At 40.2% G+C, this 72,089-nt stretch overlaps 1 protein-coding gene, 2 long non-coding RNA genes and 2 other non-coding genes across 7 annotated transcripts in view; 3 read left to right on the top strand and 2 right to left on the bottom strand.

The window, feature by feature from the left end:
* Positions 1 to 15,275: 15,275 nt before the first annotated feature.
* On the bottom strand, positions 15,276 to 22,727 carry LOC141611531 (chaperone protein dnaJ 10-like). 3 transcript variants are annotated; one of them, XM_074430089.1, is made up of 10 exons: positions 22,419 to 22,727; positions 22,203 to 22,307; positions 20,925 to 20,984; positions 20,360 to 20,442; positions 19,733 to 19,901; positions 19,526 to 19,655; positions 18,137 to 18,295; positions 17,876 to 18,048; positions 16,643 to 16,723; positions 15,276 to 15,617 (listed from the first exon to the last, which is right to left on the bottom strand). In XM_074430089.1, the coding sequence occupies exons 2-10, from the start codon at positions 22,287 to 22,289 to the stop codon at positions 15,528 to 15,530; spliced, it is 1,032 nt and encodes a 343-aa protein (XP_074286190.1). In that variant the 5' UTR covers positions 22,290 to 22,307; positions 22,419 to 22,727; the 3' UTR covers positions 15,276 to 15,527. The 3 variants fall into 3 exon arrangements, with proteins under 3 accessions (XP_074286190.1, XP_074286191.1, XP_074286192.1); XM_074430090.1 differs by having other exon boundaries at positions 22,203 to 22,315; positions 22,419 to 22,716; XM_074430091.1 differs by lacking the exon at positions 15,276 to 15,617 and adding an exon at positions 16,026 to 16,154 and having other exon boundaries at positions 22,419 to 22,716.
* A 38,678-nt stretch (positions 22,728 to 61,405) lies between these two features.
* LOC141615803 (small nucleolar RNA R71) lies at positions 61,406 to 61,512 on the top strand. Its single transcript, XR_012530199.1, has one exon. It is a non-coding gene; the product is annotated as a small nucleolar RNA R71 (small nucleolar RNA).
* A 3,228-nt stretch (positions 61,513 to 64,740) lies between these two features.
* On the bottom strand, positions 64,741 to 64,847 carry LOC141615489 (small nucleolar RNA R71). The gene has a single exon (XR_012529909.1). It is a non-coding gene; the product is annotated as a small nucleolar RNA R71 (small nucleolar RNA).
* Positions 64,848 to 67,783: 2,936 nt separating this feature from the next.
* Positions 67,784 to 69,477, top strand: LOC141614789 (uncharacterized). The gene is made up of 2 exons (XR_012529373.1): positions 67,784 to 67,876; positions 69,274 to 69,477. It is a non-coding gene; the product is annotated as an uncharacterized LOC141614789 (long non-coding RNA).
* A 1,845-nt stretch (positions 69,478 to 71,322) lies between these two features.
* The window catches only part of LOC141614788 (uncharacterized), a 1,684-nt gene continuing 917 nt past the window's right edge, over positions 71,323 to 72,089 (top strand). Inside the window, exon 1 of the long non-coding RNA XR_012529372.1 lies at positions 71,323 to 71,415. This is a non-coding gene — a long non-coding RNA (uncharacterized LOC141614788). The remainder of the gene's footprint in view (positions 71,416 to 72,089) is intronic.

Raw genomic sequence — 72,089 nt, 5'->3', positions numbered from 1 at the left:
CTTTGATGGTTCTTGCTCAGTGGTACCCTGACACGGTACCTAGAACTGTCAGGTTTCCTTATGCTGAATTATGGGTTCGGGTTTGTGGGCTACCCTTTGAATGTCTAAATATGTATGTGGCACATGTGGCAGGTAAACTGTTAAGCCACCACTATCATGTGGAGCCTTTTGAGGTTCTACCTAGGAATGACTATCTCAGGTTGAGGGTGTGTCTTAAACTCAATGAACCACTGATGCTAGGGTTTTTCCTGGCAATGTATGTTGGACATTTGCTGTGGGTTCAGTTTAAATATGAAGAGGTTTTTAAGTACTGCATAAGGTGTGGTGATGCCTATCGTTGTGTGCACCAAAAATAATATTTATAAAACCTATTAAAACTAACAGAAGCTAGTGGTAACAGGGTCGATCCGCAGGGAGGTAGGGAGATAATAGTTGCTTCTTATTTCAGTCTAAGGGTGATAGTTGAGGGGTTTTGGATTGAAGTAAATCTAAGTCTAAATGCATAAACTAAATAAGCAATAAAAGTAATAAAGAAGGTAAACAATGATAGAAGAAATGCTAAGACGGTCGGTTCACTATAGCTGCGATGGCTCATAATCCTAGGTAAGTTCGAAATGCGGTCGTGTAGGATGGGTAAAACAAGTCCTCTCGGTCCAAGTTAACTAGTAGCTCCTTTCGGCCTATGCTACCAGTCCCTAAGTCTCACTAATGCTAGCTCTCGCCCCAATTAGTGATTCCTAAAGCCTAAATTACATTATCTCTCGATCTCAGTAATTTACTCGTCTTAATTCATTAATTAATGCCCTTCCCTATCTCTCGATCTACGGGTTGGTCAAAACTAAGCATCTAACAAGTCTCCTCTCGGTCTCATTGTTAAATGTTACACTTAACGAATCAAACAAATGATAATCAAACACGGTCTGGTCGATCGACCAACTACTTCAGTCGACCGACCACATGGCTTAGTCGATCGACTAGTTAAGCCAGTCGATCGACCATGCCCTAATGCGGGTTCACCTATTTCTAATGCCATCTACGCCATAGATCCCCTACATCTTAGCACGGGGTGTTTAGCTACTCATACTACTGATAATAACAACAACTAATTTGATAATAGGCATAAAGGATTGCATAATTGAAATAATTAACGAAGAAATACGCATAAAACTATAACTAGGGCTTTGGGATTTTATCTAGCAAGAATTAATACTAATAAAACGATATAACAATGCTGGAATTTAAAATATTAGGATTACCGAAGCAAAGGAACAATATGAATCCGAAAGCAAAGTAAACTTTATTGAGATTTCTAAACTAAAAGTAATGAATACCGAATGTATGATAGGAATTAGATCCTAATGATCTTTAATGCCTCTTCTGAAACATAGGGTTACGTTATATAGAAATATCACGTAACTCTTATTCCTAAAACCTAATTACAATGGGCTTTCTTGTGTCTTCTAATTTCCGTCAGCTCGTGGGGTGGTCGATCGACCACTTGGACCAGTCGATCGACCAAGAGCGCTGTACAGTAATGCATTCTGACGATTCCTACAGCGCGCACCGATCTTAAAACAGCTGCCATTTCTTTGTTACTTGGTCAAATCAGGCGTTCTATGCGGCGTTGGAAAGCTAAAAGGATAAGCTTTCACCTCCAATTGGAATCACTCGATTATCGGATATAGAACTCGAGATATAGCCATCTGAATAAGGCTGCAATGTCGAGAAGCATTCTGACGGTCTATAGACCATGTAGGTCAGTCTATAGACCACTGTAGCTGGCAATCCGCTCCTAAAACTCTCGCAAATATGTCTTTCAGGCCTTGAAATGCGCACCAAGTTCATCTCTCGAGTCACTACTCCATGTCAAATGCAATGCTAAGTACTCGGGGACGGATTTGGCTCTTTTCCCGCTGGATTCTTCACATTTCTGCAATATTATACAAAAACACGAAAGTAGTCGAAAATAGGGAAAATAGTAGCATAAACTACATATGTGAGCTCTGAAATGCGTGTAAAATAAGGTGTAAAACATCATATAAATGACACGCATCAAACTTCCCCAAACCAAACCCTTGCTTGTCCCCAAGCAAGAACTAGACTCGATCCTAAAACCTAATGGAACGAATTCAATCTCAGAGTGAAAAGCAAACTGCAAAGCCTAAACCAATTTAATGCTAAAAATCAACAATCAAATAGCAATATGAATCATGCAAACGAGTTGTGTAGTCGTTAAAAATAAAGCTGGACCGTCGACCTTGCAAGACCTTTAAAAATTGGACTCTCACGGGTCACTCTTCTCTCATGAAGCAAAGGGTAAGCATATATATATATGTAAGAGAGGAAGAGAAATAGACACTCACCTAGACTACGACCCACATAATCATGCATGCAACTATTATGATAGACAATTCTAACTACCGTACATACATTCCAACCGAACAAGATCCTGTCACAGCCGAGGGCTTACAAAAGTATGGTAGAGTGAGGCAATGGGTAAGAAAAGGCAAAATATTTATGGGAATGTGGAGGTATAGGTGATCAAGCTAGTACCTAAACAAAACCATATGACAACATCCATTTCCAACTCACTTATAGGATTAAGCACATGCGCCCTTCATTTGGCACAAAACTCACCAAACCGAACTGAAAATACTCCTCAATAAATGTAAATAAAGCATAGGAGTGAAACCGTCTACAAACAACATCTTTTCGTTTCACGGTTTCTTTCTTTCATCATTGTTCTCTTTTTTTTTCGAATTTTTTCAACTTTTTTTTTGTTCTCTTTCCTATCTTTTTCACGTTATTTTCATTTTCCAATTCTTTTCTTTTCATCCTCCTTCTTTCTTTTCTACCATCTCCAAATAACGCAATACAGATCAAACTTGGCACAATAAATTATATACCGCAAAAGCATACATTATACTAGCTTGACAAGACAGGCTAAATTTGGATGTAGCTAAGGGTCAACAGGCAAATTTGGCTAATGTGGAGTTCAATGGGTAAAAACGAAATAAAGGGAAAATTGTAAGCACCTCCCTGCATGTGACACCAACCACTAACCCGAATGTATGCAGGCAAAAAGCAATTGAATTTCATAAATGTGCAAATTAATGATACATGATATGCAAGGAGTAACTACTCATAATCCTACATGAAACCGGTCACAAATGACACCAGTTATATGAGCTCTAATCCTTAGAAATTATAAGTAGGTTGCCAAAATTCAGGTCAAGTCTATAGTCCAGCAAATATTTTAACAAAAATTCGTAGGTATGCATATGTGATTCTACTAATAACATGTCAATTAAGCACGGCTTAGGCATAAACAGATGAAAATGCAATGTCATCATTGAAATACTACCGTTCCGACTTGACCTATATGCTAAAATATACGTGCAATTTTTTGAATTTTGAAATTTTTTTAATTAATTTTTTTTTTGTATATATAGGAAATGAAAAAACAAATGCAAACTGAAGTGCAATAAACGTGAAACAGAAATGCAATAAAACATGTGAGTGCAATGCAAAACCCTTCCCCAAACAAAATCACACAATGTCCCCATTGTGCAAAATCATGTAATGAAATAAAAGGGAAACGGGAATTTGCGTTATTATAACTAAACAAGACATGAAGTTAAAACTCGGAAACTCACAAGATTTTAAGCGCAAAAGGAAACTTCCCCAAACCAGCGTGAGGTAGGAGGTTTCAGTAGCCAGCAGTGCTACAAATAAGTACCTGAAAAGACAGAATACCACGCATTATCCGAGAAAGCAAAGTTGAAGCGGTAATTATGTGCAAAGAATTTAAAATTAGAGAAAGAACAACTCAGCATCGGGCCTTGGTCGATCGACCAATATAGCTAGTCGATCGACCATGGGAAGTGAAACAATAGCTTTTGTGCTGAATAAGGCGGTCGATCGACTACTATGGGCAGTCGATCGACTGTCATACATGGCGTAACAGTGTTGTTCTTCGACATAACTCAATAAATTGAGTTAATGTGGTCTTTATACCTGCAATTGCACATAATAACGCGCCCAAAAATTGCGCAGCCCAAAATTATAGTCTATAGTCTTTAAAAACCAAGCACACGACTAAGAGTTTTTATTTCTAAACAACTATGAAGTTTTATTCAAAACAAAAACAAAACACATCCGGGTTGCCTCCCGGCTAGCGCTAGTTTCAGACAGGTCCCGCTCGACCTCTTTTCCTTCAGCCAATTACTCTAATTGACCCCAATCAAAGCAGCTCAAAGCTCGCGGCAACCTGTCAAATAGCTGCGCATGTGCTACACAAAACTGTAAGTAGTAACACAGGAAATTAAAATGTAAAATCGTTTAAGTCTGACAAATTTCCTATGACAGCTCCCAAAATTGTCCACAAAGCTATTCTGCCCTCCAGCTAAGGGCGGAATATAAAAGCTCAAGTTAACCACAGGTGGAGAATTAACGAACTCAGGTGCATTCGACTCAATAATAACGCGAGTAGAATTAAAATACTCTGACGGGTATGAAATGTGAGGTGGAGGAGTCTGGTCAACTAAGGGAGAAGGTGGATAATCGTCCCAAATGCATGGGATAGTAAAGTCAAATGGGTCAATGGGATCACCTAAAATAGGCTCATCATCGATATCATCATAAGTATCCCATTTAACCTCTAGACTATCACTCTCCTCATCGCTAGACTCGTCAAGATGGAGGTTCTCAAAGAGAACCTCCAAATCGTCCTCACTAACATTGCAAGAATCATAAAGGGGTTCTAGACTATCCTCATAAAAGGGATTGTCAACCACGCTAATGGTCTCCTCTACGTCTCCGTTGGTATTTCCTAGATTGGTTTCTAAGGTCTCACCTACCCCCTCATCTGAGTCAACATGAAGAGAAAAAGTAGGTTTAAGAGATTCAGTAGCAAACCAATTAAAGAATTCTAATACCTCAATTACGGGGATTCCTTCGAAATCCCACTTACCTATAGACTCGAGGTATGCTCGCGTAAGGTCATTCATATGCCGGAAAGTAGTGCAGCATATTTGGAGATCAGAAAAGACATCTCGTCTGGGCTCAATAAACTCCCAAAGTCTTGCTAAATAAGCACCAAAGATTTCATCTTCTTCCTGTGGAAAACTCAGAGTATGAAACATGAGAACGGTCTCAAGGAACCGAAGTTCCCTGAGACTAAAGAAAGAAAGACTAAAATTAAAAACAACTAGAACTAGCGCTGCCCCCGACAACAGCGCCAAAATTTGATGCCTATCATTGTGTGCACCAAAAATAATATTTATAAAACCTATTAAAACTAACAGAAGCTAGTGGTAACAGGGTCGATCCGCAGGGAGGTAGGGAGATAATAGTTGCTTCTTATTTCAGTCTAAGGGTGACAGTTGAGGGGTTTTGGATTGAAGTAAATCTAAGTCTAAATGCATAAACTAAATAAGCAATAAAAGTAATAAAGAAGGTAAACAATGATAGAAGAAATGCTAAGACGGTCGGTTCACTATAGCTGCGATGGCTCAAAATCCTAGGTAAGTCCGAAATACGGTCGTGTAAGATGGGTAAAACAAGTCCTCTCGGTCCAAGTTAACTAGTAGCTCCTTTCGGCCTATGTTACCAGTCCCTAAGTCTCACTAATGCTAGCTCTCGCCCCGATTAGTGATTCCTAAAGCCTAAATTACATTATCTCTCGATCTCAGTAATTTAGTCGTTTTAATTCATTAATTAATGCCCTTCCTTATCTCTCGATCTACGGGTTGGTCAAAACTAAGCATCTAACAAGTCTCCTCTCAGTCTCATTGTTAAATGTTGCACTTAACGAATCAAACAAATGCTAATCAAACAGGGTCTGGTCGATCGACCAACTACTTCAGTCGACCGACCATATGGCTTAGTCGATCGACTAGTTAAGCCAGTCGATCGACCATGCCCTAATGCGGGTTCACCTATTTCTAATGCCATCTACGCCATAGATCCCCTACATCTTAGCACGGGGTGTTTAGCTACTCATACTACTGATAATAACAACAACTAATTTGATAATAGGCATAAAGGATTGCATAATTGAAATAATTAACAAAGAAATACGCATAAAACTATAACTTGGGCTTTGGGATTTTATCTAGCAAGAATTAATACTAATAAAACGATATAACAATGCTGGAATTTAAAAGATTAGGATTACCGAAGCAAAGGAACAAGATGAATCCGAAAGCAAAGTACAAACTTTATTGAGATTTCTAAACTAAAAGTAATGAATACCGAATGTATGATAGGAATTAGATCCTAATGATCTCTGATGCCTCTTCTGAAACATAGGGTTACGTTATATAGAAATATCACGTAACTCTTATTCCTAAAACCTAATTACAATGGGCTTTCTTGCGTCTTCTAATTTCCGTCAGCTCGTGGGGTGGTCGATCGACCACTTGGACCAGTCGATCGACCAAGAGCGCTATACAGTAATGCATTCTGACGATTCCTGCAGCGCGCACCGATCTTAAAACAGCTGTCATTTCTTCGTTACTTGGTCAAATCAAGCGTTCTATGAGGCGTTGGAAAGCTAAAAGGATACGCTTTCACCTCCAATTAGAATCAGTCGATTATCAGATCTAGAACTCGAGATATAGCCATCTAAATAAGGCTGCAATGTCGAGAAGCATTCTGACGGTCTATAGACCATGTAGGTCAGTCTATAGACCACTGCAGCTGGCAATCCGCTCCTAAAACTCTCGAAAATATGTCTTTCAGGCCTTAAAATGCGCACCAAGGTCATCTCTCGAGTCACTACTCCATGTCAAATGCAATGCTAAGTACTCGGGGACGGATTTGGCTTTTTTCCCGCTGGATTCTTCACATTTCTGCAATATTATACAAAAACACGAAAGTAGACGAAAATAGGGAAAATAGTAGCATAAACTACATATTTGAGCTCTGAAATGCGTGTAAAATAAGATGTAAAACATCATATAAATGACACGCATAATGTGGTAAGGTAGGGCATAAGGGGTCGCAGTGCAGGGAGAATATTTTGTATGTGGTGTCTGTTGTTAATGGTATGCTGGATAGAACTGTTGAGCGTGGGTTTGTGGTCTTTCAAGCTCAAAGCAACCACACCATGTTTAATTTAGACTTGAGAGCAACACCGTCTACAACTAGATATATATCTTCCAGGTTGCATTTAGGAGATAGACGACCTGGAACTGAGAATCAGGGTCGTAATGTCAGGGAAAGGGCAGTGAGCTTTTATTTGGGAATTACTCCAGGAGGTCGTGTTTTACCTGGGATGGGCTTTGATGTGACTGCGCATCCTTTTGCAGGCCCTGTGATCTTTCAGGTGGGGCATGGTGCTGTCCATTTGGGGGAAGAAGGGGATAATCAAAATCTGGGAGGAAATGAACAACAACAACAACAACAACAATAACAACAACAACAACAACAACAACAACAACAACAACAACAACAACAACAACAACAACAACAACAACAACAACAAAAAAACAACAACAACAACAACAACAACAACAACAACAACAACAACAACAACAACAACAATAACAGCATGATGTGCAGGGTCCTGCTGTTGATCAAGATGTGGTTATGGGTGAAGGTGGTGGGGGGAGCATTTTACTAATGTTGGTTAGTGAAATAATGTTCCTGGAAGTGGTCAACTGGAGGTGGGGGTAGGGAGTGGGGGTGAGCAGGGTCAGCAGGGGGGAAGACCAGGGGAAGGGGGCTGGTTAATGGGTGAGGGGAGTAATGCTTATGCGAATACTAATCAAGAGGTTTATTTCAGTGCTGGTGAGGAGTCTGAGGGAGCTGGGGATCAAACTGCTGGGGGTCAGGATTTTCTGCAGCAGGTTCAGGCTTCTGATCCTTATGTTATTTTCTCTGGGTTTGGTCGTCGTAGGAGGGAGTTGGATCGGGATTTACGACTTCAAGAGGCTATTTTGAACCGAGTGGAAAGTGATGTTGAATGGGGAAGAGTTTTGGATGATGACCGTGGTTACAACCAAACTTTTGATCCACCTCCGGGGGGAATACCAATTACTTATCATTATCCAGAAGTTGTGATTGGGGAACATGTTGAACCTGCTGGGGAAGGTGATGTTCCTATGGTACCTGATTTGGTTGGGAATGAACCTGATAATGCAATTGTGATAAGCTCTAATTCTGAGGTGGAGCCTGCTGAGGGAGAGGGTGACTCTGATTCCTATCCAAGTAGTTGGATGATTCAACCAGGGGATAAGAGGACTCCTTCTAATGAGTCCTCTCCTTTTCATCATAGTTCTGCTATTAACTTGTTGTCTAGCTCTGAGGATATGGCTGAGGTTTCTGGACCTGGGGTGCCTAGGACTGAGGTCAATACTGATTTGTGTTTGAATGGTATGCCTCATAGTTTGGAGGAAGGGGCTACTGCTGATGCTGCTGCTGGTCTTGATGATGGGAAAGCTGTGGTGCTTACTGATGTTCCTGATGCTATTATTCGTAAGGAAAAAGAATTAGAGGTTGGGTCAGCTTCTGTTAAGCCTTTGCAGGTGCTGTGGTGTGAGCTGACAGGGTAGAAGTTGACTAATTCAGTTGCAGATGTGGGTCAGTGTTCAAGGGGGGGCGGCTGATGAGAAGACCAGGATGTTCGAGCTCCCATCTTATGGGAAACCTTCTGCAAGAATTATTTCTAATATTGATACTGGGAAAGGTTCTGGGAGTATTTCAGATGGCTTTATGGGACTTGCTGATTGCTATCACCGCTCTGATCTGGAGCTGGAACATAGGGAAATTATTGCTAATGCTAGGAAACGTAAGTGTTGCACTCTTATTGAAGATGGGTTGGTTCCAGAGTCTGCTATGGAGTCCATTTCTACTGCTAAGGAGTACCTCTGTCAGTTGGCCAAGAGGAGATGTGTTGATAATGGTCTCACATGGAATTGTAGGGGTCTAAATAATACGCTCGCCCCTACAATTCCAAAAATTAGGGCGTTATTAAGTAATAAGTACTATGACTTTGTTTTTTTAATTGAAACTAAATGTAATGTATGTAGTATTAGTCCCCTTTTTAGGCCTTTTTTGTTTTCTAATAATGTTGGCATAGATGCCAATGGTAGTTCCGGGGGTTTATGGGTTGGCTGGAGGACGGAGGCTAAGATGAGCCATATTTTGTCATGTACCAACTTTATCGTTTTATTAGTAGAGAAATGTAATGGGCGTTTATGGTACTTGGTTCTTTTTTATGGTGCCCCTTCCGTTCTTTTACGAAGTACGGTGCTTGATGAGTTGGAAGAATGCATCTCAACGTTTCAACATCCCTTCCTAATTATGGGAGACTTTAATCAAGTTGAGTTTGAAAGTGATAAGTTAAGTATGAGTACAAGACCTATTTGTGGGGCTATTGATTTCAATATATGGAGAATCCAAAATCAATTGGTAGACATTCCTTTTAAGGGTCCACGGTATACATGGTGTAATAATCGTAAAGGTTTGAAGCGTGTATATGAACGAATTGATAGGGCACTTGGTTCAAAGGAATGGCTTAAGATGTTCCCGGATACGGGTATTAAACACTATCCTATTCAAATCTCGGATCATGCTCCTATTGAACTTGACTTGAACCTCACAAAGAACATAAGTAAGAAGCCTTATAAGCTTGATGCATGGGTTTTCTCATATGAGGAGTGTTTGTGTATCATAAAAGATGCTTGGCAGCTACGGGTTTTGGGTTCTTCTGCCTTTCGAGTTGCTCAAAAACTGTCGGGTGTAAGACAATGTGTACGTCGATGGGCGTTAGATAAACGGGGTGAATGGCGAGCTAAATGGGACGATTTTGACATGGAGTTGGAGAAGGGTATTGAGGATGCGATATGTGAGGGGGATGATACGCTATTTACGAATGTGAATGACAGAGTACGTGAGTTCTCGAAGGCTGCGGCGGTTTTTTGGAGACAGAGGGCCAAAATGAGGTGGGCGGTTGATGGGGATACATGTACTAAATATTTCTTCAATTGGGTAAAGGGGAGAGCGGGACGTAATTTCATTTTAGGCGTCAAAAATGATAGTGGGGAGTGGATTTATGAGCCGGAATGTGTTGGAAAACAGTTTTATGATTCGTTCTTTACTTTATATAATCCGAGTACTAATGATGAAGATGATGATAGGGTTCAATTAATGGATGAGGTTTTAAATGGCTTTTCTAAGACAGTTACTAATGATGATTGTGATGCACTTAATAGGCCTTTTACTGCTCAAGAAGTGCGAACTACTGTCTTTCAAATGGGTGCACTTAAATCTCCGGGTCCAGACGGAATTCCAGCTATTTTCTATCAAAGGTGTTGGCATTTTATTAAAAAGGATGTGACAACTGTGATTCTATCGATCCTAAACTCGGGGAGGGTCCTCAAGGAGCATAATAGGACTTTTATCACTTTGGTTCCAAAATGTGATAATCCTGAAAAGGTTGGGGACTATCGTCCGATAAGCCTATGTAATGTCTTCATGCGCATTGTTACTAAGTGTATCACTAATAGGCTCGCGAAAGTCATGGGTTATTTGGTAGGGGACTTCCAAAATGCTTTCATCCCGGGAAGGCAGATTTCAGATAATATTCTATTGGCAAATGAAGCTATTCATAAAATTAACTCACACAAGAAAGGGAAATTTGGACGCTTTGCGTTTAAGGCAGATATGAGTAAGGCCTATGATCGTGTGCGTTGGGACTTCTTGAGAGCAGTTCTTTATAAAGTTGGATTTCCTGAACGTCTTGTTACTCTTATCATGAACTGTGTTATTACCGTTTCTTATCAAGTGTTGTTTAATGGTGCTCCATTAAAATTATTCCAACCACAATGTGGTTTAAGGCAAGGTGATCCGCTGTCACCTTTTCTTTTCGTCTTGTGCATGGAGGCTCTTTCGTGTAACCTTTTGCAAGCTCAAGGTGATGGCTCTTTAAAAGGCATTACCTTATGCCATGGGGAGGATGCATTGTCTCATTTGTTCTTTGCGGATGATGCGATCTTCTTTTTACATGGTCAAAATAACTCAGTAAGGACTTTACGTGTCATCTTGAAGAAATATTATACGGTTTCGGGTCAAGTGATGAATGTTGACAAGTCTGGCATTCTTTTTAGTTCAAGTACCACTCTTGCAAATGCTCGTGGTGGAATGCGTACTCTTAAAATAAAAGGTACAAAAGGTTTGGGGAAATATCTCGGGTTACCAACAGAAGTGCAAGGGTCCAAACGAGAGCTTTTTAAAGGGATCATTGATATGGTGATGAAGCGAATCTCCTCGTGGAATGGGGTTTTTTTTATCACAAGCGGGAAGGCTCACACTAATTTCATCCGTCTTATCCAACATTTCAAATTTCTTTCTATCGGTATTCAAAATACCGGTAATTGTGACTAATAAGGTGAATTCCTTGTTGTCACATTTTTGGTGGGCGGGAGGTAAATTAGGGCGACCTATCCATTGGTGTAGCAAAAAATTCCTGAGTTTACCAAAATGTGATGGAGGGCTTGGTATACGAAATATTGACTGTCTCAATCAAACTATGTTGGGAAAGCAGGCGTGGAGGATTGTCTCTGGGGAACGCTCTTACTTTGCACGACTTTTTCGTAAGAAACTTTTGCCTAATGATGAGTTGGTTGATGCTATGGTGTTCCAGCAGGGAGGCAACCTATCATGGGGGGCACGAAGTGTGCTACACGGTCTACAATTTGTTCGTGACCATATTGGGTGGAAGCCCGGTTGGGAGTCTGAGTTAAACATATGGACTAATAAATGGGTTAATGGGAGGTGTCCGGAGCCTAGTGAGAGGTTGTTAGGAATTGATCATGTTGCTCTTAGAAATCTGAAGGTCAAGGATCTACGATTAGTAGGGCGCCATGATACTGATTTGAGGTGGGATGAAGATTTCATCAATTACGTTCTCGAGGAGGGAAGTGCTAATGCTGTCTTAGCACAACCTATATGTCGGTCTCAGGTGAATGCTGATGTCTATTGGTTGCATAGTAGTGATGGTATTTATAGTGTGAAGAGCGCTTATGGGATTCTCTTAAGTAAGTTTATGGACCGTCAAGGGACACGTAAAGATACGGAAAGGATAAATGATGTAGGACGACGGTTTTGTAAACGCACTCTATGGAGGTTGTCGGGGCCGCAATCATGGAAAATTCTCATTTGGCGGATCATTACTGATTCTCTCTCCGTGGGAAGTAGCTTTGCACGACGGAATATTGGGGTGGATACACAATGTAAATTTTGTATGGGGGGGAAGGGGGGGGGGGGGAGGGGACGACGGCTATGGAAACAATGGAACATTTATTTCGTGACTGTCCTGTGTCATGCAAATTGTGGGCTTCATGTGATCTTGGAATTCGAACTGAAAATTATTCTTTTATTAACATTGGAGCATGGGTCATTGATTGGGTGTCTTATTTCGAAAGCTTGGATGACACGAAGGAACGCCAGATACGGTTTTTAGCTATGTTTTGGTGTATTTGGGGTGTTCGTAACCGGATCCTGTTTCATGGACTTGATTTTCATCCTAGCATGTTCTTCAATCTATTGACACAAGTAGTGAGCATAGCGATAAGCGCTTTTGAGGTGCGAAAAGAAGGGGGGAGACCTTGTATCACATCAGGGAATACAGACAGGTCTGAGGGTGAGCGAAGCGAATGGGTTCGTGAAAGTAACCTGGTGTGTGTTGTAGGAATGATCAGATTTTGTTAGGTTGTACGAGTAATGGTTGATGCGGGATGGAAGGGGGTTAATAATGCGGGGATTGGTTGGACTGTTATGTCTGGAAGTGGGGAGAGGTTGTTTTGGATGAGCAAGAGGATAAGAGCTGAGTCGGCTCTACAAGCTGAGGGCCTTGGGGTGTTATTGGTGATTCAATGGGCTAGGGAAGGGGAATTCGGCATTTGGAAGTTTCATCGGGTTGCCTTTCGTTGGTTCGCCAAGTGACAAGGATGGAGACACCAAATCATCTACTCAAGGCTATTTTGGACGACATTAATGCTTCTTTTTCTTTTTTCCATTGTTTAGCTTTCAGTTTTATACCACGAACTTTTAATGTTGTTGCACATAGCCTTGCTTGTAAGGCTATGGTTAGGTAGGTTCAATCTTCTTTACAGCTGCCAAAAAAAAAAAAAAAAAAATGATGAAAACTCAACTTTCTATAGTGCTTCTTTTTGTTATAAAATTAGAAAATTTCTTCTTTTTTGTCAAGTAAGGTTTTTAGAGTAATGGCTACGAATTTTATTTTGGAAACCAAGTGTTTTAACTAACAAATTCATGGCCTTCAAACAGATATTTGTGTAGGCTGCTGGTTGCGAAGGAATAGTATAGTCGGTGTATGAGTGTGCGAGGCCAGAGTAAGGATGCAGTAGAGGGGAAAACAAGTTGAGGGATTTAAAGAAGAAAAGAGTAGAATGTACTATAGTGACTGGTAGTATGATACGGAGTATACTCGTAGTTGGTTTCTTTTAAATCTTTGTTTAACATGAATTTTACTTTTTTTTTTTGGGCTTTTAGTTGTTGGGTTGGTCTTATGGTAAGAGACCGTCTTATCTAACAATTTGTGAAAAAAGATTACCAAGTCCAATACAAAAAAAAACGAGATTACCAAGTCCATTTTAAAAAGAACCCCGAGCCTCTCATTTTCTATAAATACAACACTAAGTGCTCATTTTGAGACTAATCACAAAAATTACACAAACACATTACAAACCAAAAATCTCTCTACAAAAGAAACCCTCTCTACGAAAATCTCTCCTAAGAGAAAACGAGAGAAAAAGAAAGAACTACTCTTCAATTCGATGTCAAGCATCAGTTGTAGTCTCTTTGAAGCGAAACAAACCCAAGTTGTCGACGGAGTACCAAGTCTTCAAATCAAGACCCACTTATTCATCCAAGTGCGGAAATCGAATCAGTAGAATAATTAGTAGATTGTACTCGAAATCTTTTGAATTAATAATTTTATTATTTGTTGCAATTCTTTGTGTTTTCTCTATTTATTTGCAGATTAACACAATTTTTTTGTTACAAGTGTGTCAAGATAAATAAGATGAGATTAAAGGTAAAAATGAATCGCGACCTAATTAATGCGACCCTTATTTAGGAATGGTCTTAGAGATCTCGAGTATGAGGTCTTGGTAACTGATAAAGTGGTGGTTGTCTTTGTCGTCGTATATTTCTCAATAATGAAAACAATTTTTAACTTGTGCAATCGAAAATACAGCTAGTCTATCCGTCTAAAGTCAAAGACGGGTCAAATATACTTAAAGTGGTGACATTTTTTGGCCCCACCATGCAACTTGTTGGTTGTCTTATACTTAAAGTGGGTGTATATTTGGCCCGTCTATAGCTATAGACGGATATTTCCCGTCTATAATGAGAATCTGTGCCGAAAATAATCAAATTTTGACAAAAGCAATTCGAGGGGCGGTCAAACGAGCTAGTCGGGCCGGGCCAAACGTGTTGAGTCCGGGTGCGGCCCGAGGAAGAGGACTGGTCGGGCCACCGGGCCTGGTAGAGGTGGACCCGGACCCGATTCGAGGGGTTGGGGACGGGCCGATTAATATATGCTTGACTGGGCCCAACCTTTGTATTTGATGGGTCGGGTCGTGCTAGTACCGGGTCATGGCGAGTCAGGTAGAAAATGACCTGTATGACGAAATGACCTGTATGACGGGTTGGACCGGACCAGCCCGCATGTTTGACTAGCCCTAATACATAGCATGATGAATTGACATATTACTATTTGACTTCTTAGTTGGTAATACAAAGCCACTAGAACAATTTTAGGGGGCGTTTGGTTTGCATAAGGGAAAGGGAATCGGAAAGAGAATCGAAGGCAAAGAAATGGAAAGGAAATGGACTCCCTTACAGTTACTCACTTGTAACTTGTTTGGCTAGATATGTGTACAGGAATGAAAAAAAATATCAAAAAACAATCATCAATCCATCCACCAACAACAACCAACTACAAAGGGAATGAGGGATTTTCATTCCCTTTCCCTTTCTTTACTACCCCTAACCAAACGCCATTGACAACATAAAAACGGATTCATGAATAGAGCCCTTACAAAGTTCAACTAAGTTAACAGACATCTACAATTCTACACAGGTTCTATAGTGCATTATCCGTGATTGGCGTACATTCAGAAAATTGTGTGTAAAGACGACCTTTCCATAGTCCCACTATCAACTAGTCTTTCTTTTGACTCATCTTCCTCACCACTTAGACTAGTTCCAGGAGAATAGTCTCATCCTCAAGCCAATTCATGTTCAAACACAAGGGACTACCAACTTGGGTATACATTAACTACGCGTCTGTTCATATAATTGCATCGGTCTCAAATCTCAATAATGCATAGTTTAGCATTTGAAAGGATGAGAATTTACAAAAGAATCACTAAACTGATGAACGAACATTCAGCAAAGGAATACATTGCTTACCAAAGCTAAATACAAGGTTGAAAAACACGCCATCGACACGACACACACTAATGCATACATAACAAAGTCAATGTTGAGACTCATGTTTCCTTGGACCCTGATGATGTAACCTTGGGGCTGGGATCTTCTTTTCGGAGGCTGTTTACTCGAGTGTAAGGAGCCTTTGCACCCTGAAACAATGTAATAGTACTTGTGGAGATGGGTTTCTAATCTGAGAATTGGAACCATTCTACTCAAAGAGCAAAACTTTAAAATAAAAAAGTGAGCCTTGTATGAGAAATGCGACAGTCTCACATATGAAACTAACCTAACACCAATCCTTATGTATCCCTAATTTAATTATCTCACATATGAGACCGACTCGCAAGTTTTTGAGCAAAAAAGTCCAAAAGTAGATCATTACTCATGGAGTCATGGTAAAGGAATCACAGACTCCTTCACAATGTTTAGGTATATATAGATCAGAATGTATTTCACTTTTTCTGTTTGCTGAGACAGTTAGTTACACAAACCAATGTTCTCATACATCATAACCTATAAATTCTAAAAGGTGGAGCATAAGTATCCGTTGATCATTTTTCAGCTGGCGGGAGTAAAAGATATTCATGACCAACTAAACTTAGATCAAAAGTGAGTGATAAAAGTGATTTCCAGCTTCAGTGTCCAGACAAGTAGTAGCAAGGCCACTCAAATCAAGATACGCAACGCTGTATAATTAAAAGAAGGCGAATAATTTGTAAAAGCGTGATATAATGGTCAGATCAATTTACATCATCAGGTACCATTCAATCAGAATCACCAAGGAGACAAGGATCAATCAAATTAGTAGTTCTTTACAAAACCCCAAAACATGTTTTTAGGACCTGGCTGTATGCGTCATACATAGCCAGAGTTTTCAATTAAAACATGTCAACATGCTCCTGAGAACAAAAACCACGCATCATGTAGCGTTTTTATAATTAAATCACGGACACTATTTAGAAGCAAATCAAAAGAATGCATTGACATACAACAAGAAAGTTTTTCATGCATAATCAGCTTGTGTTTATACTTCCGGACATCTGATGATATGCCTAGACACACTAACTACAGCCTACTTGGATAATAAGGGCAGCTTCTATGTAAAACATGATAAAACATTAAACTATCAAAATATATCCGAATACATTTATTTCACATACTGATATTGACTTACTTGCAATATTGTTCCAAATTTCCTCAACGCCTTGGCACGTGACTTGAGAACATTCCTTGAAACAGTAGGATCCCTAAGAACCTGGATAGAAGAATGAATGTTATAATAAGTTATAAATGTAGTTCCTCTGAAATTAAGACTTCAACAACAGAACGAGTATACTGATTCCTTTTTTTAATTTATTTCATGCTAATTCCCTTACCTACAAGAGCTAAAATAAGATGTAAACCACAAACCCACGTTGTTACTTTGTAGGGCTGAACAATGACGGACTACAAACAGAATACTCCAGGAACATAAATTTCATCTAAAAGTCACTCTACTGAGATGTTACTCATTATGCCATTTGGCATCACACACCAGGGGATGAGTTAATATAGAACAATAGAAGTCATATTTTCCCAAAACTACAGCCATACGAACTATAATATGTGGTGAAGTCATGAGGGTGGTACTCATGAGTCATGACCGGGATTTGGCTTTGAATCCCGGTGGCACCAAAACTTCCCTTGTGGCTTCCTTCATTAATAAAAAATAAGGGATATTCTACGGTGTATCCTCGAGTTTTTCGGTTTTCTATGGTGTACCCCTTAACTCTATACATTAGTCTATATCATGGGCTTATTTATTGTATTTGATATGTTATTTTCTTAATTGATCTATTAAATCGTTTATTTACCATTCTAATTACTCGATAACCTACTTATTTACTTATTAATTCGCCAAATTACCCATTAACCCACCAAATAGTATATGAATCTAACTAAAAATATATCAAATCTCCATTATCATTTCAAGAATCATAACTAAGGTTTTTAATAGTAATTTAAGCTTATGAAAAGTGATTTGTGATACTTTTCACATAGGATAGTGATAGAATATTAACGAGTCAGAATAAAGGTCAAAATACGGTTGTTTGATAGTATAAAGTTAATGGAAAGTTAAAGGACGTCATGATAGAGAAATAAGTAAGAGGTTTAGGGGTACAATGTAGAATATAAAAATTTTAAGGGTACAACATAGAAAATCGAAAAGCTGAAGAGTACACCGTAGAATATCCCTAAAAAATAAAAAAGAATAGACACTAGATTGAAAACAAGTTAACTCCAAAGAACCGTGTAATATACTCCGTAAGATATTCAAAAGACAAGAATAAGCTGCTTATTGTCCACTTTCTCACTTCATTTCTCAAGAAGATACTTTACAGTGATCCAAAATTCCAAATATACTTACTTGCTGGCAGACACGTGACAAGGTTGTCTCGATATCGATTACATTAAGCTGCCAAAGCGAATGAAGCATGACATCTTTCTTCTCTTCCATGGCTTTCATCAAGCTTTCATCTTTATTTTCTGCTTGACTCAGTCGCTTTAGGTCTTCCTGTATTTGAATGAGGTGCACAGCCCCTACATGCCAAAAAATAGACAGGTTAGTAACATAGTTGGTAGAAAGATAATGAGCCTCCTAAAAAGCTGATTTATGAACAAAAGTTACCTGATGCTGCCATCACCTGAGATTTAATCAGGTGTCCTTTGCCGCGGACCCATTCTGCTAAGAATGGTACTTTCAAGAACTTTTTATCCTTCCCGAGTTCTCTAGAAGCCTTTCTAGTATAAATATAACCAATTGTGTGTAACATAGCCTCACCAAAAACTGACAATGATCCAGAACTATAAATTAGGACAATGTTGAATAGAAATTAAGCAAACGGGTGTAATAAATAAGGTTTGTACGTCACATAAAGTGACATCAAATTCTGTGTACAAATATTTTGTAAAAGCATTGGTACTTGAACACAACTACACCAGTATATCCAACAAAAATACATAGACCTTTCCGAAATATGAGGATATTAAAGATATTCCCAAGTGTAAATAGCTCATCCACCGACTTTTGTAATTCATAAATGGATAAACTAAAAACATGAGTCAGTGTACCACTTCAGATAGTCCTTTGTCACAACATATCAAACGTGTGGTACTGCCAACACCACCACCATCACATATTAGTATAAAATTGTCCGCTTTAGGCCATGCCCCGTGCCCGTAGAGATTTTTTTTTAGCTTCTTCCCAAAAAGGCCTCATACTAAATTGATGGTCTCTTATAAAGAGAGTCTATCTCCCTCATTTTGTCGAGGTGGGATTCAGGTTTGCTTCGCCAGCAATCCTCCCTTAAAACCAAGGATCACACAATTGTCCTCACTCCTCCCTCTAATGATAAATTGTTCATCTTACACCGTCAATATCACCCTTCGGTATCCGCCGCCTGGTCACCGTATTATCAAGAAGATTTTCGACACAAGGAACCACCACAGATCTCCAATCGGGAAGTCGTGCCGAGGGCTTCTCCACCATCAAAAAGGGCAGTCAAGTAGTCAACTACATTGGGTTATAACACACATTGGACACAGCCGAACCATCAGTATGATATAACATGTTGGGACTGCCGATGCCAGCTGTGATATCCAATCGCGAGGTCACACCGATGGCTTCTCCACCATCACAAACGGCCAGGCATTGGATCCAACCGAACCATCGGCTGTGATGCCAAATGTTGGGCCCAAATTGGAATTGGGAAGCCTGATTTATAAGTGAGTTGCCACCTCTCTCGGCCCAAAAGATTAAGCCAATGGGTGAAGGTACACTCTCGCTTATAAACCACTCCCACATCATTTTTTTCCACACTTGAACACATGGGTGGAGCCCAACACAAACAAATGGGCTGTTAAGGAGAATATACTTATCACTCTCAGAAGGTGAAGGATGGGGATACCAGTGTGTTCAGACTTCAGACTCATGGAGGCAACAATTCTAAGCACCGGCAATGAATGAGTGAGCAAATGTTTCACTTAGGATGGAAAACTAGAAGTACTTTGTATTTACCAGCTTCAGAAAGGTTTGATGCTTCCGTCTTCGCCCAACTAACAAACTCATCAGTGCGACCTTCAACATAGGGCTGAAGGCGGTCTTTTAGAATCTTTATGAGTTTATCCTGCCTCTCCTGCTGCATTGTCTGCAAGAAGATACACATTGAGTCGGTTCTCAATGCTTGAACGATCAAATACTGGTTACAGTAAGAAATTAGAATACCTTAATCTTTTCCTGAACTTTCAGTTTTCGTAGTTCCACAGGAAGCTGCGTATCCTCTTCAAACTCAATGCCTGCAATGGACGCCAATGCAAGTTGGCCAATATAATCCTCAAAATAGTCACTTCCAAATAGCATTCCAAATACTGCTGCTGGATCTACCATGGCATCTCTAACAAGGACATAGCAAGAAGCAATGAGGAAAAGGTGAACACAAAGATGTTACAGATCCAACATAAGACTAAACAGGAAGTAAAACTCGGGGGATTTTTGGCCTGAAGAAAATCCAGGGAAGAAATAAAGTACATATCTCAGTATATATTTCAGCGAATAAGCTTGTGAGTACATTTTATCTCTCACAAAACAGGCTACTAACAATACAAGATGTAGACGAGAAAGCAGAAACGTTAATTCATTGCGATTTCCTTAACTTGTACTCCCTCTCTTTCATCAGATTCTTTACATTTGCTTTTGATGTGTATATTTTTACGACATCACATGCATGTGACTTAAAGGGTACTTTTGTTGTGTTAACCACACATTTACACCTAAAAAAGGATACGTAAAGAATCTGTTGAACATACGGAAAAAGGAAAATGTGAGAGAGTATTGCAAATTCTAAACACTTACTGAGGTACACCTGTCTTCCCACGTTTATCATATGCTTCACGCTTTGCAGGATCACTTAGAACTTGGTACGCTTCGCCAAGTTCCTGAATTAAGGCAAACGTATGAACCCCATGTACACAACTTCAGTTCATCAAATAAAGTAAAAAATATGATAGCTATTTAGATACAGTTCTACAGCTAAATAAACAGTATAAGAATCCGTATTCATGCAATAAGCTTATTTTGTCATCTCCATTTGGCTTTGGCTTTGGACTATGAAGGAAAAAGCAAAAGGGCTCACAACCCTTTTATACTTCTTATATTGTAAGTAGCTTCTGGTCACAAATATCAACGCAGTTTTCTGTTAGGGTTCCTTCCAGGGGTAAGGTTGCTATGTTCATACTTTTGATCCTCTAGCTTGCCATAAGCCAGAGCATTTGAGACAATGGAGTAATGTATTCGTTGTATACGTGCAATAAGCTTACAAGAAAAAAGTAACTGTTTGATGAATGAAAAAATGTACTTAGTTTTCAAAACTGTGGAGTCCCTAGCCTATAAGATAAAACCAGATCAATTGACACTGTACCTGAAACTTCCGGGCAGCCTGTGGATCTCCAGGATTCTTATCAGGATGAACAATCCTTGCCTGAGAAACATAAATGACGAATTACCACACAATCTGAGCTTCATAAGGTAAGGTATTGACCAAGAATGAAAAGGCCTTAATCCATCAACATTAAGAACCCTAGTCAACTAGAGCAGTTTACTGCTGCAACAAGTTGGTTGAGTTATATGCAGGCGCTAAAAATAGGAAGCATGAGTTGGGATTGTCCTGCTCCACAAAGACAAACAAGTTCTAACACATACCAACCAAAATAAGGGCTTTTATACCATTTTAACAGTTCTGTAAGTAAAGAGTTATACAGTCCATCTCACACAGGATACTCTACCTCACAGTTCTGCTAATAAAACAAGAAATACTACTAAACTTGTGTTGAAGCTTTAAGTGAAACAAAGTATAACTACTAAGCCTGACAAACTCAACCTACACCTTATTTGGATGGAGGGAACAGACAAAAACAAATGAGAGGTAAAAGGAGAGCACGGTTTCCATTTTTTCGTTAGTAAATTTGGTTAGCTGGACATCGCCTGGAGAAAAGGAGAGGCTAAAATTAAAATCTCTTCTACGTACAATGCAACGATTTTTAAGGAGAACAGTCATACTTCACCCTCCAAAATCCATGATATATTAAAATCTTTCCAACATTTGAAATATTTGTACGGAAAACTGTCATAGTTACCCCTCCATGCTAAACTAAATTTTTCCAAATACTAAAACGATATGTAAGGAAAATCGTCATAGGAAGTTCCACCTCTAAAATTCCATTAAAAAGTCGTCACATTCGTGAATATTTTTGGAACTGACACAAAATTGGTCAAAGCAAAAAATTCCTAGCAAAACCAACAAAAACAACTTGGTATTCCTTCCATCATAGAAGCGACATTGTTTCAAATGGTGGTGCAAGCACATTATAATCACCTACAATAATCCGATAAAACGATAACTAATCATGCTAATTAATTTGGATATTCAGGCTGTTCAAGTGACTCCTACCAAACAAACAACCAAGAACACTTCTAACTGTCATGACTCAAGACATCCTAAGAAACAACACTTGATCACTTCACATTATGTCGAAAATCGATATAACTACTTATCAGAAACTACCATTCACTCACATAGTTACATACAAATGGATAAAAATTAAAAATGCCATATGATCAAAATTACTCAAATTCAAACCTGCATAAATAAAAAATGATTAAAATTAAAAACACGAGAATTAAATCACAGTATGCTCACCTTAATATAGTAAGCTTTCTTAATATCTGTGGCCGTAGCATCAACACTAACTCCTAATAATTCATAGTATACTGTCTCCTTCACCATTTTCTTCAACAATTTGACCTACAAAACTAATCATTAATCAAAATTCAAATCTAAAACAATAACAACAAAATTGATACTATCAATAACAATAAGTCTAACAAAAAAAATAGCAAAATTAAAAGAACTCACGAGGAATTTGAGGAAATAGAAAAATTGATTGAAATGTGAGATTGATTGAATCAGGTGGAATTGATTAAATTAGGATGAAAATGTATGAATTAAGGAAGATTAAGAGGAAATTATGATTGAGATTTAGCTTAAGCGCGTTGAGGCCGTGGAGATGTCATGAGTCATGTCCGTATTGTCGTTTTTTATGGTTTTTTTATGAGAGAAGGAAGGAAGGACGAAATTCGAATGAAACGACGACATCGCTGTCACCTGAAACAAGTGTGTAGTTAGTTGTGAAATCTTTCCCGCGGACACTTGTAACTTGGGTACGGTACACCACATTAACCTCTTATTTTAGATGCTACCGTAATAATCTAGGGATGGTCAACCGGGCCGCCGGGTCAGGCTTGGTTTGGGGGACCGGGAAGTCGGGAACCAGCCTAAGATAGGGGCGGGCTGGGTTAGGGGGGGGGGGGGGGCAAGGAGCGGGTTTTGGAGGGGCTATGGCGGTCCGAGTTAGGGGCGAGGTGGGCTTGGTTTAGGGGACCCGACACCGGCCCAATATGGAGTACGGGTCGGGCAAAAATTGGCCAAAGTGGCTGGTCAGGCCGAACTAGCCCGCACTTTTGACCACCCCTAGTCCCCTACCACCGTTCAATAATGTTTATGAGTCATCTTGATAATTTTGTGTTCTCATATACGGTATTGTAAAATCGGTTGTTATACTAAGTCTTAACTACCTTGTATTTTAATGCTTAACAATTACTTTTAGGATTATTTAGCACTATTCATCGTCTTCTTATAATAATCTGAACTCTATTTTAACAGGCAATAAACCAGACTATCCCCTCGCCCCTTTATAATGCACTTGACTTATTTATAATCTATAAAATTCGGTAAAATTACCATGTGGGTCCCATTTTTTTTTAGAACACCCTTCACCAATAATAACATATCATCTCACTCAACGAACCTTTCTAAAGTCCACAACCAATCCACCACCCTTAAATTACCGATGCCTATGTCATTACGTGTAGGAAGATAAAAAATTTACCTTGACACGTGAGTTGTCCAAAGTAAGTTCCTCTTACATATAGACAGTGGAGTGTTCTTTATATCCCTACTTGTGACAGTTGTCAATGTGACGTGGCTGACCTCTGGTAAAGACCATCCATCGTTGTAGGATCTCACTCAAGGGCGGAGCCAGGATTTTACACCAGCGGGGACGAAAAATTTCAACGGGGGCGAAGTGGTTATACTATATGGCAACTTCGAAAAAATCCACCACTGGTCTCAGTCGACCCAGAGGCGCGGCTTGTATGGACAAGTCTGTCTTGTTGTCGCCTTTTACTCGATCACGAGGGTCTGATGGGTATAATTAGGGGGGGTGCCGACCTTGTGGACGTCGCCACGCTGGTAAATGTTGCATCAATAACAATAATAATAATAATAATAATAATAATAATAATAATAATAATAATAATAATAATAATAATAATAATAATAATAATAATAATAATAATAATAATAATATAATAATAATAATGTAATAATAATAATAATAATAATAATAATAATAATAATAATAATAAGGGTAAATTGATAACTTATTATTATTATAATAATAATAATAATAATAATAATAATAATAATAATAATAATAATAATAATAATAATAATAATAATAATAATAATAATAATAATAATAATAACAATAATAAGGGTAAATTGATAACTTATACCTACCATAATCCACTTTTTCAAATCATATACCGAAGATAATTTTCTTTTAAAACTTATACTGAAAAACTTGTTTTCTTCCAAACTCAATACCAAATCTCAAAAAAAAAGACTTGAAAAGACGGTTTTACCCTTACTAATTAACCCATCACCACCACTTTCCCACAGTATCAATCTTTAACCTCTCTCATCAACCACACACCCTACCACCTATCGGCTATCACCACAATCTCCCCTCCTCCCCCTCCCATCACCACCGCTAGCGTTGGGCTCCACCGCAAATTAAATGCCCTCCTGCCGGCAAACCCTTCTAATACCATCCCATTAAACACCCACAATCTCCCTAACCCACTACACCCATCTACCCCACAAACCCAACTCACAGACCCCAGCAACTACACCTCTCTCACCACCGTAACATTACCTTCTCAACCGTCGCCTATACCCATACGCGCCTCGTCCTTCACCCAATAAAAAACCCATCAACCCAAAACTCTTAGAACCATCACCTTTACCACACACCAAACCCGACATCGACAACAACCACCTGACTCTCCATCACCATGCTCCCACTCTGTGTACCACGTCACAACCCACCATCCACCAATCGATCACCAGGTGTTTCGAATTCGCCTTGATTCAATTAATCCGTACCTGCTCTCGACTCCTCCACTGCACCACCGCCTTTCGTGATGAGCCAGAAAACGACGACCAGAATCTGGCAACAAGACGTACTAGCAATTCGTGAAATCCAGATGCTATTGTACTTTTATGCGAAAAAGTCTATGTTTTTTTTTTTTTAATTTACGTTTCTTCCAATCTTGGTTTTTTTTGGTTTGTGTGTTTAGAGGGAGAGGGGGATTAAAAGTGATTTCTTTAATTAGTTGTATGTGATTAGTTGTATGTGATGATGAGGCGTAATGTTGCGGTGGAGGTAGGAATTGTGTATGCGGTGGATGTACGAATTAATTGGCTAATGTGGAGGGATAGGTTAATGTGGTGAGCAAAATGATGGTAATGGGTAATAGGTAAGGGTAAAATGGTCAATTCATGAGATTTGGTATTGAGTATGAAATAAATGAATTATTTTGGTATAAGTTTTGAAAGAAAATTATCTTAGGTATAAGATTTGAAAAAGTGGATTATAGTAGGTATACGTTATCAATTCACCCTAACAACAACAACAACAACAACAACAACAACAACAACAACAACAACAACAACAACAACAACAACAACAACAACAACAACAACAACAACAACAACAACAACAACAACAACAACAACAACAACAACAACAACAACAACAACAACAACAACAACAACAACAACAACAACAACAACAACAACAACAACAACAACAACAACAACAACAACAATAATAATAATGATGATGAGTCGAATTGAACTTAATAGAGTTGAACTGAGCTGAATAAAGATAAGTCAAACTGAAGTAAGCTGAATTGAGCTAGTCAAACTAAAATTGGCTGAAGTGGATTACTTTAATAGGCTTGATAAAGCCTTATTTTTTTGGACTTAATTTCAGCTTATTTTAGTTCAGTTTAGCTCTATTCAGTTCAGTTTAGCTTCATTCAGTTCAGTTCAGCTCTTCTCTTCACAAATTAACTCTTATTTCAATTCAGTTCAGCTCCAAGTCTATGTGGGATAAAAAAGATAAAAAACCGAATGCATTAAAAATGATAAAAGGTTTGTCAATTGTTGATATGCTATCATACACCTATGGAAACATAATTACCCTAGACACAAATTAATGTAGTAATAAGGGTCGAACACAAGGAGACGGGAATTGCGTTTATGAAATGTTATGGAAAGATTCTTACCAAGGTCGATTTCGTTTGGGTTTGTTTGTTGTTTGGTTTGACGACTAACAATTATTAAAATGTAAACTATATAATAAAAGGGAGTCTAGGGGAGTCGGGTCACACATGCAAAGGTAAATATATGTTCATGTTAAACTCGGTAATAATAACATTGTCAATTGTTTAGGCTTAGAGACACCCACCTTACGATAATAGTGTTAACCATAGACCGGGTCCTAGAGAAACTCTCGTTTATGACTAGGTCGTCCTACTACACATTCTTAGTCTAATTCATTTTCGTGCCTCTCGACTTATAAGAACGAGTTAACAAACTTAATCAATGAATAAGACCTTTAAACAAAGATTAAACGTGACGATGCAAACATGTGATAGAAACAATTAGACAATATTATATCAACCTAATTTATCATTTTACATATTTGATTTTACATGGCTTCCCTAGCCCCTAGACTAAGGAATTTAGCTACTCATGACGAAATATAAACTATAAACTTTGTTAAATAAAATGCTAAACATGATTGTAGAAATGATATAAACTAAATGATAAAACATAAAATATGAGACTAAACTAGGTGGTAAAATTGAAATGCTAGCGATGTTATTATGAAAATGTAAATAGAATTGTAAACTAAATAAACAAGAATAAGAATTACCGAAATGAGGAACTAGAACTTGAATTGCAAAGAGAACAAAATGCTTGATTTAACTTAGAACCAAATGTTTAACATCAACAAAAGCTTAACAATATTGAAACTAAATATGAAAACTAATGAGATAATATTGTTTAAGGCTATTATAGAGTATGAAAGACGTGAGAAAGATGTCCCTAATGACGGATTAAGGCCCCTATTTATAAGAAAATAGGGGCATAACGTAAAATTGCAAGAGAGGGTCAACCCCGATCGGGGGAGTGGTTATCTGGTCATTTTGGCTTCAATTCTCGTTTTAATGCTCGTGGGACCCAATGTTCATGCTTTAATGCTCATTTAATCACCTGATAATGCTTCTTAATCTTAGCATCCAAATCTCCTTAGCATCCAAAGCTTCCACCTTAATTTGGACTTTCATTTTGGGCTTGACTTTGCATTTGACTTCATTTGTAATTCTTACCTCAATCCATTAAATCTTCATGCAAAAACCCATGCAACTTCATACACTTAGTCCAATACTTGCTCTTGCTTAACGTTTGCACTCTAGCTTGCATATTTGTTGGAGTTTAGCTCCTAAAAGCTTAAACTCCTACAAAACATGTAGAAACAAGCAATTGCAACTAGAATAACAAATATTAGCTCAAAACACTATGATAAGTGCTAAATGACATGTAAAATAGAGCTAATCTAAGGAGTAAAACTATGTAAATTATGCACTTATCAAACTCCCCCAAGCTAAGCCCTTGCTTGTCCTCAAGCAAGAAACCATATCCCATCAATTGCAATATCCTAAAACAAGCTATGCATAATGATTTAAAAACCCGAAACAACATGGGGAAGGAATAAAGCAAGAACATGGATGAGATTTACATAACGGCGTAGCGTGGAAAACCTGAAATGAACCTTTAAGCTTTTGCATGATCTTTTGACTTATGGACTCTCGCGGTGCACTCAAACTCTTTTATATGTGAAAGCACATTTTTGTGAATAAACACTCAACTATCCTCGACTTATAATAATGTGCCCGCAATCTAATATGGTAATCAATCAAAACTAGTAAGCCAAAACAATCAAATGCAAGTATGATAAAGAAGCCAAATGGGTAGGAAGAAGGCAATATGTAATGGGTAAGAAGAGGAACAAATAAATTATGGATTGTGGAGCTAATGTCAAGCTAGCAACAACCAAATGTAAGAATACTCAATCCCAATTCTAACCTAATTTGCAATTCAAATCATAAGTGAACTCTCCAAAATATGTGAATAATGTATGAGAGTTTCTCACATCAACTTCTTCTTCTCTTTTTCTTTTCAATTCATACTTCTTTTTCATTTTCTTTTCATGCTTTTTTCTTTCTCAATTTTTCATTTTTTTTCATCATCTTTCTCTTTCACTTTTTTTCTTCTTTTTTCACTTCTTTCTTGAGCATTAAGACCAAGCTCACATGATCTTTCAAACTTTGAAACAAATCCCAATTGAGCACCCAAACAAGACCATACAAAGCTACTAGCTCAACAAGGTAGGCAAATTATAATGTAGCTAGGAGAAAATGTTTGTGAAGGGGTCAAGAAGGCAATTATTACTTTGTGAATGGCTCCAAAATGCTATAACAAATGAATGCATACTTATAAAGTGATGACATGAGAACCATACTTGTGCGTTTGATGAAACACACATCATAAGGAAGACACCTACACTCACCTAAGAGAGACCGGATATGGATGCATCGGTCTAAAGGGGTTCTACCTTACCAATTTTGTAGCTTGCCAATAGTCAAGATCAAGGCTATTCGGTTCATTTTTCATCTCCCACCTACTATGTCAAGACATCCCCATGTAGCAATTATCCCATCATAAAAGAACAAATCATTAGTTATAAGCTATCATTAGGATAAACAAGACGGAAAGTAGGCCAAAAGCAAGCAAAAACACACAAATTTTCTCTCAAAAATTTTCAAATTTTCTACACGACATGCAAACTACACTACAATGCAAATGCAATCCCCCCCCCTAAGCTAAACACAACATTGTCCTCAATGTGCCAACAATTAAATTACCCAAGTAAACCATACAAATGGCTCAAGGCACATAAACAAGAAGGACTAGAAGTCATATTTAATGGGTTGCGAGAAATTAAACTAAAATACAAAGCAAATAAAACTTACTAGACATGCTAGCCTCCCCCAAGCTAGTATGTATACGGGGGACTTCTTCATCATTCATCTAAGAAAAGGGCCAAAAGTTGAACCCCTTCCTCCCTTTCTTCTTCTTACCACTTTCACTTCCGGATGCTTCACCTTGTTGATCACTTCTACTAGAATCATCCTCTTGGAGAGGAGTGACATACTCACCAATGTTTTGGCCACTAGCAAGACCATCACCATAGCTACTATAACCATCATACCAACCATAGCCACCATACCCTCCATATCCTCCATGTAATGCCTCAATTCCATAATCCGAACCACAAAAATTCGGATAGGGAGCATATATAGTAAAAGTACCTGCATCATTGTTAGGAGGGGGAGAAGGAGGAGGAAATCCACCCGGGGGATAAGTATAAAATGAAGGGTGTGGCCCGCGGGTTGGATTACTCCTTGCCTAGCAAAATGATCATATATGGGATGCAATGCAAGTCTTTGGTCATCACGAATTATATTAACACTTAAACTTAAGTCTCGCATCATATCCATCATTTCTAGACTAGAGGGTGAGTGAATACTAGAGGTTGACCTCCCTCACGCCGCTCAATGGTGGTACGTGTCTCACCTCGAAGAGGTAAGTGGTAAGTAGATCTAGTAAAAGGGGCCCTCCCATGATATGGCTTAGTGTGAACTAAGACCTTAATTTCTTTCTTCTCTTCGGGTAGACTAATAGAGTCTTGCCTATCAATTTTCTAAATCATATTAGGGTGAGCATCCCTAAACCAATTGCAAGAAAGAAAATATTCATAATCTAGCCCAACCCCTTTTTCCCTAGACATAAGCAATGGTCTCAAGTCGGTATTTTCTTGGTTGAATCGATACAAGTGGTGAGCAATCTTTATAACCAAAACTCCTAAGGCAATACAACTATTCTTTGGGTTACATTGTTTGGTCAAGTGGACCGCAAAGTGGTAGGGAATGTTGATCCTCCAATTATCTTCACCATTAACATTTAAGAAGGCACCCAAAATCTCCACCTCAACTTTCCTCACTGAGTGAGGCTTATTTCTCCCAAAAAAAGGTCCATCCTATAAACCTTTGCCAAACCCGAATGTCGGGGTAGTGTATGTATTGGTGAGGGCAATGATCCCAACTTTGAAAAGGGAATTGAGAAATGGCATTCCAAGTCAAAACGGGGTCATAAGAGTCGGGTGATTCAATAGGTAAGTCTTTATGAGGCAATTGGAAGATATTAGCGAAGTCCACTAGGTCCATTCTATGGTCTTCATTCAACAATCGGAAAGTCACAAAAAGCACAAAACCGGGTTTCTTCGACCTATGAAACTCAAAAGAGCTCAAGAACTCAAGGGTGAGTTCAGGAAAGGTCTTATAATCCATTGTATAACAATGTTTCATACCAAGGTTCTTAAATAATGCCTTAACATTCTTATCAATTCCAATATTGTTCAAAGAAGCTTGGTTAATGAATTTAGTCGGTTTCATACCTTTGCTTCTTAAGATGGCCCAATTATCATATTGCTTTTGACAATTGAAAATTACTCCGGGAAAATCCGGATCTTGCCATTCCGGGACCTCTTCTATTTGCACATCCTCCGCAGCCCGAGAGGATTCCGCATCATTCCTTCTCCTCTTAGAAGCACCTTGGGTAGGAGGTCTTCTTGGTGCCATTTTTCTGAAATTTAAGACAAAAATTCATCTTAAGGCAAACCAAAATTCATCCAAATAGACATAATAGAACAAATTAGTTGCCTAATTCATACTATAAACATGAATAGAGCATTCTACAATCAATTTCTAGTACAAATAAGCACAAAATCAAATTCCCCCAATTTGAGTTAGGGTTAGATAAAATTGGTGAAATTGATTGAAATGGATGAAATTAAAGAGAAAAGGAAGAGAAACTTACTTGATGATGTTAATGGTTGATTGAATCTTGCAAAATGACGAAGAAATTGAAGTTTCCTTGTGATTTTGAGTGAATAAATGAAGAAATATGATAGAGAGAAAGAGGAGAAGTACCATCGGGTATGCTAGAAATGATAGAGCAAATGATTTTTTTTTATTTTACCCATGCTAGACAACTGCCAGCCATCTACGAACCTGTGGACAGCGGGGCCGCCCACGGGGGCGCTTGGGAGGAAAAGAGAAACAAGCGTTTGCATTTTTGTATGGAGTCGCCACCAATTTTTATGGGAAATTGAAACCGTTCGAATACCTCGTGTCATGTCAAGACACAAAGTAGAGACACGAACACTAAGCAATCGTTACCCTTAGCATTCTATGTCTAGAATGACTCTCGTGGATGCCAATGAACACGGGTGTTCACAGATATCTGGAGTAAGGGGTGAGGGTACGTATTAGGAAGCTCTTTTGATCGAACACCTAATCCCGCCCGCCTCGATAGCGGCCTCTACTAATGATTAGGGAAGTTATTCGTACTTGATATATCGTCGGCTATATGCATGCAATGCAACATCCAAGTTTTAATCCTAGCATGTGAGAATTAATACTAAGACGGTGAATAATTAATTTAACATACAATTGGGTCGAATTAGGGATTTAATGCTCAATTACATGTGAAAACATTCAAGCAATAAAAGAAATACAATAATTATAAATTACAATAATGAAAATTACATTAATTACATCGGATTAGGCGATTTATGTCGTAAATACCTTTAAAACGGATAATTTGGGAAAAAGAATAAAAGAAAGAATCAAATAAACTAACGAACAGGAATTAGCGTGATATTACGGATAATAATTGATTAATACGTAAACTAATTAAACTAGGTCAAGGCAACAACGAAGTTCAGAGACAGAACTCAGCCAGGAACAGGCGCAGCAGAGCTGCGTCCTTTGAAATAGGCGCAGCAGTTGCTGCGTCTGTTCCTTGGCTCAATTCTGGCTGTGAAGCCGTAATTGCAAGCCGTTAATGTTAATTGGTGAATTTAATGATCGATTGATGATATTTACTTGGATGAAAGTGATTAGCATGTTTATTTAACATATGAATGGGTCGTGAAAGCAATAAACATGGATGAGACGGAATCAAGATGGATTAACATAAGATGGATTAATGATAAAAGAGAAAAATATTAACAAACTAAACAAATTAATTCAATCAATTAGGTTAGATACGATGGATTAATGACGAATATGCGATGAATACGACAAAAGACAGATGAAAACTATATCAAAGACGAATTCCAGAAACTCAATATTGATGAATTGAATCTCTACAACCCGGAATTGAATTTAATGACGAAAACCCGTAAATATTGGATTATTAGGGATTTAAGTCGGATTTATGATGATTAAAACATATTAATGATGATGAATAATATACAGGTGGGATGATAAACTATCATGATGAAGAATTAACACACAAACGAAACAAATAAAAGGACTTTGACGAACAACAGAGGACGAACGAAGAAGAAAGGAAGCGAGGCTGGCGGCCTCACGAAGAGGCGCGGCAGAAGCGCGCTCCTTCGAAGAGGCGCAGCGATTCTTTGCGTCCTTTCTCGACGGTTATCTACTGGAAATCCGTGAAAAGAGGTTTTAAAGCATGGTTTTAGAAATCGATTTTAATGATATTTTCGACATAAACCTTACAATTGTGATACAATAAATAAATACAATAAATAAGAGAGATTTACACCCTCAGACTTACATGTTGACGAAACGAGAAGGACTAAGATATCGATTAGTGATGCTCGACGCGAATGCAAAGAAAGTGCCCTCGTAAGAGGAAAACGATTAAGTTAATTAAGTTGATTGATGTGTAGTTGGTCAAATTGGTCGGTCATGCAAACGGAGAGGCTGGTACTCAGAAGGATCCGAGCTTACGTGGTCGAAAGTTCAAGCACGTAGACGCCAAAAAGTAAGAACAAAGTCTAGAATGCAAAGGGAGAAGAGAAGGGCGAACACTCGCGTGAGAAATATGAGGAGCGAAGGCTCCTATTTATACTAATCACGTGAAGGAATTAGGGTTTCGGAGACTCTTTGGAAGTGAATCTCGGAAAGATATGAAAAAGATACGATAAATACGAGAAAGGGCACTGGGAAGAGGCGCGGCGATCATCTGCGTCTCTTGGAAGAGGCGCAGACTGCCTGCGTCTGTTCCCAAGGGGTTTCCTCCTGCGGAAGAAAGATTTCCGTGTTTGAGTTATGGTAGGACGGAAATAATTCGGTTTTCCTTAATATCTTATGTGAATATTACGGGAAATTGTTTGCCAAAAGATAAAATTTATGAAATATGGAATAGAAATATCCGGAACATTCCAGAACATTTTGACTCGGGATTTAACGGTTATCAGAAAATGGAGACGGTTTTAGGCCCGAACTCCGAATGTACTCTAATTACTGTCAAAACGACCGTATCGGGACGTAGATGACAACTAAGAGGTAGACATTAATATTTGAGCAATCACTTGACGATAATCTTACAAATTGTCACAAATCGTTCCGCGTAACAAACATGCAGCCCAATCATCACCGGGTGGTTTGCGAGAGGTGCAGAAATGAGGTATCTACAGAGCCCCCACTTTGACTGAGGCTTGGACAAGGCGAAAGTCAAAGTATAGCCATCAGGTCAATCGAAGATTACAACCTGACGACTATGGCGACGCGAGGCGGCTTGAGGGGTCTGAGCCAAGGACCTGTCGTCGGGAACATTTTAGAGTCTGTCGATTATCGGGGAGGGTCGTTTAAAGTCCATTAGACTACGTAAGGAAGCTCGCCAGCCATAAGAAGAGATCATACCTGAGACTTCTTCTCGAGATGCTTCCGGGGTGCATAGGAGCTAAGGTTAAGCATAGGATCTAAGGTTAAGACCTAAAGGATATATAAGGATTGTTCTAGGGTGTGGGACCCTAAAGGAAAACATCGACGGGAAGGAGGCCAAAATAAGTTCAACTTAAGGGTAACTAAAGCTTGGGTATAGGAACTCTATTGGTTTGGGAACTTTTGGAGAACGACACCTTCGTCGAACTCCGCGGGGAAACACGAAATATTGTGGGTAGCAGGACACAGGCGGGAGCTGCTGAGAGAAAACTGCTTGGGTAGTCTTCGAGAGATAATTGCGAGTAGCAGGACACAGGCGGGAACTGCTGATGGGAAATATACTTAGGTAGATGTTAATCCTCACGTCTTGAGAGGGACAGTACGTCCGCTTACTCTCGCTGGAGACATGATCGGGAATTATTCTTCTTGTCATGAGAGGGAAAGTGTATCCGCTTACTCTCGCTGGAGACATAGTGAAGGTGTGTCGAATTCTGTGAAGGAATAAATGCTCGTTGCGACAGGCAACAGGTCTTGGAAGGAATAAATGACGTGCGACGGTCTGCTGCTGGCTTGGAAATGCGGGCCGGAACGAAAGAAAATCGCCAAACGGACCAAAAGGATAAAATAGCATCGGGGAAGAGGCGCACCAAAGATGGGCCCACAAATAACGAACTCATAACGAATTTTTGAAAATCCGTATGGAGGGGACACAGGGAAGAGGTGCAGCAAGAGCTGCGTCTCTTGAAAGAGGCGCAGCGCCTGCTGCGTCTATTCCCCAAATTGTCATTTCTGCGTAAAAACGCGATGAACCAGAGGTTTATGTTCATTTGTTCGAAACACAATTCACACGATTTCTCTCTCAAATCTTCACCATTTCCGCCAAGGTTTGATCCAAAAGTTTGTATTAATCATGACTAATCGAGGTATGTGTCTCATTCTTGCATTAATCTTCCGTATTTGACGAATTTTGAGCCGAAAAAAACTAGGGTTTATGACCCATTTGATCGAAAATTTGGGGCTTTTCCCCCAAACGCATTTGCCCTGTCAAATTGACATTAGAAATGGATAGTAGGTAGTGTTAGGAACATAACCATGTATTTGTCTCGAATTTTTGTTAAGATTTGAGCCTTTGAGTGAAATTTGAAACGGTTTCACAGCTAAACCGTAAATTGCTTCGAAAATAGCCTTAGGATTGCCCATTTGCGATGAAACTTGATAATTGGGATCCTTGAATGATGGGTAAACTTTCTACCATCTCGGAATTTTGGTTTGTGACAGCTTTTTCAGGATACTTTTTAGGGCATATTCGCAGTTATAACGAAATGCTGCCGAAATCTCAACTCGAACCCGAGACTAGGTTTTTAATTAGGCTTGACTTGACCTAAATTACCACATGAGTGATCGGGTTGGTGGGAATATGGCCAAGGATGGCAAGAAAAGAGCGATTTCAGGGCTTCCGAAGGCTCGAAAATCCCTTAACCAAGGCTTGTCGTCATGTGACGCGGTCTAAATTTGCTTTAATGTTGCAGGTGATGAGGCTTCTACTTCTGGGAGGGCTCCCATGGAGATAGACGTTGTTACTGTCGAGGAGGCTTTGGAGCAGGCCTTCACCGCTGCGGTGATGGCTGCTGGGGACGGGGTTCATGAGGAGGAGGAGGCCGTCGAGGAGGAGGAGGCCCCGAGACAGGCCAACGTCGGGCGAGGAGGTCGTCAGCTGAGAGGTGCTCCTGCGTGGGCCGAGACTTGGGAGAGCAGGCACCTGGTGTGGGCTGCAGAGGGTCGCCTGTCCTACAGGACGGTGAAGAGTTTGGTAAATAGGAATTCACTACTCATTACTCATCCTCTTTCATTCATTTGTTCAAATTCCTTTCAAATTTTATTCAAAACTAAAGATAGCTTTTGTTTCAAATCACAATAGGAGGTCGGGAACATCAGGTCGTTCTCGGGGTACACGACAGCGATGGAGCACTACGAGCGGCTGTCGGTGGAGGAGCTGGCCATGATCAATCGTGGAGCGTTCGGTCCCTTGGTTCATGTCTGGAGGGATATCGCGAAGAGGAAGTTGCGGGCTAACCTTAGCCTGGTCCGCGCTTTCTTGGACCGATTCTGGGATACGACTTCCACGTTCCACATGCCTTTCGGTGAGGTGGGAGTCACTCTGGAGGACTACGGCATGATTTGTGGTCTGCCGTGCGGGACCGAGGAGGTGGAGTGGCCCGAGACTGCCATGAGGGCAGACTCGGCCGAGGCGAGGAGATTGATCGGCTGGAACTTGTCGCCGAAGGCTGTCACAGTGTCGGGTTTGATACCCAGTTCCTACGTTCGAGACTACTTTGCAGGGAAGACCCCGGCGCTGTTGACGATTGACGGGAGGGAGACGGCTCCTCCTCCCTGTACAGCTGAGCAGAGGGCTCGTTTGTGGCTCGGGTGGTTTCTGTCTTCGATTTACCTAGGAGACAAGGGCGAGAGGCTGTCGACGAAGCTTCTTCCCTTCCTTTCTGACCTGAGTTCCTTAAGGCGTTGGGACTGGGTCACTGCTGGTTTTGCGGTCCTCATCCGCTTCATGAGGGCCATGGTTCGTCCGGAGTTGATGGAGAAGGGGACTTCTCCTGGTGCTGTTGGACCTGGACTACTGTTGGAGGTATGAACCTTCCTTTAGACCAAATTAAATTCCTTTTCTTTATCAAATCACGAAAGATCGTCATTGATTATTCTGCTTTACAGGCCTGGGTGTACTCCTACTTCTCGAGCCTCGCGCCCAGGAGGACGGAGCCGCTGGAGAGGGCCTATCCCGTGGTGAGGGATTGAGTGATGTGCCGGACGAAGAGCAAGCGTTCTTCTCACAACGTCTACCGGCGGGACGTGAACGCCCTTTAGCTGAGCAGCGTGAGTATCTCGCTTATATTCACTTGCTTCTTATATTTGCTTTTAATTGATCATGGGAATGATCCCTTTTATCTTGTCACAGTGGGTGCCCAGACCTTGGGCGGAGTACGCTGGAGCGCCTCCTTTCGTGGCTGAGGTCATTCGGCCTAGGAGCTCGAGCCGACTGCTGTTGAGGACGTCAATGGGTCCTGTGTGGTACTTGGGCAAGCGCTTGGCTCGTCAGTGCTCTCGGGACGCGTTGACGGTTCCCGTCGATCCTCCCAGTACGATGTTTAGGGAGCCTTCTGAGGCTGAGAGGGAGGCGGACTTGGCTGGTGCTAGTGGTGACGCTCTTCTTCTTCCTGGCGAGGACTACTCGGCGTTCCTTTACGGGAGGTTGGCGTACTGGCCGGTAGTGGTGAGCATCTTTTACTTTTCCTCTTGATTTGATTTTGATATTTATGATGAAAGCTCATCGATTAACGAGAACCATTTGTCTTTGTAGGAGGTTGAGGCGGCGGGCATCGAGCCCCCAGAGTACCCCGAGACCCTCGAGTGAACTGACGCGACCGGAAGGACGACGATCTCCGAGCTGCGTGACTTTGACATAGCTGTGACGGATGCTGGCCTGGACGATTGGCAGCATCTGATTCGAAGGGTGAGCCTCTAACTTGTATAACTTTTGTGTAAGAACACATTTGATTGAGTTTGTTCAATTGTTGAGAATTTCTTTTTGAAAATGCAGGTTGCGCCGTCTCGGTTCGTGGCGTTGTGGAGGGTGGCCAACCGGCTGCGAGCTACTGCCGTCGAGGCACTTGTCGGCGGTCGAGGTCGTCAGGTATGAACCTTATACCTATTTCCATGGTCGATTTTTTTTGATTTTCTGATTTTGCTTGAATCGATTGACATGAGCCAATTTATTGTTTATAGGGTGACCGTGGGCTGGAGCGAGAGTTGACCCAGTCTCGGGAGGAGACAGCTCGCTTGTTGAAGGAGCTCGAGGTTCGGGACACCGAGATCGCCGTTCTTGCGGCGAGAGTTGCAGAGTTAGAGGGCGCCCAGCAGTAGTTTTGTGTAGTTTTTTTTGTTTGTTGGCTGTATTTTGTACATTTGTACATTTGGACCATCATTTTGAACATTTTCTGGACTTTGTTAGGGGCTCGAGCCCCCAGTTTGTCGCACATTTCCTTTGTTTGGTGTATATCGACGGCCTGAGTGCCTTTCTTTCTTTGGGTTGTGTTGCTTGTATCCGGAGTTAGTTTTGAACAGGTTTGGTAGATGACGGTTTGTGTAGTCATCTTTCATGAAATTTACATAGAAAACACGCAAAGCATACATTTTTATATACATATGGCCTTAATTAGCGCAAAATGAGTGACTCAAAAGAATGCAAAAATGCAAAAATTTTGTAGGAAATGACCGGACGGTAGGGAGGGTTACCCCCTAAAAAAAGAAAAAAAATAGAAATCTATAAGTTAGAAATGTAGAAATTAAGAAATTGAAATTAGTATAGAAATGCTGGGATTTGGTAAAATAAATGAATTAAATGAGAAATATTAAAACGAAAATTATTCTCTAAAATGATGAATTAAAATGAAAATTACTTCCTAAAATGAAAATATACAAATATGATAAAATGGGAAAATGTCGATGTCGCCTTGAAATGCGTGCCCGCGAAATCAGGAAACCTGAAACATGGTAATCTTCTCTTATTTACCAAAATAATAACCCGTAGGTATAGGAAATTATTCGTCATAGAATTAGGAAAGATCCAACGCGGAAAATCACAGAAGTGAAGCTGGGGAAGAGGCGCAGCATGAGCTGCGTCCCTTTGAAGAGGCGCAGCAGGTGCTGCGCCTGTTCCCAAGACGTTCTGTTCTGACGGATTTTTGGAAACAGAAATTAGTATAAATAGAAGCATTGATGGAACTTTAATTCGCACAATTCTTCCGTCTCTTCTTCATCTATTTACATAAAATTCTAAAAAGAAATTTTTCATCATGAATACTTTGGAGATCCGCTTGAAGGAATGGACCAACGAATTTTCGAATATGGAGAAGCATGATATGGGTGCTTATAATTTTGGGTCTTTGTTGAGTTTAAAACTCATCAAGGTTGTTAAACCTTTCTTGGATGCTTGCCTTGACTATTGGGACCCGAATTACCATGTTTTTGCGTTCCCTGGAGGTGATATATGCCCATTTCCTGAAGAAATTGCTGCTATTGGTGGATGGGATCCCGAACATTTGCCTGCCATTCCTTCTATTTCGCAGGGGTACAAGAGCAAATTTAGAGACTTGCTTGGATTGACTAGACTTGAGGTTGACCGTCTAGTTACCTCGAAAGGCGTGAGAATGTTGGACTTCATAGATCGATTCATCAACAGAGCCGACCCCACCGTTTCCCATGTTGCCAGGCGGAGGGCATTTGGCTTTTGTTTGTTGCATGTGTATGTCTTCCAAGGGCATGTTGATGAAGACTTGAGAGGTGATCCCCGTCTTTTGGGCCTTGTTGAGCAGATGGAGCTGCGCAGGAGCCTAGCTTGCTTATGCTTAGGGGAGATTATTTTGGGTTTGGATAGTAGGAAATCCAACCGCGATCTACTGTATTTGGGAAGTCCCGTCCTTCTGCAGGTAAAAGACGTTTTTCTTTTTTTTTTTCTTTTTTTTTTCGTTTTTTTTTTCGTTTTTCGTTTTTTTTTTATGTCTAATACCTTCTTTTTGGTAGGTTTGTCTTATGAAACGACTCCGATTGATCGAGCCCCCAGTTCATGTGTTTTCCTATCATGCCCGCTCGATTGCGATGAGGACGAGGTTGTACATGGTGGACTTCACTCGGGTTTGTGATTATTGGAAGAACAAGCTGAAGAGCAATGATGGCCCGTTGATTAGGTGGGTCGTACCGTGGTGGCACCTCAAATCTGTCACTGGAGTGTCTTCTTTGGATCCCACTAGGTCCGTGCGCATTCCTGGATTGGAGTTTATGGTGTGTATCTTCCCGGAAAGACTGATGAGACAAGTTGGTGCAAAGCAGACGATCCCGAGGCTTGATACCGTCCCAGACTGCTATGGCGCTTACTACGAGAGAGTAGAAGAGAGTGGGCCATTAAATGGGCCCAAAGAAACATGTAGTTCTTGAATTTCTCTGCCAATGCCTTGTGGGTGTCGGATTCTTATCTGAGATGGAGAAAGGCTACTACTCCGGAAGAGCGCGAGAGACTGAGGAAACGCGAGCCTGTTGACTACAAGGTGCGCGAGGGAGAGAAAGAGAAAGAGAAGCATCTGACAGAGGGAGAAGAAGAAGCCGGGTTTCAAGTTGTTCATCCTTCAAAGAAACCAAAGACTACTCCTGTCGCGGAAATGGTGATTGGCAAGAATGGAAAGGCTAGGCCTCAAGAAAGACCGTTGGTGATTAGGTCTGAAGTGGCGCAAGAGCGTCCGGCTCGAGGTCGTGACAAGAAATATGATAAGAATGACAAGGGCAAGGGGAAGATGGAGGAATAGCCCGAGTCTTTATTTATTATTTGATTATTATAATTTATTGTTGTTGTAATAAAAAGGTGGGGTTTTTAGAATCCTAGCCTATTCTATTTTTATTATGTAGCATACTATTATTATCAGAAAATGAATGAAATAAAAAGGTTGAATGGTTATGAAACCGTTGTGATTTTCTATCTATTATTCTTGTCGAATTTCAAATGCAATGCAAATGTCCTTCTATTTACATTTTAGATATAATGGGTTGAATCCTGTGAAGGATTGCCTACGTATTCACTCAAAGAAGCGAAATCAAACCCCTGCGCGTAGTTCGAGTAAATGTAAAAGAATAATTGTTCTAAGCAAGAGCTTGTAATGTACGTAGAAAATAAGCATGAGCTTTTGCTTACTCTGAAGGTGCGAATTTAGTTTTTTTTTGATGATATGAGGATGACAAATTTGTCAAAATGCAAGAGCACAGTGACATTTAGCTTATTTCAGCTTGGCCATGGGTCGTTTATTTAGTGCCACAAGAGCGACACGTGGGGTTACGCGAGGCGCGTTTTTGTTCCTATTCTAGGCATAGTACCGTTTTAGTTGGTCAAGATTTGTTGGGTTTGAAAACTCATTCCCGTCTAGGTCTGTGATTCTAACCGCACCTCCTGGGAGTATGGATTTGACTAGAAATGGTCCGGCCCAATTAGGTTTGAATTTTCCCCGTGGGTCGACAGGTAAAAGACCTCTAACCGATTTGAGTACTAAGTCTCCTTCTTTGATGTTTCTTGGCCCAACCCTTTTGTTGAAAGCTCGTTTGATACGTGCTTGATATGTTTGGACATTATGTAAGGTGCGTAGCCTACGTTCATCCAGGAGGATGAGTTCTTCATATCTATCCTTCTTCCAATCGGCTTCCGGAATTTGACTTTCTAGTAAAATACGCAAGGATGGTATTTCTAGCTCAACTGGTTGTACAGCTTCCATGCCGTATGTCAAATAGAAAGGAGTAGCCCCGGTGGGCGTCTGATTGAGATGTATGATACCCCCACAAAGCAAAGGGTATCTTGCTTGGCCAATCTCTATAGTTGTCAATCATTTTCTTGAGAATTGTGACAACATTCTTGTTTGCCGCCTCTACCGCGCCGTTAGTCTGTGGTCTATAGGGCGAAGAGTGGTGATGCTTAATCTTGTATTTGGCTAGCAATTGCTCGGTCTCAGCTTGGAAATGTGATCCTTTATCACTAATGATTTCATTTGGGCAACCATATCGACAGATGATGTTGTTTTGAATGAACTTTGCCACATTCTTAGCTGTAAGACTAGTGTAGGAAGCCGCTTCTACCCATTTGGTGAAATAGTCGATTGCTACTAGAATGAAACAGTGACCTCCTGTTCTGGCTGGGGTTATCTTCCCGATTATATTTGATGCAATCGGATTCCATTGTGGTCCAATAATACCCCAGACGTGTGATTTTCTTTGCCATCATGGGCCCGCTCATGTGAGGACCGCATTCCTCGTCGTGGACTTCTTCCATCACCTTTCGTGCCTGTGAATGATCAAGGCAACGTAGGACTACACCAAGAGGTGTTCTTTTGTACAATTCTCCTTGCATGAGAACGTATTGGGAGGCTAGTAGGCGTATAGCACGTTGTCCCCTCTTGTCCATATCCGGTGGATAGGTACCATTAAGCTTAAAATTCAGGATTGCTTGGAACCAGGGTTCCTGCGCGATTTCTTCTTCATCGGTGATATGGTGGACGTAAGCCGGCTCTGACCGTCGTTCGATGCACAAAAGCATTTCCAACATGTGATCCGGCATATTAATCAGAGATGCAAGTTTCGCAAGAGCGTCTGCAAATTGATTTTCTTCCCGAGGTAGGTGTAGGTAGGTTACATGATCAACGAATTGAGCGACTTGGTCTATTCTAGCCAGATAAGGTGCGAGGCTTTCGCTTCGGATTTTCCAAGATCCTGTAACTTGGTTGATGATCAGTGATGAATCCCCATGTACTCGGAGGTTTTTAATGCCTAAACTCACTGCCGCTTGTAGTCCAATGAGACAAGCTTCGTATTCCGCAGCATTGTTTGTCACCTCGAAGTCGAGTTTGACAGCAATTGGTGTATGCTCGCCTTCAGGAGAAATGAGCAACACTCCTATTTTGAATCCTCTTAAGTTCGATGCTCCATCAAAGTACAGGTCCCATGAGTCTACATCAGTTTGGAGTATATCCTCGTCTGGAAATGACCAAGTATCTATTGTTTGTGCGTCATTGATAGGATTTTCTGCGAAAAATTCAGCGACGGCGCGACCTTTTATAACTTTCAGTGGCACGTATTTGAGGTCGAATTCTAAGAGCATCAGGGTCCATCTTTCTAGACGTCCGTTGAGGACGGGTTTCTCGAAGAGGTATTTGACTGGATCCATTTTGGAGTATATTTTGATGGAGTAGCTAAGCATGTAATGGCGTAGCTTCTTCGTTGCCCACACAAGAGTGAGGCATGTCTTTTCGAGTTGTGAGTATTTGCACTCGTACTCCAAAAACTTCTTACTAAGGTAGTAGATAGCTCTTTCTTCACTTCCTACAGTTTGAGCCAGCATGGCACCCATGGCCGTTTCGGTTACTGTGAGATATAAACCAAGAGGTTGATCTCGTTGTGGTGGCATGAGCACTGGTTGTTTAGCCAATATCTCCTTGATTCGGTCGAATGCCTTTTGACAATCATCATCCCACATGGTGTGGTCTGTTTTCTTAAGTTTCTTGAAGATAGGCTCACAAATCATTGTAAGTTTCGATATGAATCGACTTATGTACTGCACTTTTCCCAGGAATCCTCGACTTCTTTTTTTTGTTTGAGGTTGTGGCATTTCGATCGAGCTTTGATTTTGGAAGGATCTATTTCTATACCTCGTTGGCTAACAACGTATCCCAGAGTTTGCGGATGTTACCCCGAATGTGCATTTCTGAGGATTGAGCCTCATGTTGTACTTTCGTAGCCTTGCGAAGAACTTGCGAAGGTTCGCAATATGTCTCTCTCTTTCCTTGGATTTGACAATCATGTCATCTACGTATACCTCAACTTCTTTGTGCTTCATGTCATGTAGGAGTGTAGTTGCGGTGCGTTGATATGTAGCTCCGGCGTTGATCAATCCAAACGGCATTACCGTATAACAATAGGTTCCTCATTGGGTGACAAAGGCGGTCTTATGCATATCTTCCATGGCCATCTTGATTTGGTTATATCCCGCATATCCATCCATGAAGGATAGTAACGCGTGGTGCAAAGATTGTCCACCAATATGTCGATGTGAGGTAGAGGGAAGTCATCTTTTGGACTTGCTTTGTTTAAGTCCCTAAAGTCAACACAAACACGGATTCTCCCATCCTTTTTGCGTACGGGTACTATGTTAGCTACCCAGTCAGAATACTCGGAAACTTTGATAAACCCGGCTTTGAATTGTTTGTCAACTTCTTCCTTAATCTTTAGAGCCCATTCTTTTCTCATTCGTCGAAGCTTCTGTTTTACAGGTTTAAAACCTGGCTTAATCTGAATCCTATGTTCGGCGATATCCCTGTCGATCCCTGGCATGTCTTTGTAGGACCAAGCGAAAACATCTTTGAATTCATTTAGGAGGTCTATGAAATCGGCCCTTTCGGTAGAGCTCAAGGTAGTCCCTATCCTAAGTTCTTGGGGTTCTAGTTCGGTTCCTACATTGATGGGTTCGGTGTCCTCTATTACTGGTCCCCCTTCCCCTTTCTGTAGTATTTCTTTGGCTACGTAGGGAGGTATTTCGATCGAGTATGGGTCTTGGTCATCCTCAGTATCATCGTAAACAGAATTGCACTCAAGATAACACAAAGAGTAAGCAGAACCTGATTTATTCATATCAAAATTTGAGTAAAGTTGAAACAAAGAAGCAAACTGATCCATGGTCAGTGGCGGCAAAGGGACAGTGGTTGGGGCATTTCCCGAACTACTGTGACTACTCGAGGTTAATCTAGGAGAAACAAAGGGAGTGGGGATGACGACAGGAGTAGACTCTCTAATGACTCCTCTAGACTCCAACTCTGATTCCGACTCCGACTCGAACTCATTGTCTTCTGGTTCTCCTTTGAACATCTCTCCTTCTCCAGTGGTGAGCTTGAAGAGTCTTCCTTGATTGTTGGTCCACTTGATTGATTTTCTCCATCCTTTCTGCTGTCTTGCGTTGGTTTCTGCGATTAACGCGGTGGGGTTGAAGCGATCGTCTTGAAGTATCATGGTAATGATCTCATCCTGCGCGGCCTTAACGAATCGATCTTCTCCAAACAATAGGCTAACAGCTTGCTCGTCTAAGCAAGGTGCTTGACGGGTTTTGACGGTAGGAACCGTTTCTGGAGGGATAAAGTAGCAATCGTGAAAGATCTCGATTCCGGCTAGCTTCCTCTCGAGATAATGCCAAGGTTCGGGAAATCCGTGAAAGAGTTCTAAACTTCCTTCTTGAACAAAATACCCATTTAAAGTAGGGCGATAGGGTCGCATTTGGACTCCTACGTGCTTACGGTTTTGGACTTGGGCAAGCATTTCGAGAACCTCCTCTTTTGTGGGTTTGTACCCTAGTCCAAGTGGTATCCTCGTTGAGTTGCCTTCCTTGTATGGTGCGAAGGTGTTTCTTCGAGTAGGGTTTAAAGGCATTCCAGGGAAGTATCCCTGGGTTTTGAGTATGTGGTTGACCACCAAGTTGGAGTAGGGATTATAGTATAAGGGTGCCAATTCGCTTTCTATGACACTTACACTTTAGAAGCCCCCAAGTTCGTACACGGGATCCGCAAGGACTTGATTGTTTGACTGTTTTTCGATTATTGCCTTGATGGGTGACGAAGTGATCGTCACTACCTTGCCATTTAGTGGGATCTTGATCTTTTGATGAAGGGTGGATGTTACCGCTTTGGAAGCGTGAATCCACGGCCTTCCCAGAAGTATGTTGAAGGAAGATTCGATGTCCACTATTTGGAAGTTAACCTTTCGTTCGATTGACCCTGTGGCTATGGTTAAGTTAGCAAGTCCTACCACCTTTCGTCGTGTACCGTCATATGCACGCACACCTTGATTGGTAGGGGTCCAATCCGACTCTTTCATGCCTAGCTTGTTGTTGGAGCTGTGTCCTCCAGTTAGTGCGGATAACGTCATTGCACATACACTTGTACGGACAAGTGGGAGCTTGTTGGGGCTGGTGTCCTTAACAGTTAGTGCAAGGACTTATAAATCTCTAAAAGGATCAAAGGGTATACTTTTGTATCATAATCAGTTGGTCCACGTTTATCAATAACGGTTGGCTTGCTAGATAAGTTTGACGTTATTGTCATACAGATGGCGGTGATCAACTGGTCCCTAAAAGTCACACCTATAGGATACGTTTGAGAGATGTGACGGTATGAAAATACAGTCATGTAGATGCCAAATTTGACTAACCAGTTAGTCTGAGTTATTTGACTATTAATTAGTCAAAAATGTGATGTTGAGATATTCTATTTAATACGGATTAAATAAAAATGGCTAAGACGAATTAAACGATTAATTCGTAAAATTGAATATAAACGATTTATATTTGATTAATGTATATTGAATATAATTATACAATATTGTCTTTGTCGGACATGTATTAATAATTCAACTAACCCGTATTATTAGTTGATGCTTTAATAACCGATAACCGATGACAGTTTATAATTAGACCGTGTCATATACATTTAGTAAATTGCATGTCGGACCGCGAGTTAAAATAAAGAGGAAATGGAAAAGCCCATTTCCCTCTCATGATCTCGGTTTGGCCGAATGGCCTAGACAATAAGAGAGGCTCACTCTCTTGTTTAACCTAGTAATTCATTTGCAAAACATTTTCTAGGGTTTTGAGAAAATTGCCTCTCAAAACTCGGATCTCTCATCCAACCAAAAACTCACAAAACAATCCTCTCGATATTGCAAGGCAATTAGAGGATTCATACTAGCACAAGGGCATTTCTCGGACAATCTTGGGTGCAACAATTAGGAGGAGATCTACTTTGATCTCTCATTGCCATTTTGCACTAGGACCGAAGGTTATTGCTTAATCTTTATCGTTTCATTATGTTTTTCGTTTATGACTATTAATCACATGTAAAATTTGCGTTATAGTCCTAATTTTATAGGGTAGTATACGGATATTACCCCACAAGTGGTATCAGAGCGAGGCCACGTAAATTTTTCTATGTGATTTTCATTAAACGATTTTTGAATCGATGATTTTTGTCTAAAATTTGGTGCGGCTGAATTTTTTTTTATTCGGCACAAATTTTTTTTTGCCCTCGGCAATTTTTTTTAATTGCTGCATTTTTGTTTTGTTGGGAACCGTGTCATGTTCACTCGGTATTAGTTATCGTTTTTGTTTTGTTTTCGTTTTGATCTTTGCATATTGTATTGTAATCGATATTCATTGCAATGTGTAAAAGATCTATTAAAATGATTGCATAAAATTTCGTGTGGCACAAATTTTTGTCTCGAAAAATTTTGACAACCGTGTGGCCTTTCATGTATCACGGCCTGTTTTTCTTTGTTTTTGCATTGATTTGCGTGCCACACATTTTGTTAGATCGTTCGATCTCTTGTTTTCAATCGTTCTTCACATGTTGTAATTTTAATCGATAATTATTGCAATATGTTGAAGATGTAACAATTGTAGTTTGATTTCTATACGGATTAGATTAAAATTACAATTGTGTTTTATCAAACCGTTTTGTTTTGATCTCTTGTTGCTTTCGTTTTAAAGCCGATTGATTTTTTTTTTTTGGCCTTTTGAGGCTCTCGGCATTTTGCCTTATTAAAAAAAAAAATTTTCCTTTCTGGTACTGTTCACGTACAGCAGTACAGGAAAAAAAAAATTATTTTTTTTCTTTCGGCCAATTTTGCATAAAACGGTTTTTATGCTCTCGCTTGATAGTGAAACGGTTCACCCACGAACAATCAAATTACTTTAAAACGATTTAAAGTAACGGATTATCTCGGATTAAAATTAACTTGACTAAAGCGGTTTTGTCATATAATTTTAATTATCTTTGGTGGTTTGGATAAATTTAACATAATTACGGAATTATGTCACGAATAAATTTAATTTAGTTGATGCATTTTTTTTTTATCGTTCTAGTTTAATTTTGAATGCTTTTAATTACGTATTTATTTATTTTGCAATCGGTTGTAACTTAGTGTGGCCTTAGTAGAACGTGTTACCGTAATGATGGAACACGGTCTTGGTTGTATTTTGAGATCTCGTATCTCCATTTTTATTTCTTTTAATTACAGTTTTTATTTAGAATGTAAATAGGTTTATATTTGTAATTTTTAAATTGTAATTTTTGAGAAGACCAAAGATGGAGACCGGATGCTCACTCCCGCTACATGGATCAAGATGGAACATCAAGACAAGCTTCTCGGGTCCAACGGTGGATTCCAAAGTTGTTTTATGTCCTTTTTATTAGGATAGGCCACACTAGGAATTTTATTTACGTATTGCATTCTTTTATTTATTTTTCGCAACGATAATATGCATCATATTCCGCCTAAAAACCAAACCACCAAATTATTGCATGAAAACTGACACATATAGAGGTCACGAGTTAGTTTTCTTTGACATTCTTATGTCACACGATTTTTAAGCCATCACCCAAATTAATTCATTCACGCAGACGCTAGTTATTCGTTCACTTAATATGAATTATAATTTAGTTGATGGGATCTTCCTCGTATAAACAAAAATTGAGAACGGTCTTTATAGGTCAAACTCCAATGAGTCCCTTCTTCGTCGGTAGGCATAATATGACCCCTTCTACGTCGGGTAAGTTGGAACCGATTGACCTATTTTATCTCAACACTATGGTCACTCGTACGATCCTGTGACTATGGTGGACTATAGATAGGATTTACGGAAATCTATCGACCAAGAGTTCCTACGGAAGAATTAGCTAAACAGTTGGCTTATCAATTTACAGAAATTGAGTCTTGGGATCACTTGTATCATTCTTGAGGGAGATCAATTATGCAAGTGCGAGAGTCTACACGTTAAAATGAATTTTAAAATAGACTTAAATCACCTCGATGAGTTGCTTATTTCGTTCTTGTTTTTCTTTCTTTTTCAGTGTAGATCACGAACTTTTAAACTGCTAATAACAAATGGTTGGTTCTACTGAAAACCCAATGCCAAGTGCCACATTGGACCGTGAGTCCTGGCTTCGGATCTTTATGAATCAGATGAATCAGTCCACTCGACTGAAGAATGATGGATCAAACTTCGCGGACTGGGAGGCGGCATTATGGAATGCCGCCGCCGACGGAAGCTCAAATATCTATTAGAGCCCCTCCCGGCAAACCCAGGTCCCACGGCTAGAGTCTTTGAAATCACCAAGTTTAATGATTTCTGTATGGAAGCGGGTGCGATTAAAAACGTACTCATTTTTGCAATGGAACCCAATTTGCAGAAACGCTTCATAGCCCATGGTGCGAACAAGATTTTCACCACGCTCACCAAGGAATTCTCGAAAGCACCGAGAATCGTGACCTATGAGCATACCACTCGCTTCTTTGATGCGAGACTCCAGAAGGGCCAACCAGTTAGCCCACACATTCTCAGCATGATTGAGAATGTCGAGAAGCTGGAGACCTTTAATTGTAAGATCAGCGAGAACATTGTGATCGACCGCATGCTTCATTCACTCCACGATGGTTTTGCGCTCTTTAGAGCGAATTACTATATGAATGATTTGAAGAAAACTCCCCATGAACTGCACTCCCTTCTCGTACAGACCGAGAAGGACATGAAGTTCAGTGGGAGCATGAAACAGGATGTTCTCGTTGTGACAAACAAAGGGAAAGGTAAGGGCAAAGCTCAGGCAAACCTAGCAGTAGGTAAACCGAAGTTCAAGAAGTCGGGTTCAGGTAAGAGTGGGCCTGGTGAGTCGAGCACCTCATCAGGCGCGACAAAGAGCAAGAATGATAACATGGAGTGCCATCATTGCCACAAGACTGGGCATTGGAGGCGTACATGTCCTGTTTATCATGAGGACTTAAAGGCAGGTCGTGTTAAACCTGTTGGTATGTCTTCTCTCTCTACTACTTTTATTCATATGATTGAGATTAACCACGCAAGTTACGGAACTTGGGTACTTGATACTGGTTGTGGTTCTCATCTGTGTAATCATGTGCAGGGGCTCCGAAACATCGAACCCCTCGTAAAGGGTGAGGTGGACCTGCGTGTTGGGAATGGAGCAAGAGTGGCTGCCATCTCAAAGGGGACATATGTGATCCAGCTTCCTAGCGGATTTGAGTTGTCATTATATGACTGCTATTATGTACCTAGTCTTTCGAAAAACATTATTTCAGTTTCTGCACTTGACAAACTTGGTTTTTCATTTGTAATAGAGAATAATACTTGCATTTTCTCTTTACACGATATGATTTATGGCAAGGCAGTCTCCATGAACGGAATTTATGTTTTAGATTAGACCACAGAAATATTACACGTAATGAATAAAAAGTTAAAGGTTGGTGACAAAGATCAAACGTATCTATGGCACTGCCGTATGGGACACATTAATGAGAAACGCGTAACACAGCTCATTAAAAATGGAGCTATCTCGGCCTTTGATTTTCAATCATTTGGCACGTGTGAATCATGTCTCATCGGTAAGATGACTCGGATTTCCTTCAAAGGTGTTGGAATGCGCGCTGCTGACCTATTAGGACTTATACACACGGATGTATGTGGTCCTATGTCAATCACCGCACGAGAAGGCTATAGGTATTTCATCACTTTCACGGACGATTTAAGTAGATATGGCTATGTCTACTTAATGAAGCACAAAAGTGAATCCTTTGAGAAATTCAAGGAATACCAGAATAGGGTACAAAACCTATTGGGTAGAAAGATTAAAACACTGCGTTCGGATCGTGGTGGCGAGTATCTTTCTCACGAGTTTGATCAACACCTTAAAGATCGTGGGATTACCCTACGCTTAACTCCACCTGGAACACCTCAATTGAATGGTGTGTCCGAACGGAGAAATCGAACTTTACTTGATATGGTTCGATCCATGATGAGTCACACCGTGTTGCCTGACTCATTATGGGGTTATGCTCTTCGTCACCATTTGCTCTAATACTTAACCGAAGTCCGTCTAAAGTCTGTTGACAAGACTCCATATGAACTATGGAAGGAACGGTCCCTAACTTGTCCTTTATACGGGTTTGGGGCTGCGAGGCTTATGTCAAGTGGAGACACGAGGATAAGCTCGGCCCGCGATCGGTCAAGACATACTTTATAGGTTATCCTAAAGGAACGCTTGGTCATTACTTTTATTCGCCAAGCGAACAACGTGTTTTTGTTGCGGCTAGTGCGACATTCTTAGAGAAGGAATTTCTCGAGAATGCAAAGAGTGATAGAACCTTCGAACTGTCGGAGATTCCAGAACCAAGCACCGAGCAACTATTGGAGGAACCTATTCCTTCAATCCCGGCTGCGGTTAACATTCCTGAGGAACCTAGGAGGTCGGGAAGAGTCTCTATTCCTCCAGACAGATACATTGGTATGGTCGAGGAACATGACATAGATGACGTTCTACTCTTAACGAGTAGTGAACCCGCAACCTATAAAGGTGCCATGACTAGTTCTGACTCAAAGCTATGGCTTGAGGCCATGCAATCCGAGATGGACTCCATGTACGAGAACGTGTGGGATCTTGTTGACTTACCTGCTAAGGTTCGTCCCCTTCAATGCAAATGGCTTTACAAGATAAAGCATTCTGTGGAAGGTCAACAAGATATCTAAAAAGCACGACTAGTTGCTAAAGGTTTCACCCAAGTGCCAGGTTTGCACTACGATGAGATTTTTGCACCTGTAGTCATGCTGCGTTCCATTCGGATTATCTTAGCGATTGCCGCTTTTCATGACTATGAAATTTGGCAAATGGACGTGAAAACCGCCTTCTTAAACGGCTTTTTGGAGGAAGAGTTGTACATGGTACAACCCGAAGGTTTCATCGATCCAGAACATCCTAAGAAAGTGTGCAAGCTTAAGCGTTCCATTTATGGACTTAAGCAAGCATCAAGGAATTGGAATCATCGCTTCGACCAAGTGATAAAAGAAAATGGATTCACTCGATCAGTCGAGGAACCATGTTTATATATCAAGTCGAGTGGGAGCAAGATTGTTTTCCTAATATTGTATGTTGACGACATACTCTTGATTGGGAATGACATACCTCTCTTAACTTCGGTGAAAGTATGGTTGAAAAACCATTTCCAGATGAAAGATCTGGGAGAGGCACAAAGAATTCTAGGCATCCGTATCTATCGAGATAGATCACGACGGATGCTATCTCTCGATCAGAGTCTTACATAGACAAAGTCCTAGAGAGATTCAAAGCATGACTAACTCCAAGAAGGGGTTCCTTCCTATGGCTCCAGGGGTGCATTTGAGCAAGTCTCAGGCACCAGAGACACCGGAAGAGAAAGAGCGCATGGCACGGATTCCTTATGCCTCGGCAATAGGATCTATCATGTATGCCATGATATGCACACGTCCGGACGTGGCATATGCATTGAGTATGACAAGTCGATTCCAACAGCATCCAGGTGAATCACATTGGTGGTGGCAAGAACATTCTTAAGTACCTACGGAGGACTAAAGATTGGGCATTGACTTATGGAGGCAATCAAAAGCTATGCGCAACCGATTCTGTGAGATGCTAGCTTCCAAACGGATCATGATGACTCGAAATCTCAGTCTGGATTCGTTTTTACTCTTAATGGCGCTGCGGTCAGCTAGAAGAGTTCGAAACAAACTGTTACAAAGAGATTCTACGACCGAGTCCGAGTACTATGCCGCGTCGAAGCTACAAAGGAAGCGATATGGATGCGTCAATTCTTACATGGGCTATCCGTAGTGCCTAGTTCGAATGACCCGATCACCATCTATTGCGACAATAGTGGTGCCATCTTCCAAGCTAAGGAGCCAAAGTCTAGCAACAAGTCTAGACATGTACAACGGAAAGCTCATCTAATCCGAGATTACGTGGAGCAAAAGGAAGTAGTGATAGAAAAGATTGCTGCAGATGATAATATAGCAGATCCTCTCACTAAAGCATTACGACAAGATAAGCATGAAGGGCACGTTAATTCCATGGGAATTAAACGTGTTCCTAAGTTGTAGTACTCTTTTATGGATCAGATTCATTCCCTTTTGTACTCTATACAACATCATCGTTTTGATATTTATATATCTTGTTTTTCATGTGGAATTGTGCGACAATTTTTGAACACCACAAAGTGAACTGAACGAACATTATATTTTTCAGTCCTTAATTGCCCATATGAGTGATATCTCGGCAATTATTTTGTGACGTTGGTTGATGGTGGGTTCAACGAGCCATAAGTCAACCGGTTGTGACCAATCACAGAGGCGATTTATACGGATATTTCGTAGGACACAATTGTGACATCGACGTGGAGTCCTAAATGTTTTATAACATTCGTTGCCGGGTCGTGGATAGGACTTCCATGGTGATCCTAAGAGTCGATTCTTTTGACTATCGATTGTCTCTTGAGACTAAGGCGGATTTTGGGTGACTTTGGTTTCTTTCTCACGGTCATCCGTAACAGGGGGCCAAGTAGATTTTTTCCGGGTCATTTCATCTTTGTGCTTAGATCGGAAGGAGTTCGAGTTGAAGGAAATATTCAGCCTTTATCGGGTACTCGATATTTCTCAGGGCCACTCGAGGAGTCAGAATCGAAATGCATGGCCATGCTCGGATACGGATTCGTTTTATCAGTTAAGTTACTCTCTAGTCGGGGAAACCACTCATGATACAGATCGATTGTAAAATACGACCTTTGTGGATCTAGAACTGCAAATTGTTTTACATTGAGTGGGAGAAATCTTAAATGAATATGAGTATCGGTTATCGCACATACACTTGTACGGACAAGTGGGAGTTTGTTGGAGCTGTGTCCTCCAGTTAGTGCGGATAACGTCATTGCACATACACTTGTACGGACAAGTGGGAGCTTGTTGGGGCTGGTGTCCTTAACAGTTAGTGCAAGGACTTATAAATCTCTAAAAGGATCAAAGGGTATACTTTTGTATCATAATCAGTTGGTCCACGTTTATCAATAACGGTTGGCTTGCTAGATAAGTTTGACGTTATTGTCATACAGATGGCGGTGATCAACTGGTCCCTAAAAGTCACACCTATAGGATACGTTTGAGAGATGTGACGGTATGAAAATACAGTCATGTAGATGCCAAATTTGACTAACCAGTTAGTCTGAGTTATTTGACTATTAATTAGTCAAAAATGTGATGTTGAGATATTCTATTTAATACGGATTAAATAAAAATGGCTAAGACGAATTAAACGATTAATTCGTAAAATTGAATATAAACGATTTATATTTGATTAATGTATATTGAATATAATTATACAATATTGTCTTTGTCGGACATGTATTAATAATTCAACTAACCCGTATTATTAGTTGATGCTTTAATAACCGATAACCGATGACAGTTTATAATTAGACCGTGTCATATACATTTAGTAAATTGCATGTCGGACCGCGAGTTAAAATAAAGAGGAAATGGAAAAGCCCATTTCCCTCTCATGATCTCGGTTTGGCCGAATGGCCTAGACAATAAGAGAGGCTCACTCTCTTGTTTAACCTAGTAATTCATTTGCAAAACATTTTCTAGGGTTTTGAGAAAATTGCCTCTCAAAACTCGGATCTCTCATCCAACCAAAAACTCACAAAACAATCCTCTCGATATTGCAAGGCAATTAGAGGATTCATACTAGCACAAGGGCATTTCTCGGACAATCTTGGGTGCAACAATTAGGAGGAGATCTACTTTGATCTCTCATTGCCATTTTGCACTAGGACCGAAGGTTATTGCTTAATCTTTATCGTTTCATTATGTTTTTCGTTTATGACTATTAATCACATGTAAAATTTGCGTTATAGTCCTAATTTTATAGGGTAGTATACGGATATTACCCCACACTTGTATGCCGTTTTGAGGGGTATGACGTTGACTGCAGAGCCATCATCCACCAAGGTCATTGGCACATTCTTCTTTAGACAAATGACAGTGATGTATAGAGCAAGGTTATGACCAGCGCCAAAAGGTGGCAAATCTTCGTCCGAGAAAGTAATAGGATTACTTAGCTTTGGTGATTCTTGGAAGACCAAGTTAACTACATCTTCAGGAGTGGAGTTATGTGCTACATTTAGTTTGGCCAAAGCTTGCAGTAAAGCTTGGCGATGTGGGAATGAGCTTGCTATTAATTGCCAGACTGAAAGATCAGCCTTTGTCTTCTGTAATTGCTTGAGCAAATGATCAGTGGAGTCCTCTTCGTTGTCACTTGGTATGATGACGTTGGTTGGACCATTTTCAGTAGTGCTTTGATATGGACGACCCGAACGAGTTAGGTGGTCCACATCTTGGTCTTCACCATTTTGGACTATTTCTTTGACTAGGGAGTTTTCAATGAGATACTCATCCTCGTCATCGTCGGCCCAAACTCCATTGATTGCAGTTAGTTCCCTCATTCTCATGATATCACCTTCTAGTCGTATGATTTGATCAACTAGTTTATCAACCACGGTGATTACTTCTTGCATAGTAGCATTTTGAGAGAAGATTAGTGGCACATATTCTTCGGGTGTTGCGTTGGGATCGCGTAAGGTTGTCACCACATTTTCTAATTCCCAAACTTGTCTATCCACGCTCCTTGCCCATGTGATGAAGTCGGAAATGGTAGGGGAGATAGTAGAGTAGAGCCCTTCATTCTCGATTGCATAAATTTCATCTTCACATGGAGAAATGAGGTGTGAGCAATCTAAGGTAGATTCATCACTTGTGATCACTAGAACTCCAAGAGGATTCTGAGTGTTGTTGGGCTTTCCTCCTGGTGGTATTGGTAGTCGACCGTCCTCAATCATGTCTTGAAGCACGTTTTTCAACTTGTAGCATTTTTCTGTGTCGTGCCCCTTGCCCCTATGGTATTCACAGTACGAGTTCTTGTCCCAGAATTTGGACTTTCTTTCGGGTTCGGGAGTAGGTCCAATGGATTGGAGTTTACCTTGCTTCATTAACCTTTTTAGAGCGTTGGAGTAAGTGTCCCCAAGATTTGTGAATTTTCTTGGTGGGGTACTTTTCTTGGATGGCTCGAGAAGGTTAACTTCATCGGTCTTGCTAGTAGAGCCGTATGAACGACTTGTGGACCCTTGATATCCTCGACCTACCGTTTTGGACAAGAGTCCTTTACGGATGTCATCTTCGATCCTTGTCCCTAGTACGGTTAAGTCCTTGAAAGTTTTGATGTTTTGGTATCTCAAATGATTGGCATAGATGGGTTTGAGATTGTCCACAAACTTTTCCACAAGGGTAGCCTCATCCGGGCGTTCAACTAGTTGGGTGCTAGTCTTCCTCCACCTACTTAGGAAGTCGGTGAATCCTTCTTTGTCATTTTGGGTAAGAACCTCTAGAGTACGCATGTTGACTTGGATCTCGGCATTATCCGCATATTGTTTACAGAACTCGATTGCGACGTCTTCCCAAGTAGCGACCTTCTTGTGATCTAAGGAGTAGAACCATTGCTTTGGGATAGTGTCAAGAGATGAAGGAAAGATCCTTAAGAACATCTCGGTTTTGATGCCTTTGATAGACATGTAATCCTTGAAGGCACGGATGTGGTTCAAAGGGTTCTCGTGTCCCTTGAACTTTGGGATATCCGTCATATTGAAGTTAGTTGGCGATTTGGAATTGACGGCCTCATACTTGAGATTGTTCTCCCTATAAATGTCATCCCTCTTAAGGTACATCAATTGCTCCTCTAAGTATTGGAGTCTTTTCTCAGCTACAGTCATCCCCATGAGAGGATTTTCATCCTTGGATTCATTGTCAGAGTCACGTAGTACTTCACTCGTGAAGTGGGTGTGTGCCACTTGTGTTGAGTGAGCTTTGAAGAAAGACAAAGGTTTTTTGAAAATGTGTGTCCTAGCCAACTGTAGTGTAGTTGTAGGAGTGGACTCGAAGTGAGGTTTTGAAATGGGCTTGTGGCCCGAATTTTGACACGACAAACGGACAGAGTTTTGACCGGATCTTGCGCTAACTGAAAGCCTATTACGAAATTTTTGTTTGAAAATGGGTTTTGATTTTTGAAAAAAAAAATCGTCATGGTTTTCTTTAGAAGCGGTGATCACGTAAGGTACAAACATTTATACAAGCATTATAACAGGATGCTGAGTGCATTTAAAAGGGTTTTGGTTTAAAGGGTGGGTTGCCATACCGAACCATCAAACCCGAAGTCTGTGGAGAGGCTCGTACCAAACAAGAGTAAGGCCGATTCCTAGTCCATTTCCTCAAGTAGTGAAGGCCCTTGATACAAACAAGAGTAAGCATCATGGTATGGATGACGTCAATCGCTATCCATCCTTAGGCCCAAATAAGAATTAGGACCGTTTAGACGGGACGATTGGTCGAATGGGTTGGGTTGGGCCTAGGAAGGCCGAATAAAACGGTCTAGGAAGACCGAGTTATGAAAACCGACAATTGTCTTGTACAAACTATTCCCTAACCTTGTTCAAGTTTCACCCTTGCTACACGTAAGTGTATTATCCCAGTGAGTCGCCAAAGCGTGGACAGCGGGCCGCCCACGGGGGCGCTTGGGAGGAAAAGAGAAACAAGCGTTTGCATTTTTGCATGGAGTCGCCACCAATTTTTATGGGAAATTGGAACCGTTCGAATACCTCGTGTCATGTCAAGACACAAAGTAGAGACACGAACACTAAGCAATCGTTACCCTTAGCATTCTATGTCTAGAGTGACTCTCGTGGATGCCAATGAACACGGGTGTTCACAGATATCTGGAGTAAGGGGTGAGGGTACGTATTAGGAAGCTCTTTTGATCGAACACCTAATCCTGCCCGCCTCGATAGCGGCCTCTACTAATGATTAGGGAAGTTATTCGTACTTGATATATCGTCGGCTATATGCATGCAATGCAACATCCAAGTTTTAATCCTAGCATGTGAGAATTAATACTAAGACGGTGAATAATTAATTTAACATACAATTGGGTCGAATTAGGGATTTAATGCTCAATTACATGTGAAAACATTCAAGCAATAAAAGAAATACAATAATTATAAATTACAATAATGAAAATTACATTAATTACATCGGATTAGGCGATTTATGTCGAAAATACCTTTAAAACGGATAATTTGGGAAAAAGAATAAAAGAAAGAATCAAATAAACTAATGAACAGGAATTAGCGTGATATTACGGATAATAATTGATTAATACGTAAACTAATTAAACTAGGTCAAGGCAACAACGGAGTTCAGAGACAGAACTCAGCCAGGAACAGGCGCAGCAGAGCTGCGTCCTTTGGAATAGGCGCAGCAGTTGTTGCGTCTGTTCCTTGGCTCAGTTCTGGCTGTGAAGCCGTAATTGCAAGCCGTTAATGTTAATTGGTGAATTTAATGATCGATTGATGATATTTACTCGGATGAAAGTGATTAGCATGTTTATTTAACATATGAATGGGTCGTGAAAGCAATAAACATGGATGAGACGAATTCCAGAAACTCAATATTGATGAATTGAATCTCTACAACCCGGAATTGAATTTAATGACGAAAACCCGTAAATATTGGATTATTAGGGATTTAAGTCGGATTTATGATGATTAAAACATATTAATGATGATGAATAATATACAGGTGGGATGATAAACTATCATGATGAAGAATTAACACACAAACGAAACAAATAAAAGAACTTTGACGAACAACAGAGGACGAACGAAGAAGAAAGGAAGCAGGAGGCTGGCAGCCTCACGAAAGGCGCGGCGAGGCTGGCGACCCTCACGAAGAGGCGCAGCGGAGCTGCGCTCCTTCGAAGAGGCGCGCGCGATTGCTTGCGTCCTTTCTCGACTTGATTTATCTCCGGAAATCCGTGAAAAGAGGTTTTAAAGCATGGTTTTAGAAATCGGTTTTAATGATATTTTCGACATAAACCTTACAATTGTGATACAATAAATAAATAAATACAATAAATAAAAGAGAGATTTACACCCTCAGACTTACATGTTGACGAAACGAGAAGGACTAAGATATCGATTAGTGATGCTCGACGCGAATGCAAAGAAAGTGCCCTCGTAAGAGGAAAACGATTAAGTTAATTAAGTTGATTGATGTGTAGTTGGTCAAATTGGTCGGTCATGCAAACGGAGAGGCTGGTACTCAGAAGGATCCGAGCTTACGTGGTCGAAAGTTCAAGCACGTAGACGCCAAAAAGTAAGAACAAAGTCTAGAATGCAAAGGGAGAAGAGAAGGGCGAACACTCGTGTGAGAAATATGAGGAGCGAAGGCTCCTATTTATACTAATCACGTGAAGGAATTAGGGTTTCGGAGACTCTTTGGAAGTGAATCTCGGAAAGATATGAAAGAGATACGATAAATACGCGAGAAAAGGGCACAGGAAGAGGCGCGGCGATCACTGCGTCTCTTGGAAGAGAAGCGCAAAGACTGCCGCAATGTTCCCAAGGGGTTTCCTCCTGCGGAAGAAAGATTTCCGTGTTTGAGTTATGGTAGGACGGAAATAATTCGGTTTTCCTTAATATCTTATGTGAATATTACGGGAAATTGTTTGCCAAAAGATAAAATTTATGAAATATGGAATAGAAATATCCGGAACATTCCAGAACATTCTGACTCGGGATTTAACGGTTATCAGAAAATGGAGACGGTTTTAGGCCCGGACTCCGAATGTACTCTAATTACTGTCAAAACGACCGTATCGGGACGTAGATGACAACTAAGAGGTAGACATTAATATTTGAGCAATCACTTGACGATAATCTTATGAATTGTCACATATCGTTCCGCGTAGCAAACATGCGGCCCAATCATCACCGGGTGGTTTGCGAGAGGTGCAGAAATGAGGTATCTACAGAACCCACGTCCCCGATCGGGGCTGGCAACCCCGATCGGGGTTGACCAGTCCAAGCCGCTTTTGCCTTTTGCTTCCTTATTTTATAAATTTCGTCCCGTTTTTCGAAAACTACGTCCCCGAACGGGGTTCTTGCATAGGAAAGCGTGCTATTTTCTCCTCTAAGTCTCTTTTCTTCTTTTTCACCTATAAATCGCAAAAATAAACATCGTCAAGTCTAGTATATTATTTCTAATTTACAAAAAACATTAGTTTGCGGAAAATTTTAAAACAAGAAATAAATAAAAGCAATTAAAAAGCTTGGGTTGCCTCCAAAGAAGCGCTGGTTTAACGTTCCGCACGACGTAAGAAGCTATTTGATCAAGTTTCGACTTTGCGCTTGCCACCAACCAAGCTCCATTTCATAGCTCCTTTTGCATTTCGCAACCATTTGAAATTGTTCAAATAAAATTTCCCTTTCCTTTTCGCACTCTTAGCAATAGTGCCCGTAGCATTGTCACCTACAAAACAAACAACACCAATATCATCCTCTAATGGATCCATCAGTAAGGGGCCAAGTGTAGAAGAGGCATTAGAAGAGTCCATAGTGCTAAGTAAATAACAAGACTCTTGTAACATTGGGCTTCTAATGGTGTTGTTTTTGCTAAAGGAAACCCGATCATCACCCACTTCTAATGTCAACCTCCCATTTTTCACATCAATTAGTGCACCCGAGGTGTGTAAAAATGGCCTACACAATATAACTGGGGTTTGTGAGTCCTCGGTCATACCAAGTATGAGGAAGTCAACGGGTATGAAAAACTTGCCAACTTTAACGGACACATCTTCTAAGACACCTAAAGGTTGCTTTAAAGAACGGTCCACCATTTACAATGTGATACTTGTGCATTTTAGAGCACCCATGTTACGTCTTTCACAAATAGAATAGGGCATGACACTCACACTAGCACCTAGGTTGCAAAGGGCCTTATCAATGGTATATGTGCCTATAGTGCAAGGAATAGAATAGCTACTGGGGTCCTTAAGTTTCGGGGGAGACTTATTTTGTAAGAGTGCAGTACACTCTTCGGTGAAAGCAATGGTCTCAACCTCATTGAAGGATCGCTTCTTTGAGAGAATTTCCTTCATAAAATTTGAGTAGGAAGGGACTTGGGTAAGTAATTCAATAAATGGGACGGTGACTGACAAATTCTTAACAACCTCCAAAAACTTACCGAACTTACCTTCCTCCTTTTGCTTTGCTAGACGATAGGGAAACGGTACTTGAACAACTTCCTTAGGAGGAGCATCCTCCAAATCTTTCTCTTTCACTGTCTTATTCTCCATGGGAACATCCACCTTCTTTGAAACGGCATCACCCTCCTTAGCATTAGAAGAGACTTCCTCGACAATCACCCCGTCACTTTCTTTGCACATAGGGGGCTCAACAACTTTGGCATCAAGCTTGCTCTTTCTCTTTAGCATCAATAACCGATGAGAAAATGGCACACGATCCTTAACAAGAGACTCTTCACTAGCCTTCTTTTTGTCATTTCCTCCAAGCTTAGGCTTTTTAACAACCACTTCATCATCCAAAGTCATGGACGGCCAATCATAGCTTGTACCACTTCTCAAGGAAATAGAATTAACGGCCTCGTGTGGTTGCGTACCTTGGGGTGGTAGTTGGCCGGTTTTCCTTTGAGAGCTAGAAGCGGCTAGTTGAGCCACTTGTTGCTCTAGCATCTTGATTGCGGTATTGGGAGCTTGATCATTCTTTTGGATTTGAGCCAACAATTCCCTTTGCATTTGTACTATCAAGCCCTCAAGTTTACCTCCTCCTTGGTTGTTTTGTTGGCCATTTTGAGGTGGGGGTTGATTTTGTTGGTAATTGTGTTGTGGTGGCCTTTGTTGGTTTTGATAACCCAGTGGAAGTTATACTTTTGTTGTTGTGGGACATAGGCATTTTGTTGTGGTGGGGGTTGAGGTTGAGGATTAAGCACATTATTGCTTCGATAAGACATATTCGGGTGGAATCTTGAACTTGGGTTATATGTATTTAAAATGTACCCGGTGGATAAGAACTTTGTCTTAAAGCTTGAAAAACATTTACCTCCTCAATAGTAGCTTGGCAATGAGCGGTGTAATGACCCGCACCTCCGCAACCATCACAAACAATGATTTGACTTGTAGAAGACACGGCATTGAGTTGTTGAAGGGAATCTCTAGCATCTCGTTCTGCCAATTGTTGTTGGAGTAAGGCAATTTGAGCTAACAAGACGGGTTTGTCGGAGGATTCTTCTTTACCTTTGAGTGTCACACTTCAGAATTGACATATTGTGCATCATGGACCGCCATAGATTCGATCGTGGCATGAGAAATATCGGTGTCAATTTGGTCAAACCGCCCATTGTTGGCGGAATCAAGAATCCTTCGGGACTCGGCACAACATCCATTGTAGAATGTTATAGCTAGAAATCAATCATCTAACCCATGATGTGGGCATTGCCTTTGCAATTCTTTGTACCTCTCTCAAGCCTCATATGAGTTCTAAAGAGCTTGTTGACGGAATCCGGTGATTTGGCTCCTCAAAGTTTGAGTTTTCTCCGGTGGAAATTTTTTTTGATAGAACGCAAGAGCCAATGTTTCCCAATTGGTGCTTCCCATGGCGGTGCGTTCAAGGATATTGATCCAAAGCATGGCCTTGTCCTTCAAAGAGAAAGGGAAAAGTATTTCCCTTATTTGGGCTTGAGTAACGCCCGTTTGACGGATCATGGAGCAATAATCGCAGAAATTTTGCACATGCAAATTGGGATCCTCCAAAGGACTTCCCCCAAATTGCTTCCTCTCCACATGGCTAATTAAAGCTGGTTTGATCTTGAAGTCCGGCGTGATAATTTGAGTAGTTGTGATACCGGCCGGAAGCATGGTTGCGGTAGGCTTTGAGTGATCGGAAAGTTTCACCATCTTTTTGGTTGAAGATGGTGGTGGTGGTGGTGGTGGTTGAGATGATGAACTTGAAACCTCCTCTTCTTCAAGGGCTTCTAGATCGTCTAAGTAAGACTTTTTAGCACTTTCGACTTGCACGGAAGAAGTGGTTTCTTCCACTTCTTTCCAAAAACGTCGTCTTCTCCTAAAGGTTTTCTCAGGCTCCGAATCCGGCGAAAGCAAATCTCCACTACGAGAAGACCTGGGCATAAGACAACAATTTCTAGAAAATGATAAGTAACGGTATCAAGGAACAAGTGTTCCTTAAGACAAAAGAAAACAAGATAAAAATCGACAAATCAATACGCAATAAAATCGTACTCCCCGGCAACGGCGCCAAAATTTGATAAGCTATCGTATACCTATGCAAAGATAATTACCCTAGACACAAATTAATGTAGTAATTGGGGCCGAACACAAGGAGACGGGAATTGCGCTTATGAAATGTTATGGAAAGATTCTTATCAAGGTCGATTTCGTTTGGGTTTGTTTGTTGTTTGGTTTGACGACTAACAATTATTAAAATGTAAACTATATAATAAAAGAGAGTCTAGGGGAGTCGGGTCACACATTTAAAGGTAAATTGATAAGTGCATATTTTATATACTTTCATCCCCTATATTAGCTCCATTTTATTTGTCATTTAGCACTTATCATAGTGTTTTGAGCTAATATTTGTTATTCTAGTGCATTTGTTTGTCTCCACATGTTTTGTAGGATACTTAAGCTTTTTGGAGCTAAAATACTACAAGATGAGCTACTAGAGTGCAATGGCTAAGCAAGACCAAATATTGGGCTATCATGGAGTGTTTGCATGGGTTTTTCATGAAGAAGTTGATGGACTAATGTGTGCAATACAATTGTTGTCAATAAACCAAAGTCAAGCCCAACTTCAAGTCCAAGTCAAGGTGGAAAAGATAGGATTCCAAGCTACCTAGGATGCCAAGAATTAAGGTCTTAACCGGGTGATTAATCGCACAATTAATCACCAACATAGGATTCTCCAAGCAATTAAGAGGAGAATTAAGGCAAAGGAGCTGAAAACACACGACCCCGATCGGGGTGGGGTGGCCCCGATCGGGGTTGCATGCCTCTTGGTTTTTACGTTATGCCCTCCTCTCCTATAAATAGGAGAGGTGTTCCAAAGCTTTAGGAATCCAATTTTACGTCCAAGTTTTAGTTTACAATAGCCTTAAGCATTATAATTCTCTCAATAGTTTTCATATTAGTTTACAAATTAGTTAATCTTGTAGTTCTTCAAACATTTGGTTCTAAGTTATTTCAAGCTTTTGGTTATACATTGTTCTTCCATACAAGTTCTTTACTTTTAAGGTATTTCTATTTATAGTTTATATCTCTACATTTCTATTTCAGTTTATACATAGTTTATAATTAAATAATTTGTTTAGATTACTTTAGTTTAATTCTTCCACATGTTAAATCAATTAGTTTATATAAATCATACAATTATGTTCACCATTTCTCTTAATTTAGTTTGCAATTTACATTTTAGTATGAGTAGCTAAATTTCCTAGTCTAAGGGCTAGGGGAGCCATGCATAAATCAAGTATATAACATGATAAAATAGATTAATAATAATATTGATCATATTGCTTCTATCACATGCTTGTGCCACAATGTTTAATCTTTGTTTAGGGCCCTATTCAATTGATTAAGTTTGTTTATTCGTTCTATAAGTCGAAAGGCACGGAATTGAATTAGACTAAGCACGTATAGTAGGACGACCTACTCATGGACGAGAGTTTCTCTAGGACCCGGTCTAAGGTTGACACTAATATCGTAAGGTGGGTGTCTTTAAGCCTAAGCAATTGACAATGTTATTAGTACCGCATTTATCATGATCGTATGTTTACTTTTGCATGTGTGACCCGAACCCCTTAGACTCTCTTTTATTATATATTTTACATCATTATTGTTTTAATCATCAAACAACCAAACCAACCCAAATCGAAATCGACCTTGATAAGAATCTACCCATAGCAATTCACGAAGTAATTCCCGTTTCCTTGTGGTTCGACCCCTATTACTACATTAATTTGTGTTTAGGGAATTTTATCTTTGCATAGGTACGCGATAAGCCTATCAAATTTTGGCGCTGTTGCCGGGGAAACGGTTTTATTGCTTATTGAATTGTCGATTTTTATCTTGTTTTTCTTTGTCTTGGGGAACACTTGTTCCTTGAGACCGTTACTTATCATTTTCCTAGAAATTGTTGTCTTATGCCCAGGTCCTCTCGTAGTGGAGAATTGCTTTCACCGAATTCCGAGCCCGAGAAAACCTTTAGGAGAAGACGACGATTTTGGAAGGAAGTGAAAGAAGCCACTTCTCCCATACAAGTTGAAAGTGCTAGAAAGTCTTACTTAGATGATCTAGAACCCCTTTAAGAGGAGGAGGTTTCAAGTTCATCATCTCCACCACCACCTCCATCTACTACAAAAAAGATGGTGAAACTTTCCGATCATTCAAAGCCCACCGCGGCCATGCTTCCGGCCGGAATCACCACCACTCAAATCACCGCGCCGGAATTCGAGATCAAACCGGCTTTTATTAGCCTTGTGGAGAGAAAGCAATTTGGAGGAAGTCCTTTGGAGGATCCCAATTTGCATGTGCAAAACTTTTGTGACTATTGCTCCATGATCCGTCAAACGGGCGTCACCCAAGCCCAAATAAGGGAAATACTTTTCCCTTTCTATTTGAAGGACAAGGCCAAACTTTGGATCAATAGCCTTGACCGCACCACCTTGGGAATCACCAATTGGGAGACATTGGCTCTTGCTTTTTACACAAAAGTTTTTTCCACCGGAGAAAACTCAAACTTTGAGGAGTCAAATCACCGGATTCCGTCAACAAGCTCTTGAGAGCTTATATGAAGCTTGGGAGAGGTACAAAGAGCTTCAAAGGCAATGCCCACATCATGGGCTAGATGATTGGTTTCTAGCAATAACATTCTACAATGGATGTTGTGCCGAGTCCCGACGGATTCTTGATTCCGCCAACAATGGGCGGTTTGATCAAATTGACAACGATCTTGCTCATTCCACGATCGAATCTATGGCGATTCATGATGCCCAATATGTCAATTCCCGAGTTGTGCCACCCAAAGGTAAAGAAGAATCCTCTAACAACTCCGTTTTGCTAGCTCAAATTGCCTTTCTCCAACAACAATTGGCGGAGAGAGGTGCTAAGGATTCCATTCAACAACTCAATGTTGTGTCTTCAACGAGCCAAATCATCGTTTGTGATGGATGTGGAGGTGCGGGCCACTATGCCGCTCATTGCCGAGCTCCTATGGAAGAGGTAAATGCTTTTCAAGCTCTAAGACAAAGTTCATATCCACCGGGTACATTTTCCAACACCTATAACCCGAATTCAAAATTCCATCCGAACTTGTCTTATAATAGCAACAATATGCTTAATCCACAACCTCCACCACAACAAAATGCCTATGTTCTTCAACAACAAAAGTATATCCCTCCACCGGGTTATCAAAATCAACAAAGGCCCCCACAAAACAATTATCAACAAAATCCACCACAAAATGGCCAACAAAACAATCAAGGAGTTGGTAAGTTCGAGGGCATGATAATCCAAATGCAAAGGGACATGTTGGCTCAAATTCAAAAAAATGATCAAGCTCATAGTGTCGCGGTCAAGATGTTGGAACAACAAGTGGCTCAATTAGCCGCTTCTAGCTCTCAAAGGAAGAATGGTCAACTACCTCCCCAAGGTGAGCAACCACATGAAACCGCTAATTCTATTTCCTTGAGAAGTGGTTCAAGCTATGATGGGCCATCCATGACTTTGGATGAAGAGGTGGTTGTTAAAAAGGCTAAGCATGGGGGAAATGACAAAAAGAAGGCTAGTAAGGAGCCTATTGTTAAAGATCGTGTGCCATTTCCTCATCGATTGTTGATGCTAAAGAGGAAGAGCAAGCTTGATGCCAAAGATGTTGGGTCTCCTATGCCAAAAGAAAGTGATGAGGTGGTTGTTAAAGAAGTCTCTCCTAATGCTAAGGAGAGTGATGCCGTTTCAAAGAAAGTGGATGCTCCCAAGGAGAATGAGAAAGAGATAGTGAAAGATGTGGAGGATGCTCCTCCCAAAGAAGTTGTTCAAGTGCCATTTCCCCATCGTCTAGCAAAGCACAAGGAGGAAGGTAAGTTTTCTAAATTTTTGGAAGTTTGTAAGAATTTGCAAGTCACCGTCCCATTTTTAGAATTGCTTACCCAAGTCCCCTCCTACGCAAAGTTTATGAGGGAAATTCTCTCAAAGAAGCGATCCTTCAATGAGGTTGAGACCATTGCTTTCACCGAAGAGTGTAGTGCACTCTTACAAAACAAGTCTCCCCCGAAACATAAGGACCCCGGTAGCTATTCTATTCCTTGCACTATAGGCACATATACCATTGATAAGGCCCTTTGCGACCTAGGTGCTAGTGTGAGTGTCATGCCTTACTCCCTTTGTGAAAAACTTAACATGGGTGCTTTAAAATGCACAAGTACAACATTGCAAATGGCGGACCGTTCTTTAAAGCGACCTTTAGGTGTCTTAGAAGACGTACCCGTCAAAGTTGGCAAGTTTTTCATACTCGTTGACTTCCTCATACTCGATATGGCCGAGGACTCACAAACCCCAATTATATTGGGTAGGCCATTTTTACGCACCGCGGGTGCGTTAATTGATGTGAAAAATGGGAGGTTGACATTGGAAGTGGGTGATGACCGGGTTTCCTTTAGCAAAAAACAATACCATTAGAAGCCCAATGTTACAAGAGTCTTGTTATTTACTTAGCACTGTGGACTCTTCTTATGCCTCTACTACGCTTGGATCCTCACTAACGGATCCGTTGGAGGACGATGTGGGTATTGTTTGCTTTGTAGGTGATGATGCTAAGGACGCTATTGTTAAAAGTGGAAAAAGGAAGAAAGGGAAATTTTATTTGAAGAATTTCAAATGGTTGAGAAATGCAAAGATAGCTATGAAATGGAGCTTGGTTGGTGGCAAGTTCAATGATGAAACTTGAATCAAATAGCTTCTTACGTCGTGCGGGACGTTAAACCAGCGCTTCTTGGGAGGCAACCCAAGCTTTTTATTTGTTTTTATTTATTTTCTGCAATTTATTGTTTTTCGTAGATTAGTAATAAAATGTTCGACTTGACGATGTTTCTTTTTGTGATTTTTAGGTGAAAAGGAAGAAAGAAGGTTTAGAAGTGAATATAACACGCTTCCCCATACAACAACCCCGTTCGGGGACGTGGTTTTCGAAAAAGAGAAGGAAATTACATCAACGCGGAAAAGAGGCAAAACCTGAAGAGGAGGTCAACCCCGATCGGGGTTGGTGGCCCCGATCGGGGTCGTGGTTCTGTGAAATTTTGGCCTTTCTTCCTTATGCGGGTAAAGAGTGAATCGTTTTATCATTCTTATATAAACCCGATGGTACCTCCATTCTCTTTCTCAACCATTTTTCTTCACTATTTTTCACTTTGGTCACAAAGAAACATCTACATCTTCATCCCCCGAATTCATGCTAGCTTGGGGGAGATTAGCAATGTAACACCCCGTATTTTATTAAGTTGGATAAAATTCTTTTAATTGCTATTTTGAATTAATTTTTGGGACGAGAGTGACTTTTATAAGGTTGGCCTAGCAGCGGCCTGGCCGTGGCCTGCTGTAGCTTGGCCGTGGCCTAGGCAGTGGCCTGGTCGTGGCCTAGGTAGTGGCCTGGCTAAGTCGCGAGTTTGGGGCCGTATCTATAAATTGTTTTGACGCTAGTTTGGTTTATCTAAAATATAATTAAATTAATTTCCATCTCATATTTTATATAACGATAATTCGTTAATATCGTCCTTTCACATAATTATTTTAGGTGACTCATATGTGGTTGAAGATGAAGAGTAATTTTGGGTTTTAGAAGCTTTCTCAAGTTTATTGCTTGTCTCTTTGCTAGCTTAAGGTAACTATTCCGAGTTACTCGACGAATTAATGTCACATTAGTAGTTTATGTGGTGTTTGTTGTTTGTTAAGTGTTTAGGTGATTGATAATGTGTTACTTTCGTTTTTCACATGATAGAAATTGGAAATAGCATGAGAATAATATTGCGATAAATTTTGTAATTTGGGCCAAAGTAGGCCAAGACTCTGAGCTGGGCCAGATTGACCAAACGAGATTGGTCAAGCTAGGTTTAAACCAGTCAGCCTCAATTTGACCGATGACCCGTCGCGGGACTCGGGTCGAGGGTTTGTCTTTGAGGTAAGATTGGATGTTTTATGTTATGCCTTGATATTTGTAATTATCATTTCACATGTTGGTTGTTGGATGAATTGGTTGCCTTATACTTGAGTCTTCTTGCCTTGTTGCCATTTTAGCTTGTTCTCATGAATTATGAGATTAACGGTTAGCTGGAATTTGGATTATTATTGATATTGAGGATATTGTTGGATTGTCTGCTGAATAGACATTTATATAGCCTTTCACATGATAGAATGTTAGCATTTATGTTGGTAAGTTGGACTCTTTGCCCTCTTATGGTTAAGTGGGTGTCCTATTTGTCTTGAGTGGTGTGGGCTAAAATATTCAAGCTGGGACTAGGTCCTAGGTGAGTATTTCGGCCTTCATCATAGATAGGTCTTTATAGTCTCTGACGAGTATATGTTCACTGCTTAATAGCCTTTGTGTTCCTGACTAGTGGATTTATATCCAAGTTGGGGCATGACCTCGTTACTTATTTTAAGAGTAAGTGGTCAGCTTAAGTACTAGCCAACCCTTTGGTGGACTCCTTAGGGTACTCACTTTGTTTTAGAAAAATTGTGGGTCTTGGGTGCGGTGGTGTGTATCCGCATGTCTAGGTCTGCGCAGATTTTAGGCTAGGGTTGTGTTGTGTCTTGGCCATGTTTTATTAATATTAACGTGAGCCGAGCCAAGATACCGGTTCGATTACCTTCCCTACCTCGTGGTATAGACTCGATTCTGAGTGACTATTGACGGTACTAAGAACTTATGCCTGTCTTTGATATATTGCCCTTTCTTGTATGGTGATTCTATGAATCATAGAAGGTGAGATGCAAGCCGGCTATGGTTGATAGAGTTTGGATTCCTGGATGTTATGTGATTCACATGATAGTGTAGTATGAGTCGGTCTAGTATTCACATGCTAGGACTATGTGTTGTTATATTGTTGTTCACATGATAAGCACGATTGTCTAGCATCTATATGCTAAGGCTATGTGTGATTCATATTCATATTCTTATGTTTACATGTTATATTAATTATGACATTTCGTGGCTGGGAGAACTCGGAGTTACTCCCCACTGACTGTGGCTTTCGTATTTGTATAAAATGCGAATGACAGGTAGGTGATGCATATATGGGGTACATGGACGAGCTAGCGAGCAAAGTAACCTTGGAACCTAGACTGGTTTTATTTTATTGTGACCCTTAAACCCTTTTTATGTCACATACATTTTAGGGACATATGTCTCCCTTTCTCATATTTGGTTTGTATAACTTTGTTTCGCGACTTTAGCGACGTTTCATTCATGAGATTTATTTTGGACCTTGCATGTTTGACACCTTCCCTTTTGGATATCTTTATAACAGGTTCAGGTTTTAAAAATTACAGGTTTTTACCCAATTGAACCTATTACAAACATATCCTGTCAGTTTTTCTGTAGAATTACGTGTTTACTTTTCCGCAATAATTGAGGGTGTCACAGTTGGTATCAGAGCATATTTGCTCCCGACGCACGTTTGTGCACCCCAATATAAATAACTTGACCTTAAAATAATAAACTTGAGAGACGGGTAAGATGGGTAGATTTAGGATCTTATGTTGTAGTCTCTTTGTGTTTGCTCTTTGTTAGGTACTAACATGTTTGTTGATTGTCATTTTATAATTGTTGCGTTCTTGGATCAATGACCGTGAGCTTATCTATAGCTAATGGAGTTATTACCCTTTGTTTCCTTAGTGGAGTGATGACATTGTTGTTTGAGATTTGAGTATCTGGCGTTTCCTTGTCGTCTAATTTCCCTTTCTCCTTGATCATAAGCGTTACCGTTCATACCTCATTTCCTCGCTTCATCTTGCTCCTCCTTTAAGTTTGACATTCGTATCTTGTGAAACTCTATCTTTGACATCCTTGTAATTTTGACTTCAATTTTTACCCTATGAAAGTCATTATAGCTCTCTTGTTGGTTAAGTTTGAGCTCTCTTAACATACTTTATTTTTTTTTATGCTATCTGAGTTACTTTTCTTTTCGTACAATTTCTAAACAATTCAAACTATCATTTTCGATTCGTTGTTTAAAAAAAAAAAATATGTTACTCCTACAAAACTTTACCTATTTTAAAGGTTTGAAAATGAAAATTTAATTCAGTTCCCATTTTTATCTTTGAGCATCGACTCCTTTATCCTAAATTTTGATTGTTAAACCCGAGTTGCTTTTAAATTTTGTTCAAATTCTAACTAACTTTGATTTGTTTATGATTATTTGTCAAAATTTAATGTTATATTTTCACGAACTTGACTCCTTTTTGAGTTTAACCATGAATCCCTTAATTTTCTTTTGGCTTTTGCGAAAGAAAAGCTTGAATGGATTGCCATTTTCATTTGATTTTAACGTTGATGGGATGTTAGGACTCGTTATTAAAGGCGTCTAATAACTTGCCCTGCGCTTATCGGCGAATGATTTTTATTTTAAATCTGTCTTTGACATGGAAAGTTAGCGTTCTTGTGTGCGCGACAAGAGCAATTCCGTTCCATGAATGAGACTTATATTTTTGAAAACTCTTCATTAATGTTTTTGAAGGTATTTTGATTTTGATTTATACAAATGATTTGCCTTTTGACCTTATCTTTGATTTGGAATGTGATGTTCTTGAATACGTAACGAGAATACTTCCGTTCCTCTGATGAGAGTCTGGTTCTGTCGGAAAATTTTAGTTGAAGTTCTTGAAAGAATTTTGATTCTTACGATAAATAACCTTTAAAATGTTTTGGTTACCGATTCCAATTCCAGTTTTATTTTTTATAACCTTTCATTTATACTTTCAAGTTTCGAGGACGAAACTTTTTAAAAGATGGGGTGATTGTAACACCCCGTATTTTATTAAGTTGGATAAAATTCTTTTAATTGCTATTTTGAATTAATTTTTGGGACGAGAGTGACTTTTATAAGGTTGGCCTAGCAGCGGCCTGGCCGTGGCCTGCTGTAGCCTGGCCGTGGCCTAGGCAGTGGCCTGGCCGTGGCCTAGGCAGTGGCCTGGCTAAGTCGCGAGTTTGGGGCCGTATCTATAAATTGTTTTGACGCTAGTTTGGTTTATCTAAAATATAATTAAATTAATTTCCGTCTCATATTTTATATAACGATAATTCGTTAATATCATCCTTTCACATAATTATTTTAGGTGACTCATATGTGGTTGAAGATGAAGAGTAATTTTGGGTTTTAGAAGCTTTCTCAAGTTTATTGCTTGTCTCTTTGCTAGCTTAAGGTAACTATTCCGAGTTACTCGACGAATTAATGTCACATTAGTAGTTTATGTGGTGTTTGTTGTTTGTTAAGTGTTTAGGTGATTGATAATGTGTTACTTTCGTTTTTCACATGATAGAAATTGGAAATAGCATGAGAATAATATTGCGATAAATTTTGTAATTTGGGCCAAAGTAGGCCAAGACTCTGAGATGGGCCAGATTGACCGAACGAGTTTGGTCAAGCTAGGTTTAAACCAGTCAGCCTCGATTTGACCGATGACCCGTCGCGGGACTCAGGTCGAGGGTTTGTCTTTGAGGTGAGATTGGATGTTTTATGTTATGCCTTGATATTTGTAATTATCATTTCACATGTTGGTTGTTGGATGAATTGGTTGCCTTATACTTGAGTCTTCTTGCCTTGTTGCCATTTTAGCTTGTTCTCATGAATTATGAGATTAACGGTTAGCTGGAATTTGGATTATTATTGATATTGAGGATATTGTTGCATTGTCTGCTGAATAGACATTTATATAGCCTTTCACATGATAGAATGTTAGCATTTATGTTGGTAAGTTGGACTCTTTGCCCTCTTATGGTTAAGTGGGTGTCCTATTTGTCTTGAGTGGTGTGGGCTAAAATATTCAAGCTGGGACTAGGTCCTAGGTGAGTATTTCGGCCTTCATCATAGATAGGT

The sequence above is a fragment of the Silene latifolia genome, chromosome 11, assembly GCF_048544455.1.
Source record: "Silene latifolia isolate original U9 population chromosome 11, ASM4854445v1, whole genome shotgun sequence".
Taxonomy (NCBI): Eukaryota; Viridiplantae; Streptophyta; class Magnoliopsida; order Caryophyllales; family Caryophyllaceae; genus Silene; species Silene latifolia.
This window is presented reverse-complemented; position numbering and strand designations above follow the sequence as displayed.

What these genes read in the sequence shown, in the direction of transcription:
- LOC141611531 (XM_074430089.1), bottom strand. Translation starts at nt 22,289, where the DNA reads ATGGTGAAGGAGACAGTATACTATGAATTATTAGGAGTTAGTGTTGAT. An exon ending in AAGTTCAGGAAAAGATTAAG is followed by an intron (nt 19,656 to 19,732) that starts GTATTCTAATTT and finishes ATCTTCTTGCAG; the next exon opens with ACAATGCAGCAGGAGAGGCA. An exon ending in TCAGGTGATGGCAGCATCAG is followed by an intron (nt 18,049 to 18,136) that starts GTAACTTTTGTT and finishes TTTGGCATGTAG; the next exon opens with GGGCTGTGCACCTCATTCAA.